Raw genomic sequence first — 72,089 nt, forward strand, 5'->3', positions numbered from 1 at the left:
TTTTATTTTTTAATTCAATTGAATAATTTCCTCATGAACTGTAACTCAGTAAAATCTTTGAAATTGTAGCATTTATATTTTTGTTCAGTGTGTGTGTGTGTGTGTGTGTGTGTGTGTGTGTGTGTGTATTATTTATATACAGTGGGGAGAACAAGTATTTGATACACTGCCGATTTTGCAGGTTTTCCTACTTACAAAGCATGTAGAGGTCTGTAATTTTTATCATAGGTACACTTCAACTGTGAGAGACGGAATCTAAAACAAAAATCCAGAAAATCACATTGTATGATTTTTAAGTAATTAATTTGCATTTTATTGCATGACATAAGTATTTGATCACCTACCAACCAGTAAGAATTCCGGCTCTCACAGACCTGTTAGTTTTTCTTTAAGAAGCCCTCCTGTTCTCCACTCATTACCTGTATTAACTGCACCTGTTTGAACTCGTTACCTGTATAAAAGACACATGTCCACACACTCAATCAAACAGACTCCAACCTCTCCACAATGGCCAAGACCAGAGAGCTGTGTAAGGACATCAGGGATACAATTGTAGACCTGCACAAGGCTGGGATGGGCTACAGGACAATAGGCAAGCAGCTTGGTGAGAAGGCAACAACTGTTGGTGAAATTATTAGAAAATGGAAGAAGTTCTAGATGACGGTCAATCACCCTCGGTCTGGGGCTCCATGCAAGATCTCACCTCGTGGGACATCAATGATCATGAGAAAGGTGAGGGATCAGCCCAGAATTACACGGCAGGACCTGGTCAATGACCTGAAGAGAGCTGGGACCACAGTCTCAAAGAAAACCATTAGTAACACACTACGCCGTCATGGATTAAAATCCAGCAGCGCACGCAAGGTCCCCCTGCTCAAGTCAGCGCATGTCCAGGCCCGTCTGAAGATTGCCAATGACCATCTGGATGATCCAGAGGAGGAATGGGAGAAGGTCATGTGGTCTGATGAGACAAAAATAGAGCTTTTTGGTCTAAACTCCACTCGCCGTGTTTAGAGGAAGAAGAAGGATGAGTACAACCCCAAGAACACCATCCCAACCGTGAAGCATGGAGGTGGAAACATCATTCTTTGGGGATGCTTTTCTGCAAAGGGGACAGGACGACTGCACCGTATTGAGGGGAGGATGGATGGGGCCATGTATTGCGAGATCTTGGCCAACAACCTTCTTCCCTCAGTAAGAGCATTGAAGATGGGTCGTGGCTGGGTCTTCCAGCATGACAACGACCCGAAACACACAGCCAGGGCAACTAAGGAGTGGCTCTGTAAGAAGCATCGCAAGGTCCTGGAGTGGCCTAGCCAGTCTCCAGACCTGAACCCAATAGAAAATCTTTGGAGGGAGCTGAAAGTCCGTATTGCCCAGCGACAGCCCCGAAACCTGAAGGATCTGGAGAAGGTCTGTATGGAGGAGTGGGCCAAAATCCCTGCTGCAGTGTGTGCAAACCTAGTCAAGACCTACAGGAAACGTATGATCTCTGTAATTGCAAAAAGGTTTCTGTACCAAATATTAAGTTCTGCTTTTCTGATGTATCAAATACTTATGTTATGCAATATAATGCAAAATAATTACTTAAAAATCATACAATGTGATTTTCTGGATTTTTGTTTTAGATTCCGTCTCTCACAGTTGAAGTGTACCTATGGTAACAATTACGGACCTCTACATGCTTTGTAAGTAGGAAAACCTGCAAAATCGGAAGTGTATCAAATACTTGTTCTCCCCACTATATCTATCTATCTATCTATATATATATATATATATATATATATATATATATATATATATATATATATATATATATATATATATATCAGTGGAGGCTCCTCAGAGGAGGAAAGGGAGGGCCATCCTCAGTGTATTTCATACAAATTTAAATTGTAAAACATGTAAAAAGTTATCCTTTTTAGGTAAAACTACACTAAATATTATCACGTCACCAAATAACTGATTAAAACACACTATTTTGCAAAGGTCTACAGTAGCCTCAACAGTACTCTGTATGTACTATATCAGCTAGATGCAGGCAAGAGTGTGCAAGGCGGTATTGCATGTCACTGTCTGTCCATGTGTCAGTCTGTCACCTCAAATGTGTCTCTCGACCTGTGTGCACCTACGTTGTATACTTTCATTTGAAGGCTAGGATGTAGCAACCTCATGATGAGTATAGGGAAAATTTTGATTATCATGTAGTAGCCTAAACATATCGCTGTTACATTGAACTGGGTGAATGGAATATGAATGACAGTCATCCAATATGCTGTAATAGAAATAAGGCCATACTCATGAAAACAAAAATCGTCCTCCCTCATTTTAAACGGCACTGACAGCCACTATATACAGTGGGGGAAAAAAGTATTTAGTCAGCCACCAATTGTGCAAGTTCTCCCACTTAAAAAGATGAGAGAGGCATGTAATTTTCATCATAGGTACACGTCAACTATGACAGACAAATTGAGAAAAAAAAGCCAGAAAATCACATTGTAGGATTTTTAATGAATTTATTTGCAAATTATGGTGGAAAATAAGTATTTGGTCACCTACAAACAAGCAAGATTTCTGGCTCTCACAGACCTGTAACCTCTTCTTTAAGAGGCACCTCTGTCCTCCACTCGTTACCTGTATTAATGGCACCTGTTTGAACTTGTTATCAGTATAAAAGACACCTGTCCACAACCTCAAAGAGTCACACTCCAAACTCCACTATGGCCAAGACCAAAGAGCTGTCAAAGGACACCAGAAACAAAATTGTAGACCTGCACCAGGCTGGGAAGACTGAATCTGCAATAGGTAAGCAGCTTGGTTTGAAGAAATCAACTGTGGGAGCAATTATTAGGAAATGGAAGACATACAAGACCACTGATAATCTCCCTCGATATGGGGCTCCACGCAAGATCTCACCCCGTGGGGTCAAAATGATCACAAGAACGGTGAGCAAAAATCCCAGAACCACACGGGGGGACCTAGTGAATGACCTGCAGAGAGCTGGGACCAGGTAACAAAGCTTACCATCAGTAACACACTACGCCGCCAGGGACTCAAATCAGACTCCTGCAGTGCCAGACGTGTCCCCCTGCTTAAGCCAGTACATGTCCAGGCCCGTCTGAAGTTTGCTAGAGTGCATTTGGATGATCCAGAAGAGGATTGGGAGAATGTCAGATGAAACCAAAATAGAACTCGTCGTGTTTGGAAGACAAAGAATGCTGAGTTGCATCCAAAGAACACCATACCTACTGTGAAGCATGGGGGTGGAAACATCATGCTTTGGGGCTGTTTTTCTGCAAAGGGACCAGGACGACTGATCCGTGTAAAGGAAAGAATGAATGGGGCCATGTATCGTGAGATTTTGAGTGAAAACCTCCTTCCATCAGTAAGGGCATTGAAGATGAAACGTGGCTGGGTCTTTCAGCATGACAATGATCCCAAACACACTGCCCGGGCAACGAAGGAGTGGCTTCGTAAGAAGCATTTCAAGGTCCTGGAGTGGCCTAGCCAGTCTCCAGATCTCAACCCCATAGAAAATCTTTGGAGGGAGTTGAAAGTCTGTTGCCCAGCGACAGCCCCAAAACATCACTGCTCTAGAGGAGATCTGCATGGAGGAATGGGCCAAAATACCAGCAACAGTGTGTGAAAACCTTGTGAAGACTTACAGAAAACGTTTGACCTGTGTCATTGCCAACAAAGGGTATATAACAAAGTATTGAGAAACTTTTGTTATTGACCAAATACTTATTTTCCACCGTAATTTGCAAATAAATTCATAAAAAATCCTACAATGTGATTTTTCTGGAATTTTTTTCTTCTAATTTTGTCTGTCATAGTTGACGTGTACCTATGATGAAATTTACAGGCCTCTCATCTTTTTAAGTGGGAGAACTTGCACAATTGGTGGACGACTAAATCTTTTTTTCCCCACTGTGACTTACCAACTGCAAGATGCAGTCTGTGGTTTGGACACACCTACTCACTAAAGGGTTTTTCTTTATTTTTACTATTTTCTACATTGTATAATAATAGTGAAGACATCAAAACTATGAAATAACACATGGAATCATGTAGTAACCCAAAAAGTGTTAAACAAATCAAAATATATTTGAGATTCTTCAAAGTAGCCACCTTTTGCCTTGATGACAGCTTTGCACACTCTTGACATTCTCTCAACCAGCTTCATGAGGTAGTCACCTGGAATGCATTTCAATTAACAGGTGTGCCTTGTTAATTTGTTGAATTTCTTTCCTTCTTATTGCATTTGAGCCAATCAGTTGTGTTGTGACAAGGTAGGGGTGATATACAGAAGATAGCCCTATTTGGTAAAAGACCAAGTCCATATTATGGCAAGAACAGCTCAAATAAGCGAAGAGAAACAACAGTCCATCATTACTTTAAGACATGAAGGTCTTTAAAAAAAAAAAAAAACTATTTTTTGACAGAATGTTTAAAAAAGGTATAAACTTCGTAAATGATATCATCGGTAGGACTGGTGGAGTTATGTCGCACATGCAGCTAACAAAAACATATGGAAATGTCTGCTCTACCCAAAATTACAACCAAATAATTGCAGCCTTACCGCAAAAGTGGAAGAGGAAAGTTGAAGGGGGAGAAAGTAAGGAACTTGTCTGTCGGCCTTGCATTAAAGAACATAATTGGTTAAGGAAAACTGTGATAAATAAAAAGTATATCAGTTTCACTTAAGGACCAAAGGATTGACAGCAGTCCCATATAGATTGCAAAATAGTTGGGAAGAGATCTTTGACGTACCGATCCCATGGCATAGTGTTTATGAACTGACACGCTAAAACGACACCGGATTCAAAAATTAGAATCTTTCAATTTAAATTATTATATAAAATTCTTGCTACCAATAGAATGTTATTTATATGGGGGATACAATCTTCCCAGCTCTGCAGATTTTGCTGTGAAGAGATAGAATCATTAGATCATTTGTTTTGGTTCTGTCCATTTGTAGCTTGTTTTTGGACACAGGTCCAGGAATGGCTAAAGGATTGCAATATTTACCTGGAACTAACCTTGCAGATAGCATTACTGGGTGATCTGAAAAGTCATAGTCAATCAATCAATAATATAATAATACTTTTAGCAAAAATGTTTATTTTTAATTCACAATCTGTAGAAGCAATGAGAATAGAAAGGTTCAGAACTTTTGTAAAACATCACAGTATGGTTGAAATATATATGGCAAATAGAAATCCTATATGGATGGTGTTAAGAGATAGATGGGAGGTATTGAATAGAGTTGAAGGATGGGACTAATAACAAATAACAACAAATAATAACAAAGATAGCTAATAATGTAAGCATACTGTGTCCATAATAAGTATATAGGTTGTATGTTGGGAGCTTTTGGGAAAGAGCACAGTTAGAAAGATATGGCATTTAGAAGCAAACCGGATGGACATCATGAAAATGATCGGAGAGGTTGAGAGTAGAAGAAGTTCAGGAGCAAAAATAAATAAAAATATATATATATATATATATATATATATATATGATATAGAATTATTGTAAAATTAACTCTGTCCATAAGGTGTAGATAGTAAGTATAGACCGGAAGTAGAGGCCTGGGCGTTGTTGTTCACTAATTTACTCCAAGTAGGGAAAGGATGGTGGGGTTGAAAAGTAATAAAGGGGAATATATATATAAAAATAAAAAAACATGGGGGATTGGAAGTGATGCAGACAATTACATTGATAGAAGATACAATCTATCTGCAATATTAAGCTGATCCATCCCCAAAAAAAAAAAAAAAAAAAAAAAGACATGAAGGTCAGTGAATCTGGAGAGGAGTTAACTGCACCTCAGACTGCAGCCAAGTAACATACACATCTCAACATCAACTGTTCAGAGGAGACTGTGTGAATCAGGCCTTCATGGTCGAATTGCTGCAAAGAAACCACTACTAAAGGACACCAATAAGAAGAAGAGACCTGCTTGGGACAAAAAACACGAGCAATGGACATTAGACCATTGGAGATTTGTCCTTTGTTCTGGAGTCCAAATTTTTATATTTTTGGTTCAAACCGCCGTGCCTTTGTGAGACGCGGTGTGGGTGAACGGATGATCTCCGCACTATATATATAATTACATTTACAATATTTTGTCATTGCCATTCATCAGATAGCTGTATGTATAGGATGTTTACTGTAACTGTGTCTCCTTGGGTCCCGTCATTTGGGATAGTAGTCTGTCTGCGTGCCGTTTCAGAAGATGTAGGGCAGTGCTGTTTTGTACACGTCTCAATGTGTGTGTCTGCGTGCGTGCCTGTGTGCGTTTCAGTTTTGTGATAAGGGAGTCTGTTTGTGATGAGGATGCTAGAAAAGTGCTTTCAGAGAATTTCACACCCATCTGTGGAAGTGTGTTTTTGTTTTGTCTCATTTTATTTCAGATAAATGAGAAACAGAGAGGGAAATAGTTTTAAGAGGAGACATAGTAGGAAAGCTGGACGCCGGCATCGAACCCCTGTCTCCGGGGTCAGAGTTAATGTGCAAAGAGCCGGGAATGTTTCCCACTCCACCACGGGTTCTTTAAGTTTCCATGTTCATGGTGTAAATGGACACCGTCTGTGTGCTGGTGCTGGTGCTTCACTCAGCTGGGAGATGGTGACTGTAGGGGTTTGGCTCGGTGTCCGTAATGTGTAAAGCTCTGTGAACGTCTGAAACACTTCTGAGGGGTTGAGGGCCTCCTTCTGTGACATGGGTTTGGGTAGATCCTCTGCTGGACTGGTTAACGCTTTCATTCTCTGTTAGGAGGGAAGGCAATCATAATATGAAGAAAAAGAGTGGGTGATATGCATATCCCACATTTCAGAATACTGGTGCTGGGCTGAAAAATAAGTAAACGTTAAATGCCGACGTTCTGTACATTACCTTGGAAATAATGGCCTACGCAGCGAGACGAGGCACAGCTCATTTTTCCAACATACAGAACGGAGGCGTTTATTCTGCTTATACCACATACATACTTTCTCATCTTTTGGTCGCTAGAGACGCGACCCAGTCGTTCGTTCGAATAGTTCTATATTTATGGATGCGACCCAGTTGTTCATTCTATATGTTCCATTGCCATGCTCGCTGGCAACGTTCTTATCCCTTGCTAGGTAGCTAGCCAACTAGCTATGGCTAACACAGTCACGATCTCTGCAGTCAGAATAGCACTAGGAAAGTAGCCACGTTTGTTTAAGCTGTTTTCTATTGACATTCATTTGGATTCATCCAAATGAATGATAATACCCAATTTTGCCTGGCATAGCTAGAAAAGTTTGCCTTTTCGTCAGGACACAACACTGTTCATTATGAGGAGATCACTAGGCTAGAAGCTAGCTAAATAGTTTGTTGCTAGTGTAACGAGTATTAATATTGTCATGTGTATTTCACCTCAATCCTTTCATTCGTTTTTTTTTATTTTCCATATCCATGGATTGTGAGAGTATCGATTGTTCTGTGGTGTATTGCTCTGGCCTGCAGTACCTTCAAGTAAGCAGTGGGATTTTCCCCTGCTCAGTCTGTTTTGATTCTACTGAGGAGAGCTACACTACATGACCAAAAGTATGTGGACACCTGCTCGTCGAACATCTCATTCCAAAATCATGGGCATTAATATGGAGTTGGTCCCCCTTTTGCTGCAATAACAGCCTCCACTCTTCTGGGAAAGCGTTCCACTAGATGTTGGAACATTGCTGCCGGGACTTTCTTCCATTCAGCCACATGAGCATTAGAGGTCGGACACTGATGTTGGGCGATTAGGTCTGGCTCGCAGTCGGCGTTCCAATTCATCCCAAAGGTGTTCGATGGGGTTGAGGTCAGAGCTCTGTGCAGGCCATTCAAGTTCATCCACACCGACCTCGACAAACCATTTTCTGTATGGACCTCGCTTTGTGCATGTCATGCTGAAACAGGAACAGGCCTTCCCCAAACTATTGCCACAAAGTTGGAAGCACAGAATCGCCTAGAATGTCATTGAACGCTGTAGACTTAAGATTTCCCTTCACTGGAACTAAGGGGCCTAGCCCGAACCATGAAAACAGCCCCAGACCATTATTCCTCCTCCACCAAACTTTACAGTTGGCATTATGCATTGGGGCATGTAGCGTTCTCCTGGCATCTGCCAAACCCTCATTTGTCCATTGGACTGCCAGATGGTGAAGCGTGATTCATCATTACAGAGGACAATGACAGCAAGCTTTACACAACTCCAGCCGACGATTGGCATTGTACATGGTGATCTTAGGCTTGTGTGCGGCTTCTCGGCCATGGAAACCCATTTCAAAGCTCCCGACGAACAGTTATTGTGCTGACGTTGCTTCCAGAGGCAGTTTGGAACTTGGTAGTGAGTGTTGCAACTGAGGACAGGCGATTTTTATGCGCTTCAGCACTGGGCGGTCCCGTTCTGTGAGCTTGTGGCCTACCACTTCGTGGCTGAGCCGTTGTTGCTCCTAGATGTTTCCTTTTCACAATAACAGCACTTACAGTTAACCGGGGAAGCTCTAGCAGGGCAGAAATTTGACGACCTGACTTGTTGGAAAGGTGGCATACTATGACGGTGCCACGTTGAAAGTCACTTATCTCTTCAGTAAGCCCATTCTACTGCCAATGTTTGTCTATGGAGATTGCATGGCTGTGTGCTCGATTTTTATACACCTGTCAGCAACGGGTGTGGCTGAAATAGCTGAATCCACTAATTTGAAGGGGTGTCCACATACTTTTGTATATATAGTGTATGTGTTCACTTGTGTGCTAATGTACATATGGTATGAACAATTAGAACAAGTAAAACTTCATATAATTTTGTTAGAATGTATTCCAACATTGTTGTGTTGCTGACAACCTTTTGTCATTATTATTCTGTAGAAAAAGTATTCTACAGAGTGATGCAATGTTAGGCTAGCTAGCTTCAGTACATGCTGGCTGACTGTCTGTAACTTGGCTTCCCTCGTGCAGGCACTTGCTCACTTTACTTTTCCTCACGATAGGTGTGCATTGTGTGCAGCATTAAGAAGCTCACCATTCATTGTATTGCATTCATTTCATCCAACCCAGGTATGTACCTCTACAGTTGTATTTTTATGTGTATTGCATTTATATGTGGCTAGTTTGTCACTGTTTAAATTATAGCCGGTGTCTTTTGTAATATGAAGTGTTTGACACACGTATTTATTTTTATATTGCAGAGCTGTTATCGCAACTAGAATATTATTAGTTTGGATTAATGGTACTATTTCAATTAAATATTTATATCCATTGAATGTACAGTATCTGTCGTTTTTGATTCTACTGAGGAGAGGTGTGCACTGTCTACAGCATTGAGAAGCTCACCATTCATTGTATTGCATTTATTTAGCCCAATCCAGATAAATAAAAGAACAGAAACCGGCAACTAGTGTCCAGAGTCCTGTTCGTTACCAATACTCCAGAACACAACGCACAAAAGTAGCCAGACCAGCTACACTAGCAAACCTGCCAATATGACAACCAAATTCAAAAACATCAGTTGCTGACAACAGTGGGAGGACTTGACAGCATAGTGCCACTTGCGTCATGACCGCAACAGAAGGGACCGGAGAAATTCATGTTCATCTCTCACCATGTTGGGTCATCAGATGCTCGTTGAACCTGCGTTTACAATGTATCAAATTTCGGTTTGTGTGGTTGTTGTTTTAGCTTTCTGTAACTTTGTAGCAAGTACGGTCTGCATCTGTAGGCGCATATTACGTCATGATTTCAAGGTGTTCCGATATCTTTTCCAACTGTCCCGTTATCTGGTTTGAATGCCCTTCTTGCCAATCAGAAACGATTATTCAACAATGCTGTGGTATAATTAAGCAATAAGGCCAGAGCGGGTGTGGTATATGGCCAATATACCACGTCTAAGGGCTGTTCTTAAGCACGACACAACACAGAGTGCCTGGATATAGCCCTTAGCCGTGGTATATTGGCAATATACCACAAACACCCGAGGTGCCTTATTGCTATTATAAAATGGTTAGAAACGTAATTAGAGCAGTAAAAATAAATGTTTTTTCATACCCGTGGTATACGGTCTGATATACCACAGCTTTCATCCAATCAGCATTCAGGGCTCAAACCACCCAGTCTATAATTAAGTGATAATGCCCGAGAAGCCGGTGTTTGGAGGATATATTGTCAAGGGTGTTGTTTCGTCTCGGGCCGGCAAACTGTGCCAATATATCCTCCAAACACCGGCTTCTCTGGCATTATCACTTTTATACAACAGGTTACCAACATATTCAAATAATGATTGACATATTTTAATAAAAAAAACGTTATTTTGATGAATTTATTCATACTATTTCATCGCTCCACAAGATATAGTCCCGACACAAATCTAGGGTTGCTACCCAAGCCAGCTGGTCGTTCGTTCCATCAGTTCAGTTGCTAGAGACGCAACCCAGTCATTCAGTCTTTTTGTTCTGTATCTATGGACGCGACCCAGTCGTTCATTCTAAATGTTCCATTGCCATACTGGCTGGCAACGTTCTTATCCCTTGCTTGCTAGCTAGCCAACTACGGCTAACTTACAGTCACGTCAAAAAGTGCAGCCAGAATAACAGCAAAGTAGCTGCATTTGCATTTGTTTAAGCTGTTTTCTAGAGACATTTATTTGGATACATCCACAACAATAAGCTAATGAGGCGCGATTTCGCCTGGCATAGAAAATGTGCTCACTCGTCAGGACACTGTGTTGTTCAGAGGAGCTAGCCAACAACACTGCTAACACAATCACTTCAAACTGAAGCTGGAAAGACTGCAAACTAGCTGCACTTCGTTTCGTTTTACCTTTTTTCAATTGACATTTCTTTGTATATATCCATAAAAATGATGCCAAGCTGATCCATGATTTCGACTGGCTGAGAAACGCTGCCTGCCTGTCTCTCGTTCCGACAAGTTCATTACTATGGGACAGCTGGAGATCTAATTTGAATATTGAAACAATGTTGCAAATATCGGAGAGACAGACTGCAAGGTTTATACAAATCTCCGCTGTTGAAAACAAAATGTTAGTCTAAAAGAAATTTGAGAATGTCTAGATTTTTATAGTGGAGATCAAGTTTATAAATTGCTTGGCTGGGCTGATGAGACAGTGGATTGCGCAGTCAGATGGAAGAGAGTAAATAGGCATTTTAACGTCATAGATTTAGCCGGTGGTATGATTTTAGGATTAGACCCACCCGTTGTATAATACTGAGATAAAGATAATACTGAGATAAAGGAATGAGGCCCGCTGCCAGCAGACGGAATATTGCTGCTTACCAGACCACCCACTCCACCACTGCTCCGATCTTCTCCCATCAGGTCGGAAATATAGGACAATTAAATGTTGCCTTGTATGCTTCGGGAGGAGTTTCATCCCAGGGGCTATAACTATTGTGAACAATTCCATGTAGCTTCCTCCTATGGGCAGGTGGGTGGGGGGTGAGGTACTACTTATCTCTGACTGTTACTATTGTTTGTTTCCTTCAGTTTTTTCTTTATGTTTTGTGTATGTTTTACCTCTTTTTAAATCCCTGCTGAAGACACTTTTATAAAGATGCTTATAATGTGTGATTTCAATGTATGATTTTAATTAGCTATCTTTCATTCTCCTTCCTCCTGTCTTTGTTTCTTCATTAGTATTTAATGATGCGAAGCACGTTATCTGTATTGAAAAAATGCTTACAAATAAAGTTATTTGTATTATTATATAATGTGTGAGCTGTGCTAAGATGTTCCTCTTGTAGGACAAATGTGAATCTGAAGGAATCAGAATATACCATTGTCATCAGATTTTGTAGTTACATTAGAGACAGTAGAACATGATGAAACGACTATGATATGGAGCACTTAATCATGTTTCAAACGCAGCGTTTCTTTGTACCTGCCGCAGTGATCCAGGGGTGACACTCATCTTGTACAGCATCCAGAGAGGTACCAGTAATGTCGAGGAGAGAGTGAAGAATCCACCAATGGCGTAGCCCCACCAGGGGTACTCATAAGTGTTGTTGAACTTGAGGGGGGTATACTTGACCAGGGAGAAGACAAGCGTACCCTATAGAAAGAGACAGAAGTGGCAGAGGACATACAAGGGACATTGTTTAAGCAGAAAGTGTATTCAGGGAAAAACCTGGGCCAACCCGAGTGAGATGAAGGTAAAACGTCAATAGCCTAAGCATTTGTTTCAACAGGTTATAGAAATTCTACATTTTATACTTTAATAATTTAGCAGACGTTCTAATCCAGAGCGATTTACAGTGAGGAAAAACCTGTGGTTCTAAAAAAGCCTCTTGAAAAGCTAGATGTTCAGCTTCCAGAAAAGCCTGGGGGTCTAAGTAAGTCAAGAAATAGACATTCTTCTTGGTTATCTTACTTCAACAAAGCAAAACCAGAGTTTAAAAGCCATCAGTCATGAGAGAGACTTGCATCTGTTTGAGACATGTCTTGCTGAAGACAGCAGCTTCTATCAGCTGTCAAAAACACTCTCACAAGGTGAGACTAACCAACTAAATACCTCCCTGAGCTCAATTACACCACATCAGGCATCTGTCTTTATACCTACACCACAGCATATCAATACTGTTGGCAAAGTTGTGTCCGATTCCAATATTACCCACTAGGCACAGATGTAAGTTCAACATATTGATTTGATTTACATTTGGTTGAGTTGTCAACTGACATGAATTCAACGTGAAATCAACAACAAATGTCACCATGTCATTGGATTTAGGTTAAAAGTTGGGTGATGTAGGACCTGACTGACTACATAGTTAATAGTTTAGTTATAGGACTACAATTACCAATGTTCATTAACGGAAGTAACATTAACATCCGGACTGAGACGGATAGGCTAGTTAATAGATAGCTTAGCTGACAGCTACGGGAACTAACCATGTAACTTTCTAATAGTTATTCAACCTTGTTAAACGATAACACAAGTTGTGATCATTAGCCTGAGACACTACTATATGTGGCGATGAGGAATTTACGAACTGAACGTCTGCAAATGAAGATGACGCCTAAGCAATACAACAAGCGGCAGTACAGTACGCGACCGTGGTACAAAAGGGAGATCATCCCGAGCCCGCTAACGAGGTGAATGCGTCCGCATTTCTGGCACCGATCCAGCCTTTTCTGGCCGCACCAGGCGACCCTTCTCTACAATGGAAAATATGGAAATAACACATTGGAATTTACCTGTTAGCTACCGGATTAAACAAGTCCCGAAGGAGCAACAGCTGGCGATTCTGCTTCATTGTTTAGGGACCGAGCAACAGTGCATCTTTGCTACACTACCAAGTGATATTGAAGTTACTGAAATTGAGCATGCTATGGCGCGGCTAGATGCGCATTTTCTAACCAAAACAAACATAACAACCAAACGTGCTAAATTTTACAGACGAACACCGCAACAGGGTGAATCTGTGGCAATGAATGTAGCAGAGCTCAGGCAGCTAGCAAGTACTTGTGAATGGGGAGAGCTTACAGAGCAGTTGATCAGAGATCAGTTGATAAACAAGACTACAAGCAACAAGTTGAGGGAACGTTTGCTTAATGAGGGAGACATTACCCTAACTAGATCTGTCAACATAGCCACAGCAATAGAAGCTACAAAAGAGGAAGTGAAATTCCTGCAGGGGGCAGCACAGGCTACAAAAGCTGATGTGCAGAGAATCAATTACTCACAAAATCATTGGGGTAATTCAAAATGGAAAAATAGAACACAGACTCAGTCAGATGATGCAGAGTGAGGAAAGGGCTCAAATGTGAAATGTCATAACTGGAAGAATGGATCACAAATCAAAAGATGACAACTGCCCAGCTAAAGCGAAAATATGTAATAACTAACAACTTTGGACAGTAGAGTGTGTGTGGTTCAGCTATAGCTTCAAACTCCGCTATCAGAGCTGATACAGAGAACAAAGATGATAATGATGATAAGGATGGGAAAGTAATGCAAGTATACAAAGTACGTAGTCTTCACATTTTGTATTTTTTTTGTTTTTTTATTATGTATCCCCATTAGCTGCTGCCAAGACAGCAGCTACTCTTCGGGGGGTCCGGCAAAATTAAGGCTCTTATACAATTTTAAAAACATTACAATACCTTCATTACAGAATTCACAACATACTAAGTGTGTGCCCTCAGGCCGACACATGAAGAATACAGAGAATGTTTTTTCTTATCAGTGCACTGTTGGTGGCATAAAAGTGAATAGGACAGTGGGCACTGGAGCCTAGGTGTCTTTGCTGAACTCTGATGTTTACCATGCAAAGCTAGCACAGAAGTTTCCCCTTCAGCCACTGGATACTAAAATCAGTCAGTATGATAGATCTACTGTGCCTGTTGATGGATATATTGTTGTGCCAGTGTCTCACAAAGGTAAAACCGTTCAAGCTAAGCTGTATGTTGCACGCAATGGTGACTGTCTGATGGGGCGACCCCTCCTACAGGCACTGAACTTTAACCTGGTTTAGGGAGACCCTACCATTGCACCTCCACAGCCTGCTCTTCAGATTGCTATGGAATCAGAACCAGAGTGTGTTAAGGAAAATGCACAGCTTTTCACAGGTCTAGGCTGTATTAAAGGCTTTGAACATGCACCTAGAGTGAGAAAAGATGCACAGACAGTGGTGCAACCACTGAGAAGATTACCGTTGTCTGTCAGGGAAGAGGTACCAGCTGATCTGAAAAGACTGCAACACGAGGACATAATCGAATCAGTCGACCGTCCAGAATGGATTTCGAACATTACAGTTGCCAGGAAGAAATCAGGAGGAATTCGCACATGCTGTGACTTACGAGAAGTCAACAAGGCAATCATAGTGGGAAAACACCCACTTCCTTCGATTGACGAGCTGATTACTGAGTTTGCCGGCGCCGCAGGTTTTTCAAAGTAGGAGTGGATATCACCAAGTTCCGCTTGCCCCTGAGTCTCGTCACTTCACCGTGTTTATCACGCATGAGGGCGTGTTCCAATACAAACGATTACCCTTCGGATTGTCTTCCGTGTTGGAGTTGGAGTGAGTAGTCATGCTGTACTTCGCTCCACAGGTAATATGACACACATTACATTACAATGGAACGATTTGATTATTGTAATGTTAGCTAGCTACATAGTTGTCTTTGTATCAAAGATAAAGGTGTAGTATAGAGTAACTATCGAGGTTAGCTAGCCAGCTACATTCGTTCGCGGCGACGCCGTTTTTCAAACAAAGTCAACACCGCAGCCATTGCTAGCTAGCCAACACTACCAGCTAGCAGTACTGTAGCAACTAAATACAATATCATTTTAGTCAATGAGAATTTTGCAACGTAAAGCTTCACTTTCTGAACATTTGAGATGTGTAGTCCACTTGTGTAGCTAGCATGACTGACTTTGTGCTAGCTAGCCAACGTTTAATTATTTATGTGTTATGAAAGGAACTAGACACGGACACGAATGATCTGTTTAGTGTGTTAACACTATTAGTAGTTGGTGCTAAACCGTGTGTTATTGGATGCTAGCATGCTAGTTAGCTATGGTGTCATAGGATACGGTGCCCTGGGCGGTTTTCACAGAGGAATACTGTACCAAGTTAGCTAGCTGAATAAACTAAGTTAGAATCTATTCCTAGAAAACATTGAACCACTGTAGTTTACAACAATTATAATTTCTAAAGTGGAAGTTGGGAGAGTTATATTTGAGCGTTTCAGTGAAAGGTAAGTGAGGGAGGCCCCGCATCTGGTCAGCGCGGCGGTGGCACAGGAATCCTCATCTCTCCCAAGTGGACATTCTCTCTTTTCCCCCTGACCCATCTGTCTATCTCCTCATTTGAATTCCATGCTGTCACAGTCACTAGCCCATTCAAGCTTAACATCCTTATCATTTATCGCCCTCCAGGTTCTCTTGGAGAGTTCATCAATGAGCTTGACGCCTTGATCAATTCCTTTCCTGAGGATGGCTCACCCCTCACAGTTCGAGGTGACTTTAACCTCCCTACGTCTGCCTTTGACTCATTTCTCTCTGCCTCCTTCTTTCCTCTTTTGACCTCACCCTCCCCCCCCACTCACAAGGCAGGCAATACGCTTGACCTCATCTGTACTAGATGCTGTTCTTCTACTAATCTCACTGCAACTCCCCTCCATGTCTCCGACCACTACTTTGTATCCTTTTCTCTCTCGCTCTCCTCCAACACTACTCACTCTGCCCCTACTCAGATGGTAATGTGCCGTCGCAACGCTACTCTCTCCTCTTCCATCCTATCATCTCTTCCCCCTGCTGAATCCTTCTCCCTCCGATCTCCTGATTCTGCCTCCTCAACCCTCCTCTCCTCTCTTTCTGAATCTTTTGACACTCTATGTCCCCTATCCACCCGGCCGGCTCGGTCCTCCCCTCCTGCTCCGTGGCTTGACGACTCATTGCGAGCTCACAGAACAGGTCTCTGGGCAGCCGAGCGGAAATGGAGGAAAACTAGACTCCCTGCGAACCTGTCATCTTTTCACGCCCTCCTCTCTACATTTTCTTCCTCTGTTTCTGCTTTTTACCACTCTAAATTTCAAGCCTCTGCCTCTAACCCTAGGAAGCTCTTTACATCTTCTCCTCCCTGCTGAATCCTCCTCATCCTCCCCCTCCCTCCTACTTCTCTGTGGATGACTTCGTCAACCATTTTGAAAAGAAGGTTGACGACATCCGATCCTCATTTATTAAGTCAAATGACACCGCCGGTCCTGCTCACCTTCTCCCTCACCTCCCTCATCAACTCATCCTTGACCACTGGCTATGTCCCTTCCGTCTTCAAGAGAACGAAAATTGCACCCCTCGTCAAAAAACCTACACTCGATCCCTCCGATGTCAACAACTACAGACCAGTATCCCTTCTTTCTTTTCTCTCCAAAACGCTTGAGCATGCCGTCTCTAGCCAACTCTCCTGCTATCTCTCTCAGAATGACCTTCTTGATCCAAACCAGTCAGGTTTCAAGACTGGTCATTCAACTGAGACTGCTCTTCTCTTTTTCACGGAGGCTCTCCGCACTGCTAAAGCTAACTCTCTCTCCTCTCTCCATGATACTGTGAACCATCAGATCCTCCTCTCCACACTCTCCGAGTTGGGCATCTCCGGCGCTGCTCACTCTTGGATTGCGTCCTACCTGACAGGTCGCTCCTACCACGTGGCGTGGCGAGAATCTGTCTCCACACCACGTGCTCTTACCACTAGTGTCCCCCAGGGCTCAGTTCTAGGCCCTCTCCTATTCTCTCTATACACCAAGTCACTTGGCTCTGTCATATCCTCACATGCTCTCTCCTATCATTGCTACGCAGACGACACACAATTAATATTATCCTTTCCCCCTTCTGATAACCAGGTGGCGACTCGCATCTCTGCATGTCTGGTGGACATATCAGTGTGGATGTCGGATCACCACCTCAAGCTGAACCTCAGCAAGACGGAGCTGCTCTTCCTTCTGGGGAAGGACTGCCCGCTCCTTGATCTCGCCATCACGGTTGACAACTCCATTGTGTCCTCCTCCCAGAGTGCACGGAACCTTGGCGTGACCCTGGACAACACCCTGTCGTTCTCCGCTAACATCAAAGTGGTGACCCGATCCTGCAGGTTCATGCTCTACAACATTCGCAGAGTACGACCCTGCCTTACACAGAAAGCGGCACAGGTCCTAATCCAGGCACTTGTCATCTCCTGTCTGGATTACTGCAACTCGCTGTTGGCTGGGCTCTCTGCCTGTGCCATTAAACCCCTACAACTTATCCAGAACGCTGCAGCCTGTCTGGTGTTCGACCTTCCCAAGTTCTCTCATGTCACCCCGCTCCTCCGCACACTCCACTGGCTTCCAGTTGAGGCTCGCATCTACTACAAGACCATGGTGCTTGCCTACGGAGCTGTGAGGGGAACGGCACCTCCGTACCTTCAGGCTCTGATCAGACCCTACACCCAAACGAGGGCACTACGTTCATCCACCCCTCGCCTGCTAGCCCCCTTACCTCTAGGGAAGCACAGTTCCCGCTCAGCCCAGTCAAAGCTATTCGCTGCTCTGGCACCCCAATGGTGGAACAAGCTCCCCCACGACGCCAGGACAGCAGAGTCACTGACCACCTTCCAGAGACACTTGAAACCCTACCTCTTTAAGGAATACCTGGAATAGTATAACAGTAATCCTTCTACACCCCCCCGTCCCCCAGTGGTGGTTGTCCCACAGGCTATCCTAAGTTGAATGCACCAATTTGTAAGTCGCTCTGAATAAGAGCGTCTGCTAAATGACTTAAATGTTAAATGTAAATGTGTCAAGTGCTTTCCAGAAGATCACAGACATCGTGCTGTCCGGCCTGAAGGGGGCGCCACACTACCTTGATGATATCACGGTCCACGGAAAGGATAAAAAATGAACACGTCAAGAGACTGAAAGAAGTGTTCGCACACCTTGCAAAGTTCAACATGATGGTGAACAGAGGGAAATGTATCAGCTGGGCTAGACAATCTGGACCCTTTCTTTCTAAAACTAGCCGCCGAAATTGTCGCAACCCCTGTTACTAGTCTGTTCAACCTCTCTTTCATAACGTCTGAGATCCCCAGAGATTGGAAAGCTGCCGCGGTCATCCCCCTCTTCAAAGGGGGTGACACTCTAGATCCAAACTGCTACAGACCTATATCCATCCTGCCCTGCCTTTCGAAAGTATTTGAAAGCCAAGTTAACAAACAGATCACCGACCATTTCGAATACCACCGTACCTTCTCCGCTATGCAATCCGGTTTCCGAGCTGGTCACGGGTGCACTTCAGCCACGCTCAAGGTCCTAAACGATATTATAACCGCGATTGATAATAGACAGTACTGTGCAGCCGTCTTCATCGACCTGGCCAAGGCTTTCGACTCTGTCAACCACCGCATTCTTATTGGCAGACTAAATAGCCTTGGTTTCTCAAATGACTGCCTCGCCTGGTTCACCAACTACTTCTCAGATAGAGTTCAGTGTGTCAAATCGGAGGGCCTGTTGTCTGGACCTATGGCAGTCTCTATGGGGGGTGCCACAGGGTTCAATTCTTGGGCCGACACTTTTCTCCGTGTATATCAATGATGTCGCTCTTGCTGCTGGTGACTCTCAGATCCACCTCTACGCAGACGACACCATTTTGTATACATCTGGCCCTTCATTGGACACTGTGTTAACAAACCTCCAAACGAGCTTCAATGCCATACAACAATCCATCAGTAGCCTCCAACTGCTCTTAAACACTAGTAAAACTAAATGCATGCTTTTCAATCGAACGCTGCTGGCACCCGCCCACCCGACTAGAATCACCACTCTCGACGGGTCTGACCTAGAGTATGTGGACAACTACAAATACCTAGGTGTCTGGTTAGACTGTAAACTCAACTTCCAGACTCACATAAAGAATCTCCAATCCAAAGTTAAATCTAGAATCGGCTTCCTATTTCGCAACAAAGCCTCCTTCACTCATGCTGCCAAACATGCCCTCGTAAAACTGACTATCCTACCGATCCTTGACTTCGGCGATGTCATTTACAAAATAGCCTCCAACACTCTACTCAGCAAATTGGATGTAGTCTATCACAGTGCCATCCGTTTTGTCTCCAAAGCCCCATACACTACCCACCACTGTGACCTGTACGCTCTTGTTGGCTGGTCCTCACTACATGTTCGTCAGTCAAACCCACTGGCTCCAGGCCATCTATAAATCACTGCTAGGCAAATCCCGCCTTATCTTAGCTCATTGGTCACCATAGCAGCACCCACCCGTAGTCTGCGCTCCAGCAGGTATATCTCACTGGTCATTCCCAAAGCCAACACCTCCTTTGGCCGCCATTCTTTCCAGTTCTCTGCTGCCAATGACTGGAACGAATTGCAAAAATCTCTGAAGCTGGAGACTCTTATCTCCCTCAATAACTTTAAGCATCAGTTGTCAGAGCACCTTACCGATCACTGCACCTGTACACAGCCCATCTGAAATTAGCCCACCCAACTACCTCATCCCCATATTGTTATTTATTTTGCTCTTTTGCACCCCAGTATCTCTATTTGCACATAATCTCTTGCACATCTAGCATTCCAGTGTTAATACTATTGTAATTATTCTGCACTATAGCCTATTTATTGCCTTACCTCCATAACTTGCTACATTTGCACACACTGTATATATATTTTCTGTTGTATTTTTGACTTTATGTTTTTTACCCCATATGTAACTCTGTGTTGTTTTTATTGCACTGCTTTGCTTTATCTTGGCCAGGTCGCAGTTGTAAATGAGAACCTGTTCTCAACTGGCTTACCTGGTTAAATAAAGGTGAAATAAAATAAAAAAATAAAATCTTCAGCACAGATTAAATTGAGTGCCTTGGCTACAAAGTGAGCACAGCTGGAGTAAAGCTATGCCAGTCCAACGTAATGACAATCAAGAAGATGCCAGCACCAAAGTAAGTGAAAGAGCTTCAAACCTTCTTAGGAATGACAAACTATTACTTGAAGTTCATTCCGGACTACGCAACAACGACGGAACCCCTAAGACAGTTGCTACACCAGGACCCAGAATGGAAATGGATGTCCGCACAAGACCAAGCCTTCGCTGAACTGAAACATGCAATAGCAGAACCACCTGTTCTGGCTTACTTCCACCCAGATCATACAACGTTCCTTACCTGCGACGCTTCGGCAGTTTGATTAGGAGCAGTCTTAATCAGATCATGGATGGAGAAGAATGACCAGTTGCTTACGCATCGAAGACTCTGTCAGGCTCTGAACAGAGATACTCAGTCGGTGAAAGAGAAGCACTGGCTTGTGAATGGAGCATGGAGAAATGGCATGTGTACTTGTTCGGACGACCGTTTACACTAAGAACAGATCATCAGGCCTTGACCACTCTTCTGTTGGCCTCAGGAACAGGAAAACGGCCCATGAGAATCTCCAGCTAGTCAGATCGGCTTGCCCAGTACATGTACAAAACAGAGGTTTGCCCAGGAAAGTCAAACAATGTTCCTGATACGTTTTCAAGACTGGTTCCACAAGACGATAGCACAGAGGAGTCTTACTTTGACGAGGAAGTAGATGAGCTATTCATTCCACAGACCTTAATTGATGAGCTACAAGGAGCCATCACACCGGAAGAGCTAGCAAGAGAAACACTACAAGATCCAAGCAAAGTGCAAACCTACATGAAAGCAGGATGGAAAGGTCCAACGAGACATACTGCTCAGTCCATACTACATGGTACGAGACAAACTTTTCAGTTGTAAAAAATCATGTGTTGGAAGAGGAGATCGTACCATTGCACCAATCACTCTGACACAGAGTTCTCACCCAAGCTCATGAAGGACACCCAGGAACAAGAAAGATGAAGCAGTTCCTTCGCAGCAAAGTATGGTGGCCAAAGATGGACAATGTTGTCACCAACTTAGTGCGCAGGGCACACAGTTTTTCACAAAGTGAAAATTCCCTCATACCAGAAAGAAACCCACTACAACCTACACCATGCCTTAAATGACCTTGGGAGAAGATCCAAGTGGACATATTTGGAGAGCTACAAGCAGCTCCAGCTCATCAGAAGTACCTGATCATTGTGACAGACCTGTACAAATGGCCTGAAGTCTTAGCCACAAGCAATGTGACCACAGCAACAATGATCAATGGACTTTAAGATCTGTTCACATAATGGGGCCAGCCTCAAGTTCTAGTGACTGATTATGGCCTGCAATTCACAAGCTGACTTTACGTCTTACTTGGAGAAGAAAGGAATCGTGCACCAGAAGACCCCATTGTACCATCCACTAGCCAACGGGATCAAGACAAAGGAGATGATTGTGGACTACAGGAACAAGAAGAGGACTGAGCACACCCCCATTCTCATCGACGGGGCTGTAGTGGAACAGGTTGAGAGCTTCAAGTTCCTTGGTGTGCACATCACCAACGAACTATCATGGTCCAAACACACCAAGACAGTCGTGAAAAGGGCACGACAAAGCCTATTCCCCCTCAGGAGACTGAAAAGATTCGGCATGGGTCCTCAGATCCTCAAAAAGGTCTACAGCTGCACCATCGAGAGCATCCTGACTGGTTCCATCATCGCCTGGTATGGCAACTGCTCGGCCTCCGACTGCAAGGCACTACAGAGGGTAGTGCGTACAGCCCAGTACATCACTGGGACCAAGCTTCCTGCCATCCAGGACCTCTATACCAGGCGATGTCAGAGGAAGACCCTTAAAATTGTCAAAGACTCCAGCCACCCTAGTCATAGACTGTTCTCTCTGCTACCGCACGGCAAACGGTACCAGAGCGTCAAGTCTACGTCCAAAAAGCTTCTCAACAGCTTCTACCCCCAAGCCATAAGACTCCTGAACAGCTAGCTAATCATTGCTACCCGGACTATTTGCACTGCCCCCCCCAACCCCAACCCCCTCTTTTACGCTGCTGCTACTCTGTTTATTATTTATGCATAGTCACTTTAACTCTACCCACATGTACATATTACCTCGACTAGCCGGTGCCCCCGCACATTGACTCTGCACCGGTACCCCTCTGTATATAGCCTCCCTACTGTTATTTTATTTTGCTGCTGCTCTTTAGTTATTTGCTTTAAAAAAAAAATACTTAAGACTTTTGTTAAAAAAAATATTTAAAAAATGCATTGTTGGTTAAGGGCTTGTAAGTAAGCATTTCACTGTAATTTCTACACCTGTTGTATTCGGCACATGTGGCAAATAAAATTTGATTTGATAATTGAAACAATGCCCTAATGTTGATGACTTTTTGCAAATCCAATCAGTTTTCCACGTTGATTCAACTAAATGTTTTGAGTTGAAATGACTTGGAAACAACGTTGATTCAACCAGTTGTTGCTCAGTGGGTAGAATGTATGCAAGAAGGCTTTGTATTAAAGTACACTTTCACTCTTAGAAGATGTTTAGACATTCAAGTGCTAGAACTCTTGTATTTGTGTATTGGAATATTGGTCCTTTTTTGTGAGAAGAATTTTAAAAAATGATTATTTAAGGTAAAAGAGCAGTACAATAGTAAAGTGTATTACCTCTTCCATTGTATATACTGTAATAACAGATACACTACCAGTCAAAAGTTTTAGAACACCTACTCATTCAAGAGTTTTTCTTTATTTTTACTATTTTCTACATTGTAGAATAATAGTGAAGCCATCAAAACTATGAAATAACACAGATGGAATCATGTAGTAACCAAAAAAGTGTTAAACAAATCAAAATATATTTGAGATTCTTCAAACAGCCACCCTTTGCCTTGACAGCTTTGCACACTCTTGGCATTCTCTCAACCAACTTCATGAGGTAGTCACCTGGAATGCATTTCAATTAACAGGTGTGACTTATTAAAAGTTAATTTGTGGATTTTCTTTCCTTAATGCGTTTGAGCCAATCAGTTGTGGCGTTACAAGGTGGGGGATATACAGAAGATAGCCCTATCTGGTAAAAAATTAAGTCCATATTATGGCAAGAACAGCTCAAATATTTACATTTTAGTCATTTAGCAGACGTTCTTATCCAGAGCGACTTACAGTTAGTGAATACATATTTATTTTTTTGTAATGTTTTTTTATTTATTTTTATACTGGCCCCCCGTGGGAATCGAACCCACAACCCTGGCGTTGCAAACGCCATGCTCTATCAACTGAGCTACATCCCTGCCGGCCATTCCCTCCCCTACCCTGGACAACGCTGGGCCAATTGTGCGCCGCCCATGAGTCTCCCGGTCGCGGCCGGCTGCGACAGAGCCTGGATTCGAACCAGGATCTCTAGTGGCACAGTTAGCACTGCGATGCAGTGCCTTAGACCACTGCGCCACTCAGGAGAAACAATCATCAATCATCGTGCAGAGAGAAATGCAGAGAGAAATGACAGTCCATCATTACTTTAAGACATGAAGGTCAGTCAATACGGAACATTTCAAGAACTTTGAATGTTTCTTCAAGTGCAGTCGCAAAAACTATAAAACGCTATGATGAAACTGGCTCTCATGAGGACTGCCACAGGAATGGAAGACCCAGAGTTACCTCTGCTGCAGACGATAAGTTCATTACAGTTACCAGCCTCAGAATTTGCAGCCCAAATAAATGCTTCACATGGTTCAAGTAACAGACACATCTCAACATCAACTGTTCAGAGGAGACTGTGTGAATCAGGCCTTCATGGTCAAAATGCTGCAAAGAAACCACTACTAAAGGAAACCAATAAGTAGAAGAGACTTGCTTGGGCCAAGAAACACGAGCAATGGAAATTAGACTGGTGAAAATGTGTCCTTTGGTCTGGAGTCCAAATTGGAGATTTTTGGTTCCAACCGCTGTGTCTTTGTGAGACGCGGTGTGGGTGAACGGATGATCTCCACATGTGTATTTCCCACCGTAAAGCATGGAGGAAGAGGTGATGTGGTGTGGGGGTGCTTTGATGGTGACACTGTCTGTGATTTATTTAGAATTCAAGGCACACTTAACCAGCATGGCTACCACAGCATTCTGCAGCGATACGCCATCCCATCTGGTTTGGGCTTAGTGGGACTATCATTTGTTTTTCAACAGGACAATGACCACACCTCCAGGCTGTGTAAGGGCTATTTTACCAAGAAGGAGAGTGATTGAGTGCTGCATCAGCCACCAACCTCAACCAAATTGAGATGGTTTGGGATGAGTCTGACCGCAGAGTGAAGGAAAATCAGCCAACAAGTGCTCAGCATATGTGGGAACTCCTTCAAGACTATTGGAAAAGCATTCCAGATGAAGCTGGTTGAGAGAATGCTAATAGTGTGCAAAGCTGTCATCAAGGTAAAGGGTGGCTATTTGAAGAATCTCAAATATAAAATATATTTTTTGGTTACTACATTATTCCATTTGTGTTATCTCATAGTTTTGATGTCTTCACTATTATTCTACAATGTAGAAAATAGTAAAAATAAAGAAAAACTCTTGAATGAGTAGGTGTTCTAAAACCTTTGACCGGTAGTGTGTGTTAACTAATGACATAGAGACACTTGTTTCAGCTAGCAAGATACTTACTGTGCATATGACCGGTGTGATGTACATCCAACAGTACTTCATGAATGGCCAAGGACGATAGCCAATCATGTCCTCAATATTAACATACAGTCGCTCCGCACCTTGAGGGCATAAAATATATTCACTTTAGTAATGATTCACAGATGATTCGTGATTGAAGTTTTAGGCAGTTGTAAAATATATCTGATTTAGAGTAACTTAACGCAACCCAGTGTTATCAACATATCATTATTGGTACAATGATGAAATGTACTGTTTCGACTCATACATTCAGTATGTTCCCTCAAATGGCATTACACTAGTTACTGTTGACTTTAAATGTTTTGTATGGAAATGTTTGTGCATTTGTGGTTAACCCTGATGCTTCTCACCATAACACCACCCAACACAGACGGCCTGGAGAATAGCAAAGACCAGGAGAGTCATCCCACTGCAGGCATAGTAATCAAACAGCTGAAACACATACAGGCCACCCTACAGAGAGGGGGGAGAGGGGGTGGTAGGCAGAATAATTACTAAACAATCTTTCTAAATAAGAAAATTGGATTTAAAATACTGTGAGTAGCAGGCAACACACGTGACTTTCTCTGCAAATCATCTGATATCTGTGGGAACAGAGAGGTTCAAATGCCCATTCTTCTTCCTATAAAAGCTACCTGATCATATTACTAATCTGTTGTGGTAAACCCGTTCGACCAGTATTGTCGACTCTCACCTCTGTGACCATTAGCAGGCCAACCAGGAAGCTGCACACACTGATGCCAAGCAGGAGAAGTTTTTTCCGCAGATGGCCCACGTGGAAGAAAGAGGGGTACATGTCTGAGATCGCTGTGACCAAGGCCTCGTGATATACAAACTGAGGGGCAAAAAGGTTGTTCTAGTGAGGATGTAGGCCTATCAATTAAACAAACAATCATTCAATCAATCAAATGTATTTATGAAGCCCCTTCTACATCAAGAGTTGTCACAATGTGCTTTACAGTAACTCGGCCTAGACACCAATGAGCAGTGATAAACATGCATTTGGTACATTCATTTGACAGAGATCATCAGAATCATAACAGGTATCACCTTATGAATTGCCTAATATAATAACGCAAACCATAACTACCTGAGTATAGCTTATACAACTCAAAAAAGCCTACACAGCTTCTAGTGTTGTAACTTGTTCATCAAAACAGTCTGAAACAGAGCACAGATCAAACAAGCAACATCTTGCTAGATCTGAGCATGAATCAGTAGCAAACACCAGAACGTCCACATTAATCTGATCGAAAACACTGCAGCTCAATACCACAAAGCAGAACAGACATGCAGGGATTGATTTAAGGTCTGAAAGGCACTTGCGCAACAGGCAAGTTGGGTATTTTTTGGTTATTAATGTTAGCTGATTTCCACGCAAAAATTACCTAACTTTCTCTAAAGGGAGTGGCTCCTGCTCTATTTCTCACAGGACCTTAGGGACTTATGTTAATTTGAACCTGTCACGCCCTGGCTCTGGGGACACTTATGTTGAGCCAGGGTGTGTAATTCTATTTATTCTATTGCTATGTTGGGAGTTCTAGTTTGTATTTCTATGTTGGCCTGAGTGACTCCCAATCAGAGGCAACGAGTGTCAGCTGGTTGTCTCTGATTGGGAGCCTTATTTAAACTGTCTGTCTTTCCCTTTGTGTTTGTGGGTTCTTGTTTCTAGTCTGTTTATGTTAGACCGTGAACTGTCACGTATCGTGTGTTGTTTTTCATCGTGTCTCTAATTAAAGAGTATGTTTGCCTGCAACGCTGCGCCTTGGTCCTCATCTCTGTTTGACGATCGTGACAGAAGAACCCACCACAACTGGACCAAGCAGCGAGTCGAGGAGCCATCGCCAGGGAAATCCCTAGCAGATCTCCGTGGCAGCCTCGACTGGGTCAAGCCGAGTGAAGAGCAGAGAGAGTGGACTTGGGAACAATGGAGGAAGAGCTTCGACTGGGTCAAGCCCATTGAGGAGCTGAATAGCGGGAGTTGGAGACAGAAGAGCGAGTGTTGGGCGAGAACTATAGAGGCCTGGCCCACGGGGAGGAGAGACCCCCAGAACATTTTTAGGGGGGGGCTCACGACGTCGGGGCAGCAGGAGGCCGCGATAGAGCGGTCCAGCGGGTTGGCAGAGGAGGCCGCCAGGTTACGGGGGCCACTGGTCGAAGAGGGGATGGAAGGTGTGGAGGCACGGCGAGAGGTACTGGGGTGTGTTACCAGTCCGGTCCGGCCCATTCCAGATCCCGGTGTAGGGCCAGTGGTGTGTGTCCCCAGTACGGTCCGGTCTGTTCCTGCTCCCCGCACCAAGTCAGTGGTGCGCTTCGTCAGCCCGGCTCGGCCCGTTCCTGCTCCCCGCACCAAGTCAGTGATGCGCCCGTCAGCCCGGCTCGGCCCGTTCCTGCTCCCCGCACCAAGTCAGTGGTGCGCTCGTCAGCCCGGCTCGGCCCGTTCCTGCTCCCCGCACCAAGTCAGTGGTGCGCCCGTCAGCCCGGCTCGGCCCGTTCCTGCTCCCCGCACCAAGTCAGTGGTGCGCTCCGTCAGCCCGGCTCGGCCCGTTCCTGCTCCCCGCACCAAGTCAGTGGTGCGCTTCGTCAGCCCGGCTCGGCCCGTTCCTGCTCCCCGCACCAAGTCAGTGGTGCGCTTCGTCAGCCCGGCTCGGCCCGTTCCTGCTCCCCGCACCAAGTTGGTGGTGCGTTTCGTCAGCCCGGCTCGGCCCGTGCCTGTTCCCCACACCAAGCCAGTGGTGTGCGTCGTCGGTCCGGCACGGCCCGTGCCTGTTCCACTGGTGCCTGGTCCGGCACCGGTCAGATGCGTTACGCTGGAGCTAGAGCAATCCGCTCCATCAGTGTGCAGTCCAGCTCCGGCCAGCGGGCCAGACCGGACCAGGGGTACTTTTGGGGGGTTGAGAGGGAGTGGGGATCAGGCCCGGAGCCGGATCCGCCGCCAAGGCGGAGTGCCCACCCGGTCCCTCCCCTGTGGTATTTAGTTGGCGCGGTCGGAGTCCGCGCCTTTAGGGAGGGGTACTGTCACGCCCTGGCTCTGGGGACACTGTTATGTTGAGCCAGGGTGTGTAATTCTATGTATTCTATTGGTATGTTGGGAGTTCTAGTTTGTATTTCTATGTTGGCCTGAGTGACTCCCAATCAGAGGCAACGAGTGTCAGCTGGTTGTCTCTGATTGGGAGCCATATTTAAACTGTCTGTCTTTCCCTTTGTGTTTGTGGGTTCTTGTTTCTAGTCTGTTTATGGTAGACCGTGAACTGTCACGTATCGTTTGTTGTTTTGATCGTGTCTCGTAATAAAGAGTATGTTTGCCTGCAACGCTGCGCCTTGGTCCTCATCTATTCCTGACGATCGTGACAGAACCTGGACCTGGTTAACTGCATAGTTAAATGCCAAAAAGAAGAAATTTGCAACGTTACTAAGCAAAACCAAACAAACAAAACAAGAATAGCCAGTACAAATTGTCATAAACGTAATTTACTTGCGTGGTTTTGCAGTTTGCACTACACCACGACAAGCAACTGGTCATGTTGTCATTAGCTAGCTCATTATAGCGACGCCAGCTAGTGAATTAGCAAGCTAACGATAGTTAGCTAGCTAGTTAGCAGGCCATTGAATCTTGCTAGCCAACAAGTTAGCATCAGTTAGGCATTGGACTAAAGACTTTGTTAGGGGCTACTTAGCTAGCTAATGTTAGCTTGTTCTATATGGAGCCTAAGCTAATTTGCTAGCTAGCATCAATAACAACGTAGCTAGCTAGCATCGCTAACGACATAGCTAGCTAATGACAATGAGCGCTGTTTGTAGTTGTGGATAGTGCAAACTGCAAAACCATGTACGTAAATAACATTTTTCACAGTTGTAGTGGCTATTGTCATTTTGTTTGTTTGGTTTTGCTTAGTTACATTGCTAAATTCTTATTTTGGGCAATTAACTATGCAGTTAACTCAGTCTAGGTTATATTTATTTTCTTAAGTCACAAATTCCTGCGAGAATTTGTGGACTCACAGATATGTAGCCTCAGAAATAAAAGATCCGGTCATGGATCAGGAACCAATCCCTTCACTAAAACAATTGAGAGGAACCAGAAAGATCAATTTTAGGCTACTGGAATGATTTGCAGTTTGGTTGTATTTAGTATAAAATGTATCCCATGCCCAATGTGGCAACCACAGAGCATGCTCAACTTGCTCAACTGCCATAAATTGTCTGTCTTTCACCTAAACAATGGGGAGGAATTAAAAATATAAGTTTTAGGCTACTGGAATTCTTCACAGATTGATTGTTTTTAGTATTTAAACCAGGCTCCATTTGCCTGACGGCTCAGTTCACTTCCCCCGGGCAATAGGGCAACCCTTCATGAACAACCGACAGCTATAGGCCTGCTAAATGTTTATTCAAGCTGAATTGGAACTCAATGATTTGATACAGTTCTTGAAACTGAACTGGAGCAGCAGATCTTTCCAATTTCACCCATAGTTGATTTTCTTTATTTTTTTTACAATTTATACATTTAAAAAACGTGCAGAACCATCAGTCAAATTATGAAAAATACAGAGGTCATGAGACAGGTCAGCTGTACAATCCTATAGCACCCAGTGGAATGTATTCATGGATGCCAAGGGAAGCCGGACTTCCCCAAATATTTGACAAATAAAAATGTATATTTCGTCTCTGTGTTTTGATAATTTTCCGTCAATTCGCAAGTGGCTGAATCTCACTGGAGAAATAATTCGAGCAAACAGCGCCCCTATGTCTCAGTATGTGTAGCCCATGTGTTCTGATGCTGTCTGGACCAAAATAATATTACATGTTGCCACCGTAGCATTTGATTGATTGATGCCAGCAAGCATTTGGCCTCCCTTGATAAAACAATTATAAAAGAATTAGCCAATCAGCGTTGAGCTGAGCTCAACTGTGGGTTGTCCTGGTGCAGCAAAACGCCCCCCAAGGGAGGCCAGATTGGATTTGGCTTCAGACCAATCAAATCACTTCCTAAGCAAAACGTCATTTTCAGAAACACATGTCTGTTTCTGGTCTGCTTGTGTTGTTGTCCTGCAGTAGCTAGCCTTGCTAAATCATCCCTTTCCTAAGCCATGGATGGAGATGGGGATTTGGATTTGTGGTTTTGACTTAATTCTCTGTACAGGCCAATGATTATTATGCATATTCTGATCTAACCATAAATTAATATGTTGTGCCACTGGCCTGAGATGATTTAAAGTTCAATATGTAGCCTAGAAGGCTCACGTTAACTAGCTAGCTAGCTAACTTAGCTGGTTCATTGTTGCCCATGCCAGGAAGTGAGGCTAGCAAGCATTTTAGCTTGGTAGCCTATGACAACAAAAACTAAAAGTGTATTGTATGACAGAGCCACAGACCCTTTTGCCAACATGAAAGAGAGGAGGAAGGCATTGGTATTCAATTAGTCTACAAGAAGGGTGAGTAAAAAAAGAAAGTTTACTTACTTGTGCGCGCACACACAGAGAGACAGAAATCAGTACCATGGACAACCACATGATATATAGCAACATTAATTGGACTAAATCGTTTTTGGTATCTTTAAGAATGTTTTCAGTGTCCTACACTAAGCATACGCTACCGGTCAAAAGTTTTAGAACACCAACTCATTCGAGGGTTTTTCTTTATTTTTACTATTTTCTACATTGTAGAATAATAGTGAAGATATCAAAACTATGAAATAACACAAATTAAATAATGTAGTAAACAAAAAAGTGTTAAACAAATCAAAATATATTTTATATTTGAGATCCTTCAAATAGCCACCCTTTGCCTTGATGACAGCTTTGCACACTCTTGGCAATCTCTCAACCAGGTAGTCACCTGGAATGCATTTCAATTAACAGGTGTGCCTTCTTAAAAGTTAATTTGTAGAATTTATTTCCTTCTTAATAAGTTTGAGTTGTGTTGTGACAAGGTGTATACAGAAGATAGCCTTATTTGGTAAAAGACCAAGTCCATATTATGACAAGAACAGCTCAAATAAGCAAAGAGAAACGACAGTCCATCGTTACTTTAAGACATGAAGGTCAGTCAATACGGAACATTTCAAGAACTTTGAAAGTTTCTTCAAGTGCAGTCACAAGAACCATAAAGCGCTATGATGAAACCGGCTCTCATGAGGACTGCCACAGGAATGGAAGACCCAGAGTTACCTCTGCTGCAGACGATAAGTTCATTACAGTTACCAGCCTCAGAATTTGCAGCCCAAATAAATGCTTCACATGGTTCAAGTAACAGACACATCTCAACATCAACTGTTCAGAGGAGACTGTGTGAATCAGGCCTTCATGGTCGAATTGCTGCAAAGAAACCACTACTAAAGGACACCAATAAGAAGAAGAGACTTGCTTGGGCCAAGAAACACGAGCAATGGACATTAGACCGGTGGAAATGTGTCCTTTGGTCTGGAGTCCAAATTGGAGATTTTTGGTTCCAACTGCCGTGTTTTTGTGAGACGCAGTGTGGGTGAACGGATGATCTCTGCATGTGTATTTCCCACCGTAAAACATGGACCATGAGGTGTTATGGTGTGGGGGTGCTTTGCTGGTGACACTGTCTGTGATATATTTAGAATTCAAGGCACACTTAACCAGCATGGCTACCACAGCATTCTGCAGCGATACGGCAGTCCCACTAAGCCCAAACCAGATGGGATATAATTTGTTTTCAACAGGAAAATGACCCAACACACGTTCTCCGAAAGTCCTTGAGTGGCCTAGTCCGAGTCCCCTGTAGCTCAGTTGGTAGAGCATGGCGCTTGCAACGCCAGGGTTGTGGGTTCGTTTCCCACGGGGGGCCAGTATGAAAATGTATGCACTCGCTAACTTTAAGTCGCTCTGGATAAGAGTGTCTGCTAAATGACTAAAATGTAAAATCTAAGGGCTATTTTACCAAGAAGGAGAGTGATGGAGTGCTGCATCAGATGACCTGGCCTCCACAATCCCCCGACCTCAACAAATTGTATTTTTTTATTTTTTTTATTTCACCTTTATTTAACCAGGTAAGCCAGTTGAGAACAAGTTCTCATTTACAACTGCGACCTGGCCAAGATAAAGCAAAGCAGTGTGATAAAAACAACAACACAGAGTTACATATGGGGTAAACAAAACATAAAGTCAAAAATTCAACAGAAAATATATATACAGTGTGTGCAAATGTAGCAAGTTATGGAGGTAAGGCAATAAATAGACCATAGTGCAAAATAATTACAATTAGTATTAACACTGGAATGATAGATGTGCAAGAGATGATGTGCAAATAGAGATACTGGGGTGCAAATGAGCAAAATAAATAACAATATGGGGATGAGGTAGTTGAGTGGGCTAATTTCAGAAGGGCTGTGTACAGGTGTAGTGATCGGTAAGGTGCTCTGACAACTGATGCTTAAAGAGTGAGGGAGATAAGAGTCTCCAGCTTCAGAGATTTTTGCAGTTCGTTCCAGTCATTGGCAGCAGAGAACTGGAAGGAATGGCGGCCAACGGAGGTGTTGGCTTTGGGGATGACCAGTGAGATATACCTGCTGGAGCGCATACTACGGGTGGGTGTTGCTATGGTGACCAATAAGCTAAGATAAGGCGGAGATTTGCCTAGCAGTGATTTATAGATGGCCTGGAGCCAGTGGGTTTGGCGACAAATATGTAGTGAGGACCAGCCAACAAGAGTGTACAGGTCACAGTGTGGGTAGTATATGGGGCTTTGGTGACAAAACGGAGGGCACTGTGATAGACTACATCCAATTTGCTGAGTAGTGTTGGAGGCTGTTTTGTAAATGACATCGCCGAAGTCAAGGATCGGTAGGATAGTCAGTTTTACGAGGGCATGTTTGGCAGTATGAGTGAAGGAGGCTTTGTTGCGAAATAGGAAGCCGATTCTAGATTTCCCTTTGGATGCTTAATGTGAGTCTGGAAGGAGAGTTTACAGTCTAACCAGACACCTAGGTATTTGTAGTTGTCCACATACTCTAGGTCAGACCCGTCGAGAGTAGTGATTCTAGTTGGGTGGGCGGGTGCCAGCAGTGTTCGATTGAAGAGCATGCATTTAATTTTACTAGTGTTTAAGAGCAGTTGGAGGCTATGGAAGGAGTGTTGTATGGCATTGAAGCTCATTTGGAGGTTTGTTAACACAGTGTCCAATGAAGGGCCAGATGTATACAAAATGGTGTCGTCTGCGTAGAGGTGGATCTGAGAGTCACCAGCAGCAAGAGCGACATCATTGCATGGGCAAGTTGCAGCGGAGGGTGCAGAGCTGGTGGCCGTGGTAGTGGTAGCCAGGTGGAAAGCATGGCCAGCCTAAGCAAAATGCTTGTTGAAATTCTCGATTATTGTAGATTTATCGGTGGTGATAGTGTTTCCTATCCTCAGTGCAGTGGGCAGCTGGGAGGAGGTGCTCTTATTCTCCATGGACTTTACAGTGTCCCAAAACATTTTGGAGTTAGAGCTACAGGATGCAAATTTCTGTTTGAAAAAGTTAGCCTTCGCTTTGCTAACTGCTTGTGTATATTGGTTCCTAACTTCCCTGAAAAGTTGCATATCGCGGGGGCTATTCATTGCTAATGCAGTACGCCACAGGATGTTTTTGTGCTGGTCAAGGGCAGTCAAGTCTGAGGAGAACCAGGGGCTATGTCTGTTCTTAGTTCTGAATTTTTTGAATGGGGCATGCTTATTTAAGATTGAGAGGAAAGCACTTTTAAAGAACAACCAGGCATCCTTTACTGACAGAATGAGATCGATATCCATCCAGGATACCTGGGCCAGGTCAATTAGGAAGGCCTGCTCGCTAAAGTGTTTTATGGAGCGTTTGACAGTGATGAGGGGTGGTCATTTGACCGCAGACCCGTTACGGACGCAGGCAATAAGGCAGTGATCGCTGAGATCCTGGTTGAAGACAGCGGAGGTATATTTAGAGGGTAAGTTAGTCAGGATGATATCTATGAGGGTGCCCATGTTTACGGATTTAGGGTTGTACCTGGTAGGTTCCTTGATAATTTGTGTGAGATTGAGGGCATCTAGTTTGGATTGTAGGATGGTCGGGGTGTTAAGCACATCCCAGTTTATGTCAGCAAGCAGTACAAACTCTGAGGATAGATGGGGGGCAATCAATTCACATATGGTGTCCAGGGCACAGCTGGGGGCTGAGGGGGGTCTGTAGCAAGCGGCAACAGTGAGAGACTTATTTCTGGAAAGGTGGATTTTTAGAAGTAGGAGCTCAAACTGTTTGGGAACAGACCTGGATAGTATGATAGAGCTCTGCAGGCTATCTCTACAGTAGATTGCAACTCCACCCCCTTTGGCAGTTCTATCTAGATGGAAAATGTTGTAGTTGGGGATGAACATTTCTGAATTTTTGATGGCCTTCCTAAGCCAGGATTCAGACACTGCTAGAACATCAGGGTTGGCGGAGTGTGCTAACGCAGTGAATAACTCAAACTTAGGAAGGAGGCTTCTGATGTTAACGTGCAGAAAACCAAGGCTTTTACAGTTACAGAAGTCAACAAATGATAACTCCTGGGGAGTAGGAGTGATACTGGGGGCTGCAGAGCCTGGGTTAGCCTCTACATCACCAGAGGAGGACTAGAATAAGGATACGGCTAAAGGCTTTAAGAACTGGTCTTCTAGTGCGTTGGGTACAGAGAATAAAGGGGGCAGATTTCCGGGCGTTGTAGAATAGATTCAGGGCATTATGTACAGACAAGGATATGGAAGGATATGATTACAGTGGAGGTAAACCTAAGCGTTGGGTAACAATGAAAGAGAGAGCATCACTGGAGGCACCGATTTGAGCCGGTCTCGGCGTGTATGGGGGGTGGAACAAAGGAGCTATTTGAGGCAGTTTGAGAATGCCTTGGGGTTCTATATTGAAATTGTATAATAAGAACTAACTGGAACAGCAATAGGCAAGGCATATTGACATGGGAGAGAGGCATAAAGCAATCACAGGTGTTATTAGAGAGAGCTAAGACAACAACTGGTAATGGCGATGAAAGTTTGGGCTGAGGCTAAACAGATAAACAGGACAGGGTACCGTGTAAAGGAACAGTCCAGCAGGCATCAGCTGTGCAGCTGAGTGATCAAAAGGTCCAGTGAACAGCAATATGTGAGTCCGAGAGCAGTTCGAATTGTTGCTAAAGCACAGCGAGCAGGAAGCACGGCTGTTGTTTGCGTGTGCTAGCGGGCCGGGGCTAGCAGATGGATCTTCGTGGTCGTCGCAACGGGAAGCCTGTTGAAACCACAAACGATTACGTCGGCAGACCAGTCGTGATGGATCGGCGGGGCTCCGTGTCGACTCTAGGAGGTCCCATCCAGTTGACAGAGAGGTAGATAGCCGGGAGATGTGCCTAACTCGAGGCTAGCTCAAGGCTGATTAGCCAACAACAACATCCATTTGGCTAGTTGCGATGATCAGGTGTTAAAGGTCCAGTGATTTAGTGATTCCGGCAGAAAATCAGAAATGTTCTGGGTCGATAATGCGCTGTGCAGACTGGCTGATAATAGTCCAGGCTAGAGCTGGCTGGTAGGTAGTGCAGACCACGGGCAATGGTGAAAACCCGCTAACTGTGGCTAATAGCAAGTAGCTAGTTAGCTGGCTACTCCCGTCCGGTAGACAAAGAGGTAGATAGCCGGGATATGGGCCTGGCTTAAGGCTAACTGGTGCTTGCTTCCGGGGAAGTGGTGATTAGCCTACAGAAACATCCATTCAGTTGTGGCTAGCTAGTTGCGATACGGTGTTAGGGTCCAGTGATTCAGTTATTCCGGCAGAAAATCCGATGTTCTGGGTGAAAACCACTAATGGTGGCTAATAGCAAGTAGCTAGTTAGCTGGCTAGCTAGTTTCAACTGGAGATTCTAGATAAAGGTGAGTAAATAATAGAATCCGTTCCACATTGAGTGAGGCGGGTTGCAGGAAAGTATATTTAGTAGAAGGATGAAAAGTGTGATAGGGAAATATGTACGAAAAATAAATAAAAAAATACAAAAAACAGGCTATTTACACGGACACACGACAAAGAACACGACCGCACTGCTACGCCATCTTGGATGGTTTGGGATGAGTCTGACCGCAGAGTGAATTAAAGGCAGCCAACAAGTGCTCAGCATATGTGGGAACTCCTTCAAGACTGTTGGAAAAGCATTCCAAGTGAAGCTGGTTGAGAGAATGCCAAGAGTTTGCAAAGCTGTCATCAATGCAAAGGGTGGCTATTTGAAGAATCTCAAATATAAAATATATTTTGATTTGTTTAACACTTCTTTGGTTACTACATGATTCCATATGTGTTATTTCATAGTTTTGATGTCTTCACTATTATTCTGCAATGTAAAAAATAGTGAAAATAAAGAAAAACCCTTGAATGAGTAGGTGTTCTAAAACTTTTGACCGGTAGCGTATATAGCCTTGTTGATTTGATGGTGTTTAAATGTTTTTAAGTTGAAATGGTGCTGGAATAGCAGAGGCAGTGCTCCTGTTGTCTTTGTACTGACTTGTGGTAACTCCGTGGTCTTAAAACGGTACTTGTTTAATAAACTGTCGAAAACATTAACTTGCTTGACAATGCTGCATGTGATGTATCTGTTTGTTACATGCAATATTTGCTTTGTGGACTTTACCGTACAGATGTTGCTCTCCGGTTTTGTGATGAAACAAACGTATGTGAAGTTGAATTTATTCCGCCACTGTGTGACTGTTGTCTTTTTGTTATCACAGCCTTATTGTACAGTGCCTTCGGAAAGTATTCAGACCCCTTGACTTTTTCCACGTTTTGTTACAGCCTTATTCTAATATTGATTAAATCGTTTTTTTCTTCATCAATCTACACAATAACCAAAATGACAAAACAAAAACAGGTTATTAGGAATTGTTGCTAATTTATTAAAAAGTAAATATCACATTTACATAAGTATTCAGACCCTTCACTCAGTACTTTGTTGAACCACCTTTGGCAGCGAATACAGCATCGAGTCTTCTTGGGTATGACGCTACAAGCCTCGCACATCTGTATTTAGGGAGTTTCTCCCATTCTTCTCTGCAGATCCTCTCAAGCTCTGTCAGGTTGGATGGGGAGCGTTGCTACACAGCTATTTTCAGGTCTCTCCAGAGATTTTCGATCGGGTTCAAGTCCGGGCGCAGGCTAGGCCACTCAAGGACATTCGGAGACTTGTCCTGAAGCCACTCCTGCGTTGTCTTGTCTGTGTGCTTAGGGTCGTTGTCCTGTTGGAAGGTGAACCTTCGTCCCAGTCTGAGGTCCTGAGCACTCTGGAGCAGGTTTTCATGAAGGATCTCTCTGTACTTTGCTCTGTTCATCTTTCCCTCGATCCTGTCTAGTCTCCCAGTCCCTGCCGCTGAAAAACATCCCCACAACATGATGCTGCCACCACCATGCTTCACCGTAGGGATGGTGCCAGGTTTCCTCCAGACGTGACGCTCGGCATTTAGGCCAAGGAGTTCAATCTTGGTTTCATCAGACCCAGAGAATCTTGTTTCTCATGGTCTGAGAGTCTTTAGGTGCCTTTTGGCAAACTCCAAGCGGGCTGTCATGTGCCTTTTTACTGAGGAGTGGCTTCCGTCTGGCCACTCTACCATAAAGGCCTGATTGGTGGACTGCTGCAGAGATGGTTGTCCTTCTGGAACGTTTTCCCATCTCCACAGAGGAACTGTAGAGCTCTGTCAGAGTGACCATCAGGTTCTTGGTCACCTCCCTGAACAAGGCCCTTCTCCCCCAATTGCTCAGTTTGGCCGGGCGGCCAGCTCTAGGAAGAGTCTTGGTGGTACAAACTTCTTCCATTTAAGAATGATGGAGGCCACTGTGTTCTTGGGGACATTCAATGCTGCAGAAATGTTTTGGTACCCTTCCCCAGTTCTGTGCCTCGACACAATCCTGTCTCTGAGCTCTACGGACAATTCCTTCGACCTCATGGCTTGGTTTTGGCTTTGACATGCACTGTCAACTGTGGGGTCGTTATATAGACAGGTATGTGCCTTTACAAGTCATATCCACAAGTCATATCCAATCAATTGAATTTACCACAGGTGGTCTTCAATCAAGTTGTAGAAACATCTCAAGGATGATCAATGGAAACAGGATGCACCTGAGCTCAATTCCGAGTCTCATAGCAAAGGGTCTGAATACTTATGTAAATAATATTTTTTATTTTATTTTATTTTATACATTTGCCCAAAATTCGACAAACCTGTTTTCTCTTTGTCATTATGGGGTATTGTGTCAAGGGGTCTGAATACTTTCCGAAGTCACTGTATATCATGATGGCGTATGAACGAATTGGTTTTAGAGCAAACAATGCAATTATCACAACAGGTTGTAATATGGCTGTTTTACTGGCTTGGCTTGGCTTCCTCAGGGATTTTACCCACGCACCGCTACTGATAGCACCTGACATTCAGATACCAGAATAATTAACGCTAAGTGGCCCAAGGGGCAAAGTAGCTTTTAAAATGTAGTGACAAATCAAGTTTTTTCTCAAATCATTTTGTAGACCTTCATGGCCGGTCTAACCTACCTCACTGTCTAACCCCAGTAGGATGATCATGATGAAGAAGAAGATGGCCCAGAGTTGGGGTACTGGCATCATGGCCACAGCACGAGGGTAGGCGATGAACGCCAGGCCAGGACCTGTAAGTGGTACATAAAGCATTGTGTTCACATTATATCCCTCAGAGGGTTTGAAGGTACATGTGGAGCATTACCTACCTGATTCAGCCACCATTGAGATGTCCATGCCCTGTTCATAAGCCATGAAGCCCAGTACAGAGAAGATGGCAAAACCAGCCACAAAGCTAGTCACACTGTTTAGTAGACAAAGATACACACAGTCCCTGAAATTAAAAATACATTAGTCAGCCTTAAACTCACACAACAAAATAGGTCTTCTCAATACAATGTCATGAATCATGATCAAGATCTGTTATTTACAAGGTGTGCTGAGATTAATAGCGGGTTTAAAGTACCTGTAGCAGTTGTTGTTGTACTTGTTGTAGCTGCCTAAAGTTGTCAAAACCCCTGTACAAACTCCATAGGAGTAAAATATCTGGCTTCCAGCATCCATCCATACCTGAAACAATATGTCAAAATAACTGTTAACTGTGGTAGAAAGTGACTGTGTTAGAAAGTATATTTGCATCTGTGGGATGGATCTCAGTTTTGGACACAATGAAGTGTGTTCCTACCTGTGGGTCAGCGAGGCGGGCTGGGTCTGGGTAGAGGTAGTATTTGATACCATCTATGGCCCCCGGCAGTGTGAGTCCACGAACTAGCAACACCACCAGCATCACATAGGGGAAGGTGGCAGTGAAGTAGACCACCTGAGGGGAGGGGGGACCAGACCAGCATTACATTCACTCAGTCTATGGCTCATCCTAACAACTCTACACTATTCATGGTGTCATCAGGCTGAATGGCAGAGATCCCACCTTACCTTTCCAGTAGACTTCACTCCTTTCCAGACACAGAAGTAACAGATAATCCAGGACAGTAGAAGACACAGAGATAGGTCCCAGCGAATATTCCCAATTTCTTCAATTCCCCCAGACAAGCCCAATATTCTTCTCCTGAGTGTAAAAGCACATTTAGTAATATTCACCCGAACTGTGTTAAAAAAAAATGCATTCATACATAATAAAAATGTTTGTTTTTTAAATACATGTACATTGTCAAGTCACTTACTCCCAAAATTCAATGACTGAGGATGTAGTGTTCCCATGAGAGTGGTCAGAGATTGTGCTGTTCTGGCCATGCTCAAAACAGTTGTCTTATAGTGAGAGAAAACAATTGATATTACAAAACAATTAAATCATATGGATGGGGTTGGGTAGTGTATGGCTTATGTACATTTGAGGTGCATTAACTTCCAGCTATAAACTTTCAGCAATACATTGTCTGTGCAATGTATTTAACTTAAAAAAGCTGTCAATAATGTTATGATTAGTTAGTGGTTGACAACAACCATAAATTATTGACAAGCATAACATATAATATAAAATAAAATACCTGTGTTCCAACTATTTTTACAACTGGCCCATGGGAGTTCTGAGCTGAAGGAAGAGAAGAGGTATAGGAACGCCCAAGCCAGAATGATGATGTAATACACTCCAGTGTACAAAACTACCACTTGGCTTCCATAGCCCAGGCCTATTGAGAGAGGTCAACATCATAAAACGACAACATAGAAAACGTAAGGAATTTGGGGTCTGGTATGGGGGGCTTATCAATGAGGAAATACTTACTGAATTGAGGATAATTGCTTCCTGAATTGACTGAATTGAAATGGAAATGTCCTCAACCTTGACAAAAGGTTCATATTACCAGTATATCCATTTTAGCACTATCTTGTTGGCATCAATAAACAGGCTACTTCATACAAATGTTGTTAACTGACAGCTTTATATAGTCTAGAGCTATGCTGCCAATGGTAAAGAGAAAGTTTAGGTAAAATTACCCAATCCTTAAGACTTAACTTCAAAGAGTGGGCAGATTTTCCTCCAGCAAGTGATTCCACCCTGACTAGTGTACTGGCCCATCGATGTCTCCAGGAAGAAGAGGGGAACACCGCAGGTGAACAGGAACAGAATATAGGGGACAAAGAAAACCCCTTTTGGAGCAATGATTAATAAGTAATTTGCATGAAACACTGAAATTGACTATGCATTTTGAACCACTGTCAAAGTCAGGGAAATGTTAAACTTATACTTAGTCTTATATTACAAAGCACCACAAAAGTCACATGCTAGTAAAGCATCTGTGGAGAGAGTTTGTAAGTTAGGGTTGATGGGTTACAGACAGTTTTACATTTTTAGTCATTTAGCAGATGCTCGTATTCAGAGAGACTTACAGTTAGTGAGTGCATACATTTTCATACTGGCCCCCCGTGGGAAACAAACCCACAACCCTGGCGTTGCAAGCGCCATGCTCTACCAACTGAGCTACACAGGGGGCTAAGCTCATGAGCACTTAAAAGTTATATTCTTCAAGAATCAATGGCAATATATCCTTAAATTAAATATATGGAATATGGAAAAATATGGATGTACCAAACCCAGATTGCCCCTTTTAAGTAAATACAATTTTTCGAATTTACAGCAGAATAAGTTTCATTATGTAACAGCTTAGCCTTATATGAATAAATCAAAATAAAACACTTATATAGGAGCAATTTTATTACTACGTGTGTTTAAATTTATATAACCACATAAAGATGTGGTGTGATGCTCACCTCCTCCATTTTTATAGCACAGGTATGGGAACCTCCATACGTTTCCCAGACCGACAATGTGTCCAGCTACTGCCAAGAAAAACTCAATTTTGCTGCCCCACTTGCCCCTGTCCTGGGGCTTGGGTTCAGGGTGTTCCACGTTCAGCTTCACCTCCGTCTCATATGTACGCTCCATTTCAGCCTTCGAAAGTCTATTACAGTGTCCTGAAATGTTACATACCATACCAAAGTTATTGTTTTGAAGCACTACTTTTGAAAATGTAAGTGATATATTATGTTGAAAATAAGGCTTTTGTTTAAATGTCTTAACATTGTGGTGAATATCTAAAGCATGATTACTACACTGTAAAAAAATATATAATAATTGAACATAAAAAGTCCATGTTGCTTAAATATCCAAGTTGGCTGGACTTAAAATTGTGAAAATGTTGAGCTGGAATACATGGAATACTCCACTAACCCAATTATATTTTTCTCAATGTACTTGAATTTGAAAAGCAATATTGAGTAAACTTACGTTTGCTTTTGCAACACATAGCTGAGTTAACACAGTTTAATTAGCTTAGAGTGCAACGTAAAATACTGTGTTGGCTTTAAAAACATGTCTCATTAACATATTACCCTGTGTGCTTTTTTCAGCAGGTTGTTTTTACTTTATTTTAGTCCATTTCCTTGTCAGGGACCAGTGTACAACTAAAACATTTATTTCAGAGGCTGAAATATGATGCATTAAAACAGATCTAGCAAAACGGGAAGTGGATTTGTTCTATCCATTGGTGAGATTGTTTTACCTGTTTAATAATATGCCATTTAGCAGACGCTTTTATCCAAAGCGACTTACAGTCATGCGTGCATAAATGTTTGTGTATGGGTGGTCCCGGGGATCGAACCCACTACCCTGGCGTTACAAGCGCCGTGCTCTACCAGCTGAGCTACAGAGGACCACTACTTGTCTGTAGTTAGTCAGAGCAGATATGAAAGAACCTCCTAACGCATCCATTCATTGGATCATGACTGAAACTGGAAAGGAGTCAAGTGGGACTCTAGGTACAACATTAATATACTTGTTTCAACCAAATTAAAAATATAACAGCCATCTGTCAATAACCAAAAATTCCATAGTTGAGCAAACATCTATATTAGAGTTCATCCAACTTAAAATGCTTAGTTAATCTGATGATAGGCTTACATCTTTAAAATAAAGCCTTTAATACTGCCGAACTATTTATCTCACAAATGACAGTTTGACTGATGACAAACTGCACATTTCAAAATGTCAAAGTAAAAGCATATCCTGTACCTCATGCAGCAGATCAGTAAACAGGCAAGTGTCTGTCTGAAGATTTCTCAACTCCTTGGACCACACTGTTTGCTTCCAGTACAACGGAGTTAGTTAGTGAGAGCGAGCAGGATATCAAGTGAGCTGGATGGACGTGTAGAGGAAGGTGGAGGTGCTTTTATTGAGGTCATGAAATAAGATAGCAGACCCCCCCACAACCCCCACACACACTTGTATATTGTACATCGGTAACATTGTTGTGTAGCATGTTGTGGGCCTAAGGAGATTACTGCTATCACAGGGTTACTGACCCACCACACCAGCTCTGCATGTTCAGGCGACAAGTTTCTGAAGAAATGTACTCTCATGTACTTTCATTTTGTGAAGAATGGATTTAAAACGATCACCCAGCAAACCAAAGCTGGTTCTGTGAATGTTCCAAAAACATTTCCTTAAGTTGTGGGAAAGGTGTAAAAACATTCCCCCCAAAGGTTCTAATAACACAAAATGTGTCCAGTTGTGCTGATGATTATACAATTTTTGTATTAGGGTGCACAAAACATTCCTCTAATGTTACAAGAATGTTAACAGAAAAGAACATATGTGTTCTTAAAAGTTCCCAAAACATTTAATTAGGTTGTGAGAACCGTGTGTGGACATTACAAGAGATAGGTTCCCAAAACACAATCTGTCCTGTTGTGCTGACATTCATACAATGTTTCTATCAGGGTGCACAAAACATTCCCCTACTGTTGCAAGAATGTTCACATACATTTTATGTATTCTTTAAAGCATAGGTGTCAAACTCATTCCACGGAGGGTCGAGGGTCTGCGGGTTTTCACTCCTCCCTTGTTCTTACATATTGTTTTACCTTTAATTTATCAGGGAGTCATACTGAGACCAAGGTCTTTTTTTACAGATGATCCCAGAATTACATAAATTACAGAAAATACACACAAAATATAAATACAAAATGCAAGCAGAAAGAAAGAAAAACACTGTCATAAAAAAAATAAACAGATTCAACAGTAATAAGGTCCTCAATCAGCTTTCTGAATTGCCCTACAGGCACCAGAACATCAAATGTAAGAACATTTTGAAGATTGTTCCACAAATAAGGTGCAATAAAACTAAAAGCTGATTTACCTGACTCAGTAGAGACGAAAGGAATTTACAGAGTTAACCATCCCTGAGACTGGGTGCGGTAACTCGTATGTCTAAAGTTTAGTAATGATGTTAGGTACAGTGGGACTCTAAAAGGGCTTTATAAATGAAAACATAGCAATGTATCAACTGACGTGACATCGAAGAGGGCCAACCAACTTTCTGGTAGAGAATGCAGTGATGAATACTAAAATTGTCGCCCGTAATAAAGCACAGTGCACTATGATAAACTGCATCTAACGGCTTTAATGAAGTGGCAGCTGCCACTTAAATAATGAATTAAGGTCACTAATTAGTACGGAATTCCCCACACCTGGTTGTCTATGGCTTAACTGAAAGGAAAAACCAAAACCCTGCAAACACTAGGCCCTCCATGGAATGACTTTGACACCTCTGCTTTAAAGGTTCCCGACATATTATATTTAGGTTTTACCAAGCATTCCCTCAATGTTGTTAGAACGTTAGTCCTATGTTCATAGAATTATAAAAATTAATTGATCTGTCCATTGAGGTTTCTTTGATGTATTAGTGCCATCTTACTGTTGAGGAATTTTGGTTCTACAACAGTTAATGTAGAAACACACAGCAATTTTTTGTAATCACATGACATTTTATTAGATTAACATTCTGCAAACAGTTTTACCATTTTGTTGATAGCCGCAAGCAGGAATCGAAACTGGGACCTTTTGGAGTTTTATCCCTGGAATTATTCCATAGCACCACAGGGATGAGACTACGTTGTTTATGCATTTAGGGCTCTATTTTTAACTGATGTCAAACGCACGTTAGTTTGCAATTTCGTCATGTAAAAACTGGCACGGTGGTATTTTCCAGCCCTAACGCCAGGTTCGGCAATTTACCTGTCTAACATCAACATGCTTATGGTCAGATGAGAGGGGTGGAAATATTTTAGGTGTGTGCTTAAAAACATGATCCAAAGTGCTAATTTCACGTAGCGCTGGTAGGGATATTTAAGACCAACCAGAAGCTGGTTTTAGCGGTAACGCAGTTAGTTATTGCAGGGTTTCCCAAACTCGGTCATGGGGCCCCCCCTGGGTGTACGTTTTGTTTTTTGCCATAGCACTACACAGCTGATTCAAATAATCAACTAATCATCGATCTTTGATTATATGAATGAGCTGTATAGTGCTAGGGCAAAAAACAAAACCTGCACCCAGGGGGGGCCCAAGACTGAGCTTGGGAAACCCTGGCATGAATTTTGACAGCAGAAACGCAGCCTACCCAGCCGCGATGCACACTGCCCATATGCGCATGGAACAAGGTGTGCTTTTGGTGCCTGTAAACTTCCCATTTAGAAACATAAAACACTCATGTTTTATCCCAATTTCATTAAAAACCAAGCATAGCCTCCAGTGGCGACCCGTCTTTCAGCTGAGCCCCACCTGTTTAGCCCCCAAAAAAAAATATTATATATATATATATATATATATATATATATATATATATATATATATATATACACACACACTACCAGTCAAAAGTTTGGACAAACCTACTCATTCAAGGGTTTTCTTTATTTTTACAATGTTTACATTGTAGAATAATAGTGAAGACATCAAAACTATGAAATAACACATATTGAATCATGTAGTAACCAAAAAAGTGTTAAACAAATCAAAATATATTTTATATTTGAGATTCTTAGAATAGCCACACTTTGCCTTGATGACAGCTTTGCACACTCTTGACAGCTTTGCACACTCATCTGAGTGTCGACTACTCTCTTACATCCTGAACTTCTTCATACCAGAAACTCATCATAACAGACTATCATTTGTTTTTCAACAGGACAATGACCCAACACACCTCCAGTCTGTGTAAGGGCTATTTTACCAAGAAGGAGAGTGATGGAGTGCTGCATCAGATTACCTGGCCTCAACAATCCCCCGACCTCAACCCAATTGAGATGGTTTGGGATGAGTCGGACGGCAGAGTGAAGGAAAAGCAGCCAACAAGAGCTCAGCATATGTGGGAACTCCTTCAAGACTGTTGGAAAAGCATTGCAGGTGAAGCTGGTTCAGAGAATGCCAAGAGTGTGCAAAACAATCATCAGGGCAACGGGTGGCTATTTGAAGAATCTCAAATATAAAATTTGTTTTGATTTGTTTAACACTTTTTAGGTACTACATGATTCCATATGTGTTATTTCATAGTTTTGATGTCTTCACTATTATTATACAATGTAAAAATAAAGAAAAACCCTTGAATGAGTAGGTGTGTCCACATTTTTGAAAATATTCAGACCGCTTGACTTTTTCCACATTTTGTTAAGTTACAGCCTTATTCTAAAATTGATTAAATTGTTTGTTTTTTTCCCATCAATCTACACACAATGCCCCATAATGACAAAAGCAAAAACACGTTTTTAGAAATGTTTGCAAATGTATAATTTTTTAAAAACTGAAATGTACATTTACATTTACATTTACGTCATTTAGCAGACGCTCTTATCCAGAGCGACTTACAAATTGGTGCATTCACCTTATAGCCAGTGGGATAACCACTTTACAATATGTTTTTTATTTATTTAATTTTTGGGGGTGGGGTAAGGGGGGGTAGAAGGATTACTTTATCCTATCCCAGGTATTCCTTAAAGAGGTGGGGTTTCAAGTGTCTCCGGAAGGTGGTGAGTGACTTGTTCCACCATTGGGGTGCCAGAGCATAAGTATTCAAACCCTGTATTTTGGGAGTTTCTCCCATTCTTCTCTGCAGATCCTCTCAAGCTCTGTCAGGTTGGAGGGGGAGCGTTGATGCACAGCTATTTTCAGGTCTCTCCAGAGATGTTCGATTGGGTTCAAGTCCGAGCTCTGGCTGGGCCACTCAAGGACATTCAGAGACTTGTCCTGAAGCCACTCCTGCGTTGTCTTGGCTGTGTGCTTAGGGTCGTTGTCCTGTTGGAAGGTGAACCTTCGACCCAGTCTGATGTCCTAAGCGCTCTGGAGCAGGTTTTCATCAAGGATCTCACTGTACATTGCTCCGTTCATCTTTCCCTCGATCCTGACTTGTCTCCAAGTCCCTGCCACTGAAAAACATCCCCACAGCATGATGCTGCCACCACCATACTTCACCGTAGGGATGGTGCCAGGTTTTCTCCAGACGTGACGCTTGGTATTCAGGCCAAAGAGTTCAATCTTGGTTTCATCAGACCAGAGAATCTTGTTTTTCATGGTCTGAGAGTCCTTTAGGTGCCTTTTGGCAAACTCCAAGCGGGCTTTGATGTGCCTTTTACTGAGGAGTTGCTTCCGTCTGGCCACTCTACCATAAAGGCCTGATTGGTGGAGTGCTGCAGAGGTGGTTGTCCTTCTGGAAGGTTCTCCTATCTCCACAGAGGAACTCTGGAGCTCTGTCAGAGTGACCACTGGGTTCTTTGTCACCTCTCTGACCAAGGCCCTTCTCCCGCGATTGCTCAGTTTGGCCGGGCAGCCAGCTCTAGGAAGAGTCTTGGTGGTTCCAAACTTCTTCCATTTAAGAATGATGGAGGCCCCTGTGTTCTTGGGGACCTTCAATGCTGCAGAATTGTTTTGGTACCCTTCCCCAGATCTCTGCCTCCACACAATCCAGCTCTACGGATAATTTCTTCGACCTCATGGCTTGGTTTTTGCTCTGACATACACTGTCAACTGTGGGACCTTATATAGACAGGTGTGTTTCTTTCCAAATCATGTCCAATCAATTGAATTTACCACAGGTGGACTCGAAACAAGTTGTAGAAACATCTCAAGGATGATCAATGGAAACAGGATGCACCTGAGCTCAGTTTTGCATAGCAAAGGGTCTGAATGATTATGTAAGTAAGCGATCTGTTTTTTATTTTTTATAAATTTGCAAAAAAAAATCAAAAAACGTGTTTTCACTTTGTCATTATGGGGTATTATGTGTAGATTGATGAGGAAAAAAATTATTTAATCAATTTGAGAATAAGGCTGTAACGTAACAAAATGTGGAAAAAGTCAAAGGGTCTGAATACTTTCGGAATGCACTGTATATGGGTCAAACTGCTCCATTATCCACATTATTTATGAATCCTTAAGAGTCTATTGACAGACCCGTGGGTCTGTCAATCTAAATATCATAATAAAAAAATCCCCATCAACATCCGTCAGGTTAAGTTAGACATATCTGTTTTTTTGCATAGACTACGTCTCAATCCACCGCATCCGCCTATGACTGCCTCCCGCATCTGCAGTGGAAGATGGCCGAGCTACAGCAGTGTTTGTCAGACCATGAGACATATCCATTTTTGTATAAGGCTGTAATGTAATAAAATGTGGAAAAATACAAAGGGGTCTGAATACTTTCCGAATGCACTGTAGTCTATGGTTTGACACATAGCTAAATGTGGAAGGTACTACGCAGCACAAAGAGCCCCTCGCACACTCAACGTCGTCAAGATACGTCGAGCTCCTTGTAGGCCTATTTGGCGGGGAAACTGCAAAGACAGCTCTATTGCCTGTTTCTGTTTCTGAGTCTTTTATTAAAGAATGTGAAACCATGTCCTTTACATGGCCTAAAATAAATTTGTTCATATGGGCAGACTATTATCTAAAGGCTATAGCATACCACATTTTGATCAGTTATGAAAATAGAACATTTCATGCAGAAATCCGCTCTTGCAAAAGGCTGACATTTAGACTTTTCAAATAAATGGAAACATTGTGATTTTAGAGACACAAAGTGACAATAGCCTATGATTAAAGGGTTAGACTATACTGGCCTCTCACTATCATCATCATTGTTATTATTTACATCATTCCAATTCAATCAAGTCACAATTATCAGCTTTGGTGTTGACATCAGTGAGCAGGCTTTCCAATTGAGGAGAGACACATGAGCAGGCCTCAATGTTCCCTCAAAAAAAATTAGGCACTGAGCAAATTTCAAGTATGCTGATTGCGAACTTGATCATTGTGAAATTCTGTGCAACTTCCAGCTCGTGTTTACCGTGAACACTGAAGCTGTTCCCCGCTTTAAGTTACAGACAGTGATCAATTAGGCTACTACGGCTATTTGATCCCAATGTAGGCCTACCAGAGTGGCCTACCATCAAAAATAATGGAGAAAATGCATCCCATAACATTTTAACATGGAAATAGCTATTCTATCGTTCAGCCTACAAAGGGTTAGACTATACTGCCTAATGAGCGGGCATGCCGTGAGGGGGAAAACTCTAGAAATTTGAGTGAAGTTCAAAAATCTAATGTTTATATACAATTTCTGCCTTTCCCCCTACATTTTAACAGTCTAATAAGTTAATTTAATATAGAACAACATCACAAAATCCATTTGGCCTATGTCTTTCATTTAGTCTCAATATGATACAGAAAATGTTGGCTATTTCAAAAGAACAGAATAACATATTTTGAGTTGACTGTATAGGCTATTATACTAAAGATCTATCTGAGGTACAACTTTAAGGCAAGGGCATCTTTTAAAACTATTTTGATACTCAACTCATGTTTTGATAATATGAATGAGAATATAGTCCATTTTATTTGGAAATCAGTATTTGTCCCATAGTTTCCATTTTCAATGTAAAAGAAAATATGCATGATTCCATTAATACAAGGAATGAAGAAGTGTTTTATGTCACACGATTTTGGAAAAGTAAAATGTTATTAGAATGTATTAAAATGTTGCATTCACATGATGTCCATAAGACTATTCTAGTTTTAGGTCATACTTCAATATAAAATAAGAATATGCACACAAACTAAAGAAGACTATTTTCTTAACTTAAGATTCTCACCAAGACAAGCAGACAGTCCAGACAGACAAACAGTACAGTAGGGGCTATACATTGCACAAGAAGAGTATAGGCTATTTTAAGAGATTTAAGAGCATGAATGCAAATGTATGCTGCTAATGATCAATAACTATGCCCAATTGATTACCTTTGAATCTTCTTTGAACTGCAGGATCTGAATACATGGGTTGGATGGATGGCTTCGATAGTCCAGCAATTTAATTGTATGCTAATAAACCAAATATTCTGCTTAAAAAGCTATTGCACTGCTACCCTCAGCATTCATTATTCTTTGAAACAATATCCTCCTGCATGAATGCCACACCTACAGACTTCCTTCTGGAAGTGCACCAAATATGGTGCTTTGAAATGCCAAGGTTGCATAACCCTGACTGACAGGTTATGCTGCATACCCGGTTCTTTTAGCGCCCGGAACATCAACTGGAGGAGCTCCTGACATACACTATACATACAAAAGTATGTGGACACCCCTTCAAATTAGTGGATCCGGCTATTTCAGCCACACGTGTTGCTGACACAGCAATGCAATCTCGATAGACAATAGACAAACATTGGCCTTACTGAAGAGCTCAGTGACATTCAACATGGCACCGTCAAAGGACACCACCTTTCCAATAAGTCAGTTCCAAATTTCTGCCCTGCTAGAGCTGCCTGGGTCAAGTGCTGTTATTGTGAAGTGAAAACTTACAGGAGCAACAAAGGCTCTGCTGCAAATTGGTAGGCCACACAAGCTCACAGAAAGGGACCGCCGAGTGCTTTAGCGCTTAGAAATCGTCTGTCGTAGGATGCAACACTCACTACCAAGTTCTAAACTGCCTCTGGAAGCATTGCCAGCACAATAACTGTTCATCAGGAGCTTCATGAAATGGGTTTCCATGGCCGAGCAGCCGCACACAAGCTTAAGATCACCATGTGCAATGCCAAGCTTCGGCTGGAGTTGTGTAAAGCTCGCCGCCATTGGACTCTGGAGTGATGAATCAAGATTCAACATCTGTCATCTGACGGACGAATCTGGAGGATGCCAGGAGAACGCTACATGGCCAAATGCACAGTGCCAACTGTAAAGTTAGGTGGAGGAGGAATAATGGTCTGGGGCTGTTTTTAATTGTTCGGGCTAGGCACGTAGGTTCCAGTGAAGGGAAATCTTAACGCTACAGCATACAATGATGTTCTAAATGATTCTGTGCTTCCAACTTTGTGGCAACAGTTTGGGGAAGGCCCTTTCCTGTTTCAGCATGACAATGCCACCGTGCACAAAGCGAGGTCCATACAGAAATGGTTTGTCGAGATCGGTGTGGAAGAACTTGACTGGCCTGCACAGAGCCCTGACCTCAACCCCATCGAACATCTTTGGGATGAATTGGAACACCGACTGCGAGCCAGACCTAGTCGCCCAACATCAGTCTCCGACCTCATTTATGCTCTTGTGGCTGAATGGAAGCAAGTCCCCGCAGCAATGTTCCAACATCTAGTGGAAAGCCTTACCAGCATAGTGGAGGCTGTTATAGCAGCAAAGGGGGGACCAACTCCATATTAATGCCCATGATTTTAGAATGAAATGTTCGACGAGCAGGTGTCCACATACATTTGGTCATGTCGTGTACTTTCAGGCAACATGGGTCGCAGAGAAGGTCGTATGCATTGGAAGAAAGCCAATGTTTCCCATAGGTATGTCTTGTTTAACAAAATAATGGCTTTATTATTCTTATTCTTATAATTGATGACTGCATGCCCAAGGCCAGTAACATGGTTTCCAATCTGCTTCTATCTCTTTTTTTATTTTCTGAATTATGGAACTGCTACAATGCTGTCCTGCAAGACTTGGCTAAGACCAACAACGGAGTGGAGGGCTGGCATCGAATATTTTCTGTGAATCTTGACGCTACCCCCCCAGAATTTGGAAGTTGATCGAGGCATTGTAACGACAGTAGCAAAGAGGTGAAATGAGAATGGAGCAGCGTTGCTGCCGTTCCAACGCCATGGCAAAGACCCCTCTACCGCAAGCAACAGAAGGATCTGAAGTCACTGGTTGAGAAGTACACCATGACTCAACTGCTGGAGTCTTACCTGAGCGTTGCATACACTTTTAAGTTGCAGTTGTGAATACTCCAAAATCCATCTGAGAAAAATGAGCACCTTGCCTACTTGACACTTTGTGACACTTATCAATTTCAACCCTTTCAATGAATCCTTATGAGACCAGAAAACTAAGCACATTCTTGAACGATTTGTTCCTGAACTTGTTTTTATGGTGCTGCATTGTCATGTATTCTGCACTTGTATTTTTTTCGTTATTTTAAATAAATGTTTTAGTCCTACTTACGTTATTTTAGCCCCATCATTTGTTGTATTTTGCTACGCTTTTTTGTTGATAAATAAATGTTTTGCGGTGAATGGTTGGTTTTAATGGATGGTGTATTGGTTATTATTTAAAACGAAAATACATCCATCGTAGAAACTACATGTAGGCCTGGATATTAACTCAGCAAAAAAAGAAACGTCCTTTTTTCAGGACCCTGTCTTTCAAAGATAATTCGTAAAAATCCAAATAACTTCACAGATCTTCATTGTAAAGGGTTTAAACACTGTTTCCCATGCTTGTTCAATGAACCATAAACAATTAATGAACATGCACCTGTGGAACGGTCGTTAAGACACTAACAGCTTACAGATGGTAGGCAATTAAGGTCACAGTTATGAAAACTTAGGACACTAAAGAGGCCTTTCTACTGACCAAAAGAAATATGCCCAGGGTCCCTGCTCATCTGCGTGAAAATCCCTAAGGCATGCTGCAGGGAGGCATGAGGACTGCAGATGTGGCCATGGCAATAAATTGCAATGTCCGTACTGTGAGACGCCTAAGACAGCACAACAGGGAGACAGGACGGACAGCTGATCATCCTCGCAGTGGCAGACCATGTGAAACAACACCTGCACAGGATCGGTACATCCGAACATCACACCTGCGGGACAGGTACAGGATGGCAACAACAACTGCCCGAGTTACACCAGGAACGCACAATCCCTCCATCAGTGCTCAGACTGTCCGCAATAGGCTGAGAGAGGCTGGACTGAGGGCTTGTACGCCTGTTGTGAGGCAGGTCCTCACCAGACATCACTGGCAACAATGTCGCCTATGGGCACAAACCCACCGTCGCTGGATCAGACAAGACTGGCAAAAAGTGCTCTTCACTGACGAGTCGCAGTTTTGTCTCACCAGGGGTGTTGATCGGATTCGCGTTTATCGTCGAAGGAATGAGCGTTACACTGAGGCCTGTACTCTGGAGCGGGATCGTCTGGGGGCGGTGTGTCACAGCATCATCGGACTGAGGTTGTTGTCATTGCAGGCAATCTCAACGCTGTGCGTTACAGGGAAGACATCCTCCTCCCTCATGTGGTATCCTTCCTGCAGGCTCATCCTGACATGACCTTCCAGCATGACAATGCCACCAGCCATACTGCTCATTCTGTGCGTGATTTCCTGCAAGACAGGAATGTCAGTGTTCTGCCATTGCCAGCGAAGAGCCCGGATCTCAATCCCATTGAGCACGTCTGGACCTGTTGGATCGGAGGGTGAGGGCCAGGGCCATTCCCCCCAGAAATGTTTGGGAACTTGCAGGTGCCTTGGTGGAAGAGTGGGGTAACAGCTCACAGCAAGAACTGGCAAATCTGGTGCAGTCCATGAGGAGGAGATGCACTGCCGCACTTAATGCAGCTGGTGGCCACACCAGATACTGACTGTTACTTTAGATTTTGACCCCCCCTTTGTTCAGGGACACATTTTTCAATTTCTGTTAGTCACATGTCTGTGGAACTTGTTCAGTTTATGTCTCAGTTGTTGAATCTTGTTAAGTTTGCTGAAAATAAACGCAGTTGACAGTGAGAGAACGTTTCTTTTTTTGCTGAGTTTAGTATAGACTGTTTTTAGCCTACAGCCTTTATATAACTATGTGAACGATTTTATATACAATATTCTGCCAATATGAATGAATTTATATAGGCCTAGTCTACAATATTCTGCCCATATGAACACATTTATTTTAGCCCATAACTGAACCAATTTCTGTAGGCTATATACAGTAGACAATATTCTGCTCATATGAACAATACCATATTTGCAGCCAAACTTTATTTAATGTAAAATAGTAAACATACACATTTAATAACAGACTCATGGACACAATCATGCAATATACTGTAGTAAACATACACAACATTGTTTCACATTCTTTAATAACAGATTCATAAACACAATCACTACAGCTCGCTTCACAGCTTCCTCGGAAATCTTGAAGTACAGTATCGTAGAAGTGGAGGAAGGAGTTCGCTTCTGTTGCAGTGTTTGCGGTCAAATATTAAGCTTTGCAGCGGTGCTTCGCTTATCCGCAGGTTGTTTTTACTTTATTTTAGTCCATTTTCTTGTCAGGGACCAGTTTACAACTAAAACAGTTAGGCTGAAAAATGACGCATTAAACCAGATCTAGCAAAACAGTAAGTGGGTTTGTTTTAACCATTAGTGAGATTGTTTTACCTGTTTAACTGGTTTATAGTTACTTAGTCATAGCAGATTTGAAAGAACCCACTAACTTGTCCATTCATTGGATCATGACTGAAACTGGAAAGGAGTGAAGGGGGACTCTAGGTAAAACATTAATATTCTTCTTTCAACCAAATAAAAAATATAATAGCCATCTGTCAATAACAAAAAATGTCATAGTTGAGCAAACAACAGAGCTTATCAGACTTTCTGCCGGAATCACTGGACCCTAGCGCCGGATCATCGCAACCAGCTAGCTAGCTGCAACCTGTTGTTGGCTAATTACCATTGCCCTATAGCAAGCACCAGTTAGCCTTGAGCTAGCCTCAGGCCCATCTCCCGGCTATCTACCTCTCTGTCAACCGGACGGGACCTCCTAGTGTTGACACTGAGCCCCGCCGATCCAACACGACTGGTTTGCCGACGAAATCGTCTGATGTGGTTTCAACAGGCTTCCCGTTGCGGCGACCACGAAGATCCATCTGCTAGCCCCGGCCCGCTAGCACACGCAAACTACAACTGTGCTCCCTGCTAGCTGTGCTGAAGCACCAATTTGAACTGCTCTCGGACTCACATATTGCTGTTCACTGGACCTTATGATCACTCAGCTGCACAGCTGATGCCTGCTGGACTGTTCCTTTACACGGTACCCTGTTCTGTTTATTCTGTTTAGCCTCAGCCCAAACTTTATCGCTATTACCAGTTGTTGTCTTAGCTCTCTCTAATAACACCTGTGATTGCTTTATGCCTCTCTCCCTTGTCAATATGCCTTGCCTATTGCTGTTTGGGTTAGTTCTTATTATACAATTTCACTGTAGAACCCCTAGTCCCTCTCAAACTGCCTCAAATAGTTCCTTTGTTCCACCCCCCCATACACCCCGAGACCGGCTCAATCGGTGCCTCCAGTGATGCTATCTCTTTCATTGTTACCCAACGCTTAGGTTTACCTCAACTGTACTCATATCCTTCCATATCCTTTTCTGTACATAATGCCCTGAATCTTTTCTACAACGCCCGGAGAACTTCCCCCTTTATTCTATGTACCCAACGCACTAGAAGACCAGTTCTTAAAGCCTTTAGTCGTATCCTTATTCTAGTCCTCCTCTGTTCCTCTGGTGATGTAGAGGCTAACCCAGGCCCTGCAGCCCCCAGTATCACTCCTACTCCCCAGGAGCTATCATTTGTTGACTTCTGTAACCGTAAAAGCCTTGGTTTTCTGCACGTAAATATCAGAAGCCTCCTTCCTAAGTTTGAGTTATTCACTGCGTTAGCACACTCCGCCAACCCTGATGTTCTAGCAGTGTCTGAATCCTGGCTTAGGAAGGCCACCAAAAATTCAGAAATGTCCATCCCCAACTATAACATTTTCCGTCTAGATAGAACTGCCAAAGGGGGTGGAGTTGCAATCTACTGTAGAGATAGCCTGCAGAGCTCTATCATACTATCCAGGTCTGTGCCCAAACAGTTTGAGCTTCTACTTCTAAAAATCCACCTTTCCAGAAATAAATCTCTCACTGTTGCCGCTTGCTACAGACCCCCCTCAGCCCCCAGCTGTGCCCTGGACACCACATGTGAATTGATTGCCCCCCATCTATCCTCAGAGTTCGTACTGCTTGGTGACCTAAATTGGGATATGCTTAACACCCCGGCCATCCTACAATCTAAACTAGATGCCCTCAATCTCACACAAATTATCAACGAACCTACCAGGTACAACCCTAAATCCGTAAACATGGGTACCCTCATAGATATCATCCTGACTAACTTACCCTCTAAATACACCTCCGCTGTCTTCAACCAGGATCTCAGCGATCACTGCCTTATTGCCTGCATCCGTAACGGGTCAGCGGTCAAACGACCACCCCTCATCACTGTCAAACGCTCCCAAAAACATTTCAGCGAGCAGGCCTTCCTAATTGACCTGGCCCAGGTATCCTGGATGGATATAGATCTCATTCCGTCAGTAGAGGATGCCTGGTTGTTCTTTAAAAGTAATTTCCTCTCAATCTTAAATAAACATGCCCCATTCAAAAAATACAGAACTAAGAACAGATATAGCCCCTGGTTCTCCTCAGACTTGACTGCCCTTGACCAGCACAAAAACATCCTGTGGCGTACTGCATTAGCATCAAATAGCCCCCGCGATATGCAACTTTTCAGGGAAGTTAGGAACCAATATACACAAGCAGTTAGGAAAGCAAAGGCTAACTTTTTCAAACAGAAATTTGCATCCTGTAGCACTAACTCCAAAAAGTTTTGGGACACTGTAAAGTCCATGGAAAATAAGAGCACTTCCTCCCAGCTGCCCACTGCACTGAGGCTAGGAAACACTATCACCACCGATAAATCCACAATAATCGAGAATTTCAACAAGCATTTTGCTACGGCTGGCCATGCTTTCCACCTGGCTACCACTACCCCGGCCACCAGCTCTGCACCCTCCGCTGCAACTTGCCCATGCCCCCCGCTTCTCCTTCACACAAATCCAGACAGCTGATGTTCTGAAAGAGCTGCAAAATCTGGACCCCTACAAATCATCTGGGCTAGACAATCTGGACCCTTTCTATCTAAAACTAGCCGCCGAAATTGTCGCAACCCCTATTACTAGCCTGTTCAACCTCTCTTTCGTAACGTCTGAGATCCCCAGAGATTGGAAAGCTGCCGCGGTCATCCCCCTCTTCAAAGGGGGGTGACACTCTAGATCCAAACTGTTACAGACCCATATCCATCCTGCCCTGCCTTTCAAAAGTTTTTGAAAGCCAAGTTAACAAACAGATCACCGACCATTTCGAATCCCACCGTACCTTCTCCGCTATGCAATCCGGTTTCCGAGCTGGTCATGGGTGCACTTCAGCCACGCTCAAGGTCCTAAACGATATTATAACCGCGATCGATAATAGACAGTACTGTGCAGCCATTTTCATTGACCTGGCCAAGGCTTTCGACTCTGTCAACCACCGCATTCTTATTGGCAGACTAAATAGCCTTGGTTTCTCAAATGACTGCCTCGCCTGGTTCACCAACTACTTCTCTGATAGAGTTCAATGTGTCAAATCGGAGGGCCTGTTGTCTGGACCTATGGCAGTCTCTATGGGGGGTGCCACAGGGTTCAATTCTTGGGCCGACTCTTTTCTCTGTGTATATCAATGACGTCGCTCTTGCTGCTGGTGACTCTCAGATCCACCTCTACGCAGATGACACCATTTTGTATACATCTGGCCCTTCATTGGACACTGTGTTAACAAACCTCCAAACGAGCTTCAATGCCATACAACACACCTTCAGTAGCCTCCAACTGCTCTTAAACACTAGTAAAACTAAATGCATGCTCTTCAACCGAACGCTGCTTGCACCCGCCCACCCGACTAGAATCACTACTCTCGACGGGTCTGACCTAGAGTATGTGGACAACTACAAATACCTAGGTGTCTGGTTAGACTGTAAACTCTCCTTCCAGACTCACATTAAGAATCTCCAATCCAAAGTTAAATCTAGAATCGGTTTCCTATTTCGCAACAAAGCCTCCTTCACTCATGCTGCCAAACATGCCCTCGTAAAACTGACTATCCTACCGATCCTTGACTTCGGCGATGTCATTTACAAAATAGCCTCCAACACTCTACTCAGCAAATCGGATGTAGTCTATCACAGTGCCATCCGTTTTGTCTCCAAAGCCCCATATACTACCCACCACTGTGACCTGTACGCTCTTGTTGGCTGGTCCTCACTACATATTCGTCGCCAAACCCACTGGCTCCAGGCCATCTATAAATCACTGCTAGGCAAATCCCTGCCTTATCTTAGCTCATTGGTCACCATAGCAACACCCACCCGTAGTATGCGCTCCAGCAGGTATATCTCACTGGTCATCCCCAAAGCCAACACCTCCTTTGGCCGCCATTCCTTCCAGTTCTCTGCTGCCAATGACTGGAACAAATTGCAAAAATCTCTGAAGCTGGAGACACTCATCTCCCTCACTAACTTTAAGCATCAGTTGTCAGAGCACCTTACCGATCACTGCACCTGTACACAGCCCATCTGAAATTAGCCCGCCCAACTAGCTCATCCCTATATTGTTATTTATTTTGCTCATTTGTACCCCAGTATCTCTATTTGCACATCATCTCTTGCACATCTATCATTCCAGTGTTAATACTAATTGTAATTATTTTGCACTATAGCCTATTTATTGCCTTACCTCCATAACTTGCTACATTTGCACACACTGTATATATACTTATTTCTGTTGTATTTTTGACTTTGTTTTGTTTTACCCCATATGTAACTCTGTGTTGTTGTTTTTATCGCACTGCTTTGCTTTATCTTGGCCAGGTCGCAGTTGTAAATGAGAACTTGTTCTCAACTGGCTTACCTGGTTAAATAAAGGTGAAATAAAAAAATAAAAAATCTATCTATATTAGAGTTCATCCAACTTAAAACATTTAGTTAATCTGATGATATCCTTACATCTTTAAATTAAGAGGACTTGAAACCAAAAGTGTCTGACAAAGGAGTAAGCATAACAAGTATTTAATAAAAAGCCTTTAATACAAAGCCAAAAATGAAGCCTTTAATACTGCCAACGTATTTCTCTCACAGATCACAGTTTAACTGATGACAAACTGCACATTTGAAAATGTCAAAGTAAAAGCACATCCTGTACCTCATGCAGCAGATCAGTAAACAGTCAAGTGTCTGTCTGAAGATTTCTCAACTCCTTGGACCACGGTGTGAGAGCAGGATATCAAGTGAGCTGGATGGACGTGTAGAGAGAGGTGGTGATGCTTTTATTGAGGTCATGAAATAAGATAGCAGCCCCCCCAACCCACACACTTGTATGTTGTACCTCGGTAACATTGTTGTGTAGCATGGTGTGGGACTAAGGAGATTACTGCTATCAAAGGGTTACTGACCCACCACACCAACTCTGCATGTTCAGGTGACACATTTCTGAAGAAATGTACTCTTTCAGTGTTTTTATGTTGTGAAGAATACAATGAATTAAAACACCCACCCAGCAAACCAAAACTGGTTTGTGAATGTTCCCAAAACATTTCCTTAAATTGTGGGAAAAGTGTAAAAAACATTAAAAAACTAAGGTAAAAAACAATGGTTCTAATAAAACAAAATCAGTCCAATTGTGCTGATGATTATACAATGTTTCTATCAGGGTGCACAAAACGTTCCCCTACTGTTGCAAGAATGTTCACATACATTTTATGTATTCTTTAAAGATTCCCGAAATATTATATTAAGGTTTTACCAAGCATTCCTTCAATGTTGTTAGTCCTATGTTCATAGAATTATAAAAATAAGTTGAACAGTCCATTGAGGTTTGTTTTATTTATTAGTGCCATCTTACTCTTGAGGAAATGTGTTATACAACAGTTCATGTAGAAACACACATGGCAATTTTTGGTAATCACGTGACATTGAATTAGATTATAATTCTGCAAACATAGTTTCACCTTTCGGGGATCAAACCTGGGACCTTTGGAGTTTTATCTCTGGAATTAATCCATAGCACCACAGGGATGTGTCACGATCGTTGAGAGACGGGTCAGACCAAGGTGCAGCGTGGTATGCGAACATGTTTATTAAACTGGATAAACACTAGACAAAATAACAAACTCAACGAAACCGTGAAGTCCTATGGGCTATACACGAAACAAGCCTAACAGGAACACAAACAAGATCCCACAACCCAGGCAGGAAAACTGGCTGCCTAAGTATGATCCCCAATCAGAGACAACGAGCGACAGCTGCCTCTGATTGGGAACCACACCCGGCCAAACATAGAACTACAAACATAGACTTTCACACCCTGACCAAACTACCCAAATAATAACAGTCTCTCGAGGTCAGGGTGTGACAGAATGGGACTAACACAAATACTAAACTGTTTGTACATTTAGTCTGATTTCCAGGATGCAGTCTTTGGCTTTGCAGAGAAACGATAACTAAATCTAGAAAAATGAGTATCCTCTATTTACGTCTTACTATACCAAAATCTGTATGTTTCGACTTTTATTTTACCTGCGAGTTTGATTTCAGAAATCATACTAATATTATTTTATTTGCATGACAGATTATTGGTGAGGAGTCAAAAGATGTGCATATCTGCTAAAACAATATATATATATATATATATATATATATATATATATATATATATATACAGTGGGGAGAACAAGTATTTGATATACTGCCGATTTTGCAGGTTTTCCTACTTACAAAGCATGTAGAGGTCTGTAATTTTTATCATAGGTACACTTCAACTGTGAGAGACGGAATCTAAAACAAAAATCCAGAAAATCACATTGTATGATTTTTAAGTAATTAATTTGCATTTTATTGCATTACATACGTTTTTGATACATCAGAAAAGCAGAACTTAATATTTGGTACAGAAACCTATGTTTACAATTACAGAGATCATACATTTCCTGTAGGTCTTGACCAGGTTCGCACACACTGCAGCAGGGATTTTGGCCCACTCCTCCATACAGACCTTCTCCAGATCCTTTCGGGGCTGTCGCTGGGCAATACGGACTTTCAGCTCCCTCCAAAGATGTTCTATTGGGTTCAGGTCTGGAGACTGGCTAGCACCTTGAGATGCTTCTTACGGAGACACTCCTTAGTTGCCCTGGCTGTGTGTTTCGGGTCGTTGTCATGCTGGAAGACCCAGCCACGACCCATCTTCAATGCTCTTACTGAGGGAAGGAGGTTGTTGGCCAAGATCTCGCGATACATGGCCCCATCCATCCTCCCCTCAATACGGTGCAGTCGTCCTGTCCCCTTTGCAGAAAAGCATCCCCAAAGAATGATGTTTCCACCTACATTCTCACGGTTGGGATGGTGTTCTTGGGGTTGTACTCATCCTTCTTCTTCCTCCAAACACGGCGAGTGGAGTTTAGACCAAAAAGCTCTATTTTTGTCTCATCAGACCATATGACCTTCTCCCATTCCTCCTCTGGATCATCCAGATGGTCATTGGCAAACTTATAATAATAATAATATGCCATTTAGCAGACGCTTTTATCCAAAGTGACTTACAGTCATGCGTGCATACTTTTTTTTTTGTGTGTGTATGGGTGGTCCCGGAGATCGAACCCACTACCTTTGCGTTACAAGCGCCGTGCTCTACCAGCTGAGCTACAGAGGACCCACTTCAGATGGGCCTGGACATGTGCTGGCTTGAGCAGAGAGACCTTGCGTGCGCTGCAGGATTTTAATCCAACGCGTAGTGTGTTACTAATGGTTTTCTTTGAGACTGTAGTCCCAGCTCTCTTCAGGTCATTGACCAGGTCCTGCCGTGTAGTTCTGGGCTGATCCCTCACCTTCCTCATGATCATTGATGCCCCACGAGTTGAGATCTTGCATGGAGCCCCAGACCGAGGGTGATTGACCGTCATCTTGAACTTCTTCCATTTTCTAATAATTGCGCCAACAGTTGTTGCCTTCTCACCAAGCTGCTTGCCTATTGTCCTGTAGCCCATCCCAGCCTTGTGCAGGTCTACAATTTTATCCCTGATGTCCTTACACAGCTCTCTGGTCTTGGCCATTGTGGAGAGGTTGGAGTCTGTTTGATTTAGTGTGTGGACAGGTGTCTTTTATACAGGTAATGAGTTCAAACAGGTGCAGTTAATACAGGTAATGAGTGGAGAACAGGAGGGCTTCTTAAAGAAAAACTAACAGGTCTGTGAGAGCCGGAATTCTTACTGGTTGGTAGGTGATCAAATACTTATGTTATGCAATAAAATGCAAATGAATTACTTAAAAATCATACAATGTGATATTCTGGATTTTTGTTTTAGATTCCGTCTCTCACAGTTGAAGTGTACATACGATAAAAATTACAGACCTCTACATGCTTTGTAAGTAGGAAAACCTGCAAAATCGGCAGTTTATCAAATACTTGTTCTCCCTACTATATATATATATATATATATATATATATATATATATATATATATATATATAGCCATCGTTTGAAACTTAATTTTGGTGCAAAGGGAAATGCAATGAAAAGGGATTTGAAAGTAAGAGAGGATACTTATGAGTTAACAATTACTTATTTTTCTCGATTTGATATCCTCATATCTGCAAAGGCAAAGACTTGACATTCTTCTTCTTCTTCTTCTTCTTCTTCTTCTTCTTATTATTATTATTATTATTATTATTCTTAGACTGTACAGCTTTATACAGTATATGTAAAGAATGATGAATGTGCTCAGCTCTAAATCCCAGTGGCCTAGCAGGCTTAGTACAGAAGTGGAAAGTTGTAGTTCCCGGGTTCAAATATCTTTGATAACCTATCTTTAAAAAAGTTATAGGTACATTTGGACTATACCCTAATAAAATATAATTATGTAAGAAGATTGAAATGCCATTTGTAGTCTAAGTTTAAAAGTTTGGCAACTTCATATAATATTACACAGTAATACTAGCAGAATATTGCAGTAATGTTTTCATAACCACTTCCATTTTCATTGATGTATCGTCTTAGAACAATTATTAGAACATCATGTCATAACATTTCAGAATAACTTTATAAGTCTTGCAGGAATGTTTGTTGTTATAGGTGTTATTAATTATACAGTGGAGAGAACAAGTATTTGATACACTGCCGATTTTGCAGGTTTTCCTACTTACAAAGCATGTAGAGGTCTGTAATTTTTATCATATGTACACTTCAACTGTGAGAGACTGAATCTAAAACAAAAATCCAGAAAATCACATTGTATGATTTTTAAGTAATTAATTTGCATTTTCTTGCATGACATAAGTATTTGATCACCTACCAACCAGTAAGAATTCCGGCTCTCACAGACCTGTTAGTTTTTCTTTAAGAAGCCCTCCTGTTCTCCACTCATTACCTGTATTAACTGCACCTGTTTGAACTCATTACCTGTATAAAAGACACCTGTCCACACACTAAATCAAACAGACTCCAACCTCTCCACAATGGCCAAGACCAGAGAGCTGTGTAAGGACATCAGGGATAAAATTGTAGACCTGCACAAGGCTGGGATGGGCTACAGGACAATAGGCAAGCAGCTTGGTGAGAAGGCAACAACTGTTGGCGCAATTATTAGAAAATGGAAGAAGTTCAAGATGACGGTCAATCACCCTCGGTCTGGGGCTCCATGCAAGATCTCAACTCGTGGGGCATCAATGATCATGAGGAAGGTGAGGGATCAGCCCAGAACTACACGGCAGGACCTGGTCAATGACCTGAAGAGAGCTGGGACTACAGTCTCAAAGAAAACCATTAGTAACACACTACGCGTTGGATTAAAATCCTGCAGCGCACGCAAGGTCTCTCTGCTCAAGCCAGCACATGTCCAGGCCCATCTGAAGTGGGTCCTCTGTAGCTCAGCTGGTAGAGCACGGCGCTTGTAACGCAAAGGTAGTGGGTTCGATCTCCGGGACCACCCATACACACACAAAAAAAAAAGTATGCACGCATGACTGTAAGTCACTTTGGATAAAAGCGTCTGCTAAATGGCATATTATTATTATTATAAGTTTGCCAATGACCATCTGGATGATCCAGAGGAGGAATGGGAGAAGGTCATGTGGTCTGATGAGCTAAAAATAGAGCTTTTGGTCTAAACTCCACTCACCGTGTTTGGAGGAAGAAGAAGGATGAGTACAACCCCAAGAACACCATCCCAACCGTGAAGCATGGAGGTGGAAACATCATTCTTTGGGGATGCTTTTCTGCAAAGGGGACAGGACGACTGCACCGTATTGAGGGGAGGATGGATGGGGCCATGTATCGCGAGATCTTGGCCAACAACCTCCTTTTTATTTATTTTTTATTTCACCTTTATTTAACCAGGTAAGCCAGTTGAGAACAAGTTCTCATTTACAACTGCGACCTGGCCAAGATAAAGCAAAGCAGTGCGATAAAAACAACACAGAGTTACATATGGGGTAAAAAACATAAAGTCAAAAATACAACAGAAAATATATATACAGTGTGTGCAAATGTAGCAAGTTATGGAGGTAAGGCAATAAATAGGCTATAGTGCAAAATAATTACAATAGTATTAACACTGGAATGATAGATGTGCAAGAGATTATGTGCAAATAGAGATACTGGGGTGCAAAAGAGCAAAATAAATAACAATATAGGGATGAGGTAGTTGGGTGGGCTAATTTCAGATGGGCTGTGTACAGGTGCAGTGATCGGTAAGGTGCTCTGACAACTGATGCTTAAAGTTAGTGAGGGAGATAAGAGTCTCCAGCTTCAGAGATTTTTGCAATTCGTTCCAGTCATTGGCAGCAGAGAACTGGAAGGAATGGCGGCCAAAGGAGGTGTTGGCTTTGGGAATGACCAGTGAGATATACCTGCTGGAGCGCAGACTACGGGTGGGTGCTGCTATGGTGACCAATGAGCTAAGATAAGGCGGGGGATTTGCCTAGCAGTGATTTATAGATGGCCTGGAGCCAGTGGGTTTGACGACGAACATGTAGTGAGGACCAGCCAACAAGAGCGTACAGGTCACAGTGGTGGGTAGCGTATGGGGCTTTGGAGACTAAACGGATGGCACTGTGATAGACTACATCCAATTTGCTGAGTAGAGTGTTGGAGGCTATTTTGTAAATGACATCGCCGAAGTCAAGGATCGGTAGGATAGTCAGTTTTACGAGGGCATGTTTGGCAGCATGAGTGAAGGAGGCTTTGTTGCGAAATAGGAAGCCGATTCTAGATTTAACTTTGGATTGGAGATTCTTTATGTGAGTCTGGAAGGAGAGTTTACAGTCTAACCAGACACCTAGGTATTTGTAGTTGTCCACATACTCTAGGTCAGACCCGTCAAGAGTGGTGATTCTAGTCGGGTGGGCGGGTGCCAGCAGCGTTCGATTGAAAAGCATGCATTTAGTTTTACTAGTGTTTAAGAGCAGTTGGAGGCTACTGAAGGAGTGTTGTATGGCATTGAAGCTCGTTTGGAGGTTTGTTAACACAGTGTCCAATGAAGGGCCAGATGTATACAAAATGGTGTCGTCTGCGTAGAGGTGGATCTGAGAGTCACCAGCAGCAAGAGCGACATCATTGAAATACACGGAGAAAAGTGTCGGCCCAAGAATTGAACCCTGTGGCACCCCCATAGAGACTGCCATAGGTCCAGACAACAGGCCCTCCGATTTGACACACTGAACTCTATCTGAGAAGTAGTTGGTGAACCAGGCGAGGCAGTCATTTGAGAAACCAAGGCTATTTAGTCTGCCAATAAGAATGCGGTGGTTGACAGAGTCGAAAGCCTTGGCCAGGTCGATGAAGACGGCTGCACAGTACTGTCTATTATCAATCACGGTTATAATATCGTTTAGGACCTTGAGCGTGGCTGAAGTGCACCCATGACCAGCTCGGAAACCGGATTGCATAGCGGAGAAGGTACGGTGGTATTCGAAATGGTCGGTGATCTGTTTGTTAACTTGGCTTTCAAATACTTTCGAAAGGCAGGGCAGGATGGATATAGGTCTGTAGCAGTTTGGATCTAGAGTGTCACCCCCCTTTGAAGAGGGGATGACCGCGGCAGCTTTCCAATCTCTGGGGATCTCAGACGTTATGAAAGAGAGGTTGAACAGACTAGTAATAGGGTTTGCGACAATTTCGGGCTAGTTTTAGAAAGAAAGGGTCCAGATTGTCTAGCCCAGCTGATTTGTAGGGGTCCAGATTTTGCAGCTCTTTCAAAACGTCAGCTGTCTGAATTTGTGTGAAGGAGAAGCGGGGGCATGGGCAAGTTTCAGCAGAGGGTGCAGAGTTGGTGGCCGGGGTAGTGGTAGCCAGATGGAAAGCATTGCCAGCTGTAGCAAAATGCTTGTTGAAATTCTCGATTATTGTAGATTTATCGGTGGTGATAGTGTTTCCTAGCCTCAGTGCAGTGGGCAACTGGGAGGAAGTGCTCTTATTCTCCATGGACTTTACAGTGTCCCAAAACTTTTTGGAGTTAGTGCTACAGGATGCAAATTTCTGTTTGAAAAAGTTTGCCTTTGCTTTCCTGACTGCTTGTGTATATTGGTTCCTAACTTCCCTGAAAAGTTACATATCGCGGGGGCTATTTGATGCTAATGCAGTACGCCACAGGATGTTTTTGTGCTGGTCAAGGGCAGTCAAGTCTGAGGAGAACCAGGGGCTATATCGGTTCTTAGTTCTGTATTTTTTGAATGGGGCATGTTTATTTAAGATTGAGAGGAAATTACTTTTAAGGAACAACCAGGCATCCTCTACTGATGGAATGAGATCTATATCCATCCAGGATACCTGGGCCAGGTCAATTAGGAAGGCCTGCTCTCTAAAGTGTTTTAGGGAGCGTTTGACAGTGATGAGGGGTGGTCGTTTGACCGCGGACCCGTTACGGACTCAGGCAATAAGGCAGTGATCGCTGAGATCCTGGTTGAAGACAGCTGAGATGTATTTAGAGGGTATGTTAGTCAGGATGATATCTATGAGGGTACCCATGTTTACGGATTTCCCTCAGTAAGAGCATTGAAGATGGGTCGCGGCTGGGTCTTCCAGCATGACAACGACCCGAAACACACAGCCAGGGCAACTAAGGAGTGGCTCCGTAAGAGGCATCTCAAGGTCCTGGAGTGGCCTAGCCAGTCTCCAGACCTGAACCCAATAGAAAATCTTTGGAGGGAGCTGAAAGTCCGTATTGCCCAGCGACAGCCCCGAAACCTGAAGGATCTGGAGAAGGTCTGTATGGAGGAGTGGGCCAAAATCCCTGCTGCAGTGTGTGCAAACCTGGTCAAGACCTACAGGAAATGTATGATCTCTGTAATTGCAAACAAAGGTTTCTGTACCAAATATTAAGTTCTGCTTTTCTGATGTATCAAATACTTATGTCATGCAATAAAATGCAAAATAATTACTTAAAAATCATACAATTTGATTTTCTGGATTCTTTTTTTAGATTCCGTCTCTCACAGTTGAAGTGTACCTATGATAAATATTATAGACCTCTACATGCTTTGTAAGTAGGAAAACCTGCAAAATTGGTAGTGTATCAAATACTTGTTCTCCCCACTGTATGTCCATCAACATTAGCCAAATATTCCAGGAATATTTTCTCAGAATAACCTCAATTGCTCACACATTTTATTACTGCAGTATGTTCTGAGAATGTCACTGGAACATCATGACAATAATGTAAGACTTTATGTTTGTTGTCATGGGTGTTTGAGATAATGTCTCTATTAACATTAGCAGAACATTCCATTAATGTTTTCTCAGAACCAAATATGACTGGAATGTTCCCATCCAGACATAATTGCTGATGTTTGTTTAGGAAACGTTATTTGAACAATCATGTCATAACCTTACAATATAACTTCATGAGAGTATTGTGGTTATGTTCCCTGCATGTTGTATTGGGTGTTTAGGATGACGTCTCCAACGGTCACAGAACATTTCTGTCATGTTTTTTCAGAACCAAGTCAATTGAATCCAGACATAATTGCTGAATTTTGTTCAGGGAATGTTTTTGTAACACATGTCATAATGTTTCTCTATAACTTTATGCAAATATTGTAGGAATATTACCTACCTGTTGTCATGGGTGTTTTGAATTACATCTCTATCAACATTAGCAGAACTGTAATGTTTTCTCAGAACCACTTCTATTGCTCACACATTTTGTTGCAGCAAGTCAAATCAAATGAAATTGTATTGGTCGCATACACATATTTAGCAAATGTTATTGCAGGTGTAGCGAAATGCTTGTGTTCCTAGCTCCAATAGTGCAGTAATATCTAATAATTCACAACAAATACAGTATATGTAAGTCTGAAACGCAACTAACTCTGTGACTCACAAACATCCCGCACCCTTCCCTAACAACCCCACCCACAGTGATTGATTGACAGGCCAAACTGTTGAAAGTAATGGTGCGTTCAAAGGGAGATCCAAGTTGGGGGGAAGAAACAGTAGAATGGCCTTCCAAGTTGGAGTTCCAACTTGAGTAATCAGAATGACGTTACCCAAGTTTGCGGGTTTTGAAGTTTCATCAATAACTTTTCAACTCTCCCACCAAAATATGGTAAAACAAACCCATTTACAACCTTAATGAATAATGTGGATAATGGAGCAGTTTACGCTTTTGTGAGAAGACCGATTTTCTGGATGTCTCATGGTCTGACAAACATCACTGTAGCTCTGCCATCTTCCACTGCAGATGCGGAAGGCTGACATATAGGCGGATGCAGTGGATTGAGACGCAGCCCATTAAAAAAAACATATATCTCTAGCTTAAACTGACAGATTTTGATGGGGATTTCTTTATTATGTTACTTAGATTGACGCTCGGGTCCATTACTAGACTCTGAAGGATTAATAAATAATGTGGATAATGGAGCAGTTTGACCCATACACTCTTAGAAAAAAGGGTTCCAAAAGGGTTATTCGGCTGTCCCCATAGGAGAACCCTTTTTGGTTACAGCAATGTACAGCGAGATCCTTGATGAAAACCTGCTCCAGAGCGCTTAGGACATCAGACTGGGTCGAATGTGTCACGCCCTGGCTCTGGGGACACTGTTATGTTGAGCCAGGGTGTGTAGATCTATGGGTGTTTATTTCTATGTTGGCCAGAGTGACTCCCAATCAGAGGCAACGAGTGTCAGCTGTCGTGGGTTGTCTCTGATTGGGAGCCATATTTAACTGTCTATTTTTCATTCGGGTTTGTGGGATTTTGTTCGTGTTTGGTTGTGTATTGACCATTGACTGTCACGTCGTTGTTTTGTTGTTTTGATCGGGTGATCATTCTAATAAATAATATGTTCACATTCAACGCTGCGCCTTGGTCCGCTTCATCATGTGTCAACGATCGTGACAGAAAATCCCACCAAGATGTGACCAAGCAGCGTGTCCAGGAGCCATCGCCAGGGAGATCCCTAACAGATCTCCTTCGCCTCCTCGACTGGGTCAAGCCGAGTGAGGAAGAGAAGGGCTTGACCTTGTGGCAGAAGGGCGAAAGGCTGGCGAGGGACATGGAGACCTGGTCCACGGGTAGGGGAGACGGCCAGAAAAATTTTAGGGGGGGGCTAACGCCGTGGACGACGGGGCAGCAGGAGGCCGCCAGGTTACGGGAGTCACTGGTCACCAGGGGGAGGGAGGATGTAGAGGCACGGCGAGAGGTACTGGCGTGTGTTGCCAGTCCGGTCCGGCCTGTTCCAGATCCCCACATAGGGCCAGTGGTGTGTGTTCCCAGTACGGTCCGGCCTGTTCCTGCCACTCGCACCAAGTCTACGGTGCGCGTCGCCAGCCCAGTCCGGCCCATTCCTGCTCCCCGCACCAAGTCAGGGGTGCGCTTCGACAGCCCGGCTCGGCCCGTTCCTGCTCCCCGCACCAAGTCAGTGGTGCGCTTCGACAGCCCGGCTCGGCCCGTTCCTGCTCCCCGCACCAAGTCAGGGGTGCGCTTCGACAGCCCGGCTCGGCCCGCTCCTGCTCCCCACACCAAGCCAGTGGTGTGCGTTGTCAGTCCGGCACGGCCCGTGCCTGTTCCCCGCACCAAGTCAGGGGTGCGCTTCGACAGCCCGGCTCGGCCCGCTCCTGCTCCCCACACCAAGCCAGTGGTGTGCGTCGTCAGTCCGGCACGGCCCGTGCCTGTTCCCCGCACTCGAGTCAGGGGTGCGCTCGACAGCCCGGCTCGGCCCGCTCCTGCTCCCCACACCAAGCCAGTGGTGTGCGTCGTCAGTCCGGCACGGCCCGTGCCTGTTCCACCGGTGGCTGGTCCGGCACCGGTCAGATGCTTCACGCCGGAGCTAGAGCAATCCGCTCCACCAGTGTGCAGTCCAGCTCCGGCCAGCGGGGCCAGACCGGACCAGGGGTACTTTGGGGGGTTGGAGAGGGAGCGGGGCTCAGGCCCGGAGCCGGATCCGCCGCCTAGGCGGAGTGCCCACCCGGTCCCTCCCCTGTGGGTTTTGGTTGACTAGGTCGGAGTCCGCGCCTTTAGGGGGGGGTACTGTCACGCCCTGGCTCTGGGGACACTGTTATGTTGAGCCAGGGTGTGTAGATCTATGGGTGTTTATTTCTATGTTGGCCAGAGTGACTCCCAATCAGAGGCAACGAGTGTCAGCTGTCGTGGGTTGTCTCTGATTGGGAGCCATATTTAACTGTCTGTTTTTCATTCGGGTTTGTGGGATTTTGTTAGTGTTTGGTTGTGTATTGACCATTGACTGTCACGTCGTTGTTTTGTTGTTTTGATCGGGTGATCATTCTAATAAATAATATGTTCACATTCAACGCTGCGCCTTGGTCCGCTTCATCATGTGTCAACGATCGTGACAGAATGCTCATCTTCCAACAGGACAACGACCCTAAGCACACAGCCAAGACAACGCAGGAGTGGCTTCGGGACAAGTCTCTGAATGTCCTTGAGTGGCCCAGCCAGAACTCGGACTTGAACCCAATCGAACATCTCTGGAGAGACCTGAAAATAGCTGTACAGCTACGCTCCCCAACCAACCTGACAGAGCTTGAGAGGATCTGCAGAGAAGAGTGGGATAAACTCCCCAAATACAGGTGTGCCAAGATTGTAGCGTCATACCCAAAAAGACTTGAGGCTGTAATCACTGCCAAAGGTGCTTCAATCAAGTACTGAGTAAATGGTCTGAATACTTATGTAAATGTGATATTTCAGTATTTTTTATTTTTTTTGCAAACATTTCTATAAACCTGTTTTTGCTTTGTCATTACGGGGCGTTGTGTGTAGATTGATGGAAAAAAAATGTGGAAAAAGTCAAGGGGTCTGAATACTTTCCGAATGCACTGTAGTCTATGGTTTGACATATAGCTAAATGTATTAGAAAGCTTAGCTAGCTTAGCTATCTAGCTACAATCTCATTGGTTTAAGAGTGGTTCTGCTTCAAAAACACTTGAATGCATTCATGTTGTATGGTGGTTTCAAATACTGTCAGAATTATTGTAAATTCGAGTTTCCAACTCGGAAGATTTACTTGAATGACACCCCAACTCGTAATTACAATTGGGAAAGCGGGAGACATTTTTGATACCCTAGTTTCCGAGTTGTGACTTTTCATCCAAAAGATGAGTTTTTGACAGTTATAGAGTTACTTTACTGACTTTGTTGTGGGGAATTGTTTTACAGTATCATGTACACGTTTAAAGTGGGGTTTGAATCCAGTTGATACAGTATCAATGTTGATAATGTAGCTAGTTTGACCATATTGTCATATTGACCATAATGTTTTCAAAAGCACTTGAACACAATCATGTCGGACTTATAACAACGTTATTGAGAAGTTTCCCACTTCCGACGAGTGTGTGAATGCAGCAGTAGCTATGACACAACTGGGAGCTAACGAGTTCCCGAAAACCATCCTAATGGACCATGAAAATAAATGCGATTGAGAAGCAGTTTTAGTTGTGGCCAGGATAACGTATGAAAATGATAGAATCACATTGCAAATTAGGATTTGCTTTTGAATTTTGTTGTGTCTTTTTGATGAGCAAAACTTTTTGTGGAAGGTACTAGGCAGCACAAAGACCCCCTCGCGCACTCAACATTGTCAAGATACGTCAAGCTCCTTGTAGGCCTATTTGGCGGGGAAACTGCAAAGACAGCTCTATTGCCTGTTTCTGTTTATGAGTCTTTTATTAAAGAATGTGAAACAATGTTGTGTCTGTGATAAAGAAATGTGTGAGTAAGATATGACTAAAATGACACACCCTCAGTTAAACTAATAATGTATGACTATTAGTAGACTAGAGCTTAGAGAGTTAATCAAATGTGTTTATATAAGATGCATATTTGCCAAGCAACAGAGTATTTGTGTCTTGTAATTAGGCAAGCAGAAGTGCAAAACGATTGAAACCAATAACAGGAGACCGGTTTCAAAAGCAGATGTCCCCACACATGGAAGGGGAGTGAAAGGCTTGTAGAATATTGTGAGAACAGCGATAACTATGTATGGGAATAGAGAGAAAATGCAGCCTGCCCGAGCAAGGAGTAGGCTATGATAAGAACATGTGTGTGTGTGTGTGTGTATGTGTG

General features: G+C 43.1%; 1 protein-coding gene across 1 annotated transcript; it reads right to left on the bottom strand.

Moving 5' to 3' along the window:
* Window positions 1–6,033: 6,033 nt before the first annotated feature.
* On the bottom strand, window positions 6,034–49,766 carry slc6a22.2 (solute carrier family 6 member 22, tandem duplicate 2). Its single transcript, XM_041893026.1, is given in 15 exon segments — window positions 6,034–6,773; window positions 11,906–12,076; window positions 25,043–25,143; window positions 25,414–25,516; window positions 25,758–25,898; window positions 38,589–38,701; window positions 38,780–38,904; window positions 39,037–39,140; window positions 39,256–39,390; window positions 39,504–39,636; window positions 39,752–39,836; window positions 40,076–40,216; window positions 40,524–40,676; window positions 41,298–41,501; window positions 49,654–49,766. Coding segments are annotated over 15 exon segments (1,947 nt in total). The 5' UTR covers window positions 49,691–49,766; the 3' UTR covers window positions 6,034–6,572.
* Between the last annotated feature and the right edge of the window lie 22,323 nt (window positions 49,767–72,089).

The sequence above is a fragment of the Coregonus clupeaformis genome, chromosome 12 (genome assembly GCF_020615455.1).
Source record: "Coregonus clupeaformis isolate EN_2021a chromosome 12, ASM2061545v1, whole genome shotgun sequence".
NCBI classification, from domain to species: Eukaryota; Metazoa; Chordata; class Actinopteri; order Salmoniformes; family Salmonidae; genus Coregonus; species Coregonus clupeaformis.